The sequence below is a fragment of the Lissotriton vulgaris genome, chromosome 7 (assembly GCF_964263255.1).
Source record: "Lissotriton vulgaris chromosome 7, aLisVul1.2, whole genome shotgun sequence".
Lineage (NCBI taxonomy): Eukaryota > Metazoa > Chordata > Amphibia > Caudata > Salamandridae > Lissotriton > Lissotriton vulgaris.
In genome coordinates this window covers 48,739,401-48,811,489 of record NC_141695.1, presented here as the reverse complement: position 1 = coordinate 48,811,489, position 72,089 = coordinate 48,739,401, and the positions used below count along the sequence as shown (strand labels likewise).

General features: G+C 44.9%; 1 protein-coding gene across 1 annotated transcript; it reads right to left on the bottom strand.

Annotated features, from left to right (window-relative positions):
• Positions 1-50,240: 50,240 nt before the first annotated feature.
• On the bottom strand, positions 50,241-60,547 carry LOC147700694 (uncharacterized). Its single transcript, XM_086929182.1, has 3 exons — positions 60,397-60,547; positions 52,182-52,316; positions 50,241-50,689 (listed from the first exon to the last, which is right to left on the bottom strand). The coding sequence occupies exons 1-3, from the start codon at positions 60,545-60,547 to the stop codon at positions 50,241-50,243; spliced, it is 735 nt and encodes a 244-aa protein (XP_086785308.1).
• Between the last annotated feature and the right edge of the window lie 11,542 nt (positions 60,548-72,089).

The following is a 72,089-nucleotide window of genomic DNA, read 5'->3' as shown; positions in this document are numbered from 1 at the left end:
TTGATGTCTGCACTCCAATCATGTCGTTCACAGGTTGCTGCAGCCTTCCCTGACAACACTGATGTAAAGCCACACGACGTCCGTCCTGGGGACATTGTACTAGTGCGCAATTTTGATAGAAAGAGTCCGTTGGAGCCCCGCTGGAAGTCCCCGAAGACCGTTCTTCTCACCACGAGGACGGCCATGAAAATCGAAGGAAGAAAGGGGTGGGTTCACACGAGTCATGTGAAAAAAATTTTTGGACTGAAACCTGATCGAGACTCGTCCACCCCCACCAAAGACTGTGTCGAGCCAAAAGACTTTACAGAATCTGAACGAGAAAAAACTCCTCAAGAAGAGTATCGCATGAAACTCCGATCTAGCAAGTCAGACAGTTTAATTGTTTAAGTCCTCCCCTAGGTGAATCGGTTAAATAGTTTCTGACATGTATCCCCTAGATCGAGATAGAGAGAGAGAGAGAGAAGCCAAGAAACGTACATACTGTAAATCACTTCGTAGTCACTGTATAGTGACACTATTAATCATGTTTATTCTGAGTATTTTAATTATTGTTGTTAGCATCGTTTTACCTATCTACTACCCTATTTTCAAGCGTGAACAATCTGTCTATAATGTATCTGCTGAACACACTTTTAGTGAGTTACCTCCACACGAGCTTTCCTACAGACTTGCGCTGCGCAACAACACATTCATTAGTATGCTACACCATTCTCATCAAACTAACAATGCTACAAATTGCTGGATATGTGGCCGACTCCCTCCCTACCAGAACTACAAGGGAGCTCTGCCCCTCTTTCCGTACCCATTCACTCACAATGGCTCTTGCGGAGCATGGTTTAAAATAATTAATTCCTTAGATCCTGATATTGCTGTTTTCGATGGGGGCTGGGTTTGGGGAAACCTGAACTTAGTCCTGCTCGACGTCTGTTTCCCTGATAAGGAGGGACTCCCCACTAGAACAGGAACTGATCTAGAAAATGAAGTATATGGATTAGGTAATTACACAATTAGCCTTATGATTCTTACTGTTGAATCCGAAGACACGCCAATTCTACCCATTATGTCAGAATTGCCAGTTACTGGTGAATTGTGTATCAAGAAGAAAGGTTCAGTACACTTAGGTCATAGTAAATGCCCTACTGTGGTCGAATTCAGTGATCATGGAAAATCGTCCTTTAAAGCTATTAGTCATTCTTACTTTGTTTGTGGTCATACCGCATACATACGCTTACCTCCAGATTGGGATGGTACCTGTTACATTGCATTCCTCCTGCCACCTGTTTTCCTAGCTCCCCCTGATTACCATAGAAATACCAATCTAGTGAAGAATAGACCCAGAAGAGATATCCCACTTGTCGACTACACAGAAACGGCATGGGAACAGTACACCGATTTTAATAAAGGATTCTTTTTCTTTTTAGGACCTGTTCAGAATAGTAAATTAATACGTAGATTAACTAGAACACTTGAAGCAGTAGTAAATGAAACTGCCTCCGCCTTAGGTAACTTAACAGAAGAGCAGTCCGCCATGCGGGTTGTTGTCCTTCAGAACCGTCTTGTTATTGACGTCATCTTGGCAGATAGAGGTGGAGCCTGTAAGGTCATCGGGTCAAGTTGTTGTGTTTTCATACCACAAAACGCACCATCTGTATATCAAGCTATCACCCGTCTCCATAAAATTGCAAATCAGATACATCAGAATCCAGGCACCTGGACTTGGTCCGGTTGGTTCTGGACAACGTTAACAGCTTGGGGATGGAAGATCCTATCCTTCCTAGGCATTGGCCTAGTCCTAGTATTCAGTTGCTGCCTGTGCCTACAGTGTGGGCCAGCGATTTGTGGACTATGTGCCACCTCTTGTATTGAACATTCCAGTTTTCTCTCAAAACGTAAACGAAAGAAAGAAGAACAAATGATGTTACAAGAACAAACTGATCGATTTATGAGGATCGATATATCATGAAGGGTCCGTAGGGAACAAGGAGGGAATGAGGAAATATAAATTTTTTGGTCATGTTATGTTCCCTAGCGCGTACCCCACCAACTCCATGTACCAGCTTAAAGTGCATGTAACTTCCCTCCTGTACCAGCTATGAAGACGCAAATACATTTGCGTCCAACGTTAACTTGTCCTCTTTCAGATCCACCCTGAATGGATTATATAGTCCGTTCCTAAGTATGCTATGCCACCGTCTTTTTGTAGTGTACTTTACATGTTTTTCCTGCTCTGACAGAGTAGGCCCTGAATTCCTGCCATCGAGCCTCTTTTCTGGCTTTCGACTCTGACAGCCTCTGCCCAGGCTACCTCTGTACCCGTGAACCCTGACTTACTTTCAGCGCGGCCCCTCGCGCTCAGCTCAGCCTGCTTTCTGCCAAGACTGACTATAACCTTCGAGTTATCTGTTCCGCTCCACGAGAATGCATTCCTGCCTACTAGCTTCAGTAAACATCCTCCCCAGCTGCAGAGCCAAAGGGCCGACCTGTCCCAGTGCAAGTAATTCATAGCCTCTGTTACCATGCTCCCATAGAAGGCCCCGTGCCCCCACGCTTCTCATGTAGACACTTAGGCGCTTATACACGCATCCACAGTTAGCATAGAATAGCTTCTGCCCTAGAGACCTTTCCGTCCAGATAATATGGTTCCTAAACATCAGATATCAGATATGATAGAAGTACAAGTTGATCTGACATGCCAGACTTCTGTCTCTTTCCGTCAGTGTAAATGTCAAGTCCCCTGCACCCCGTCAATCACACGTCATGCAGCTGCGCGCGCATCCAAGCTTCCGATTTCTGCTGACATTGCCACATTTCTGCTTAGTACCACCCCCTCGCGTCACCCATCTGTGACGTTTCTAGCACACACCTCCAGTTCACGCCTAGTTCACGCCTCTTGATTACGTACTAGTACCACGTGTATACTGTTATCTTGTCTTCTCTCAACTGTTACGCCTCCTGCACTATTACTTATGATGTGAATTAAGTATATAAGCTATGTATTGTTAATAAACTGTAGCGCGCTCATCTATCCCTTCTGACACCCCTGTGGTGTTCAGAATCCGATATCCTGGTCACGACCATTCCTTTATGAGGAATAAAACCCCTAGAAACTCTAACACCACGGACTCTGTCTTTTTTCATCCGATCTGAGTTATTATTGATTAAGTACTTACCTGCATAGAAATTAAGAGAGTAAATTAATTATTTACGTCACACCCCAACACTGCTCCAATAAAGAAAAATGTTGAAGATACACTTCTTTAAAGAGCACTACATAACAATGTATTAACAAGCCCCAAATCTTCTTCCTCTTCTAACATTAGTTCACTTTTTACTGGACTGTGTCCATTTACAGCACTAAACTAACTTTTTGCTTTGTTTGCCCTATACAAATACTGAATACATGTACACCTATAGAAACAATTAACAAACCGAACCAATTTGCACAAATACACCCTGAAAAATACATACAGCCAAACTGACACAGGTAGTCAGAGTTATACATGCATAGAATAAGCCCTCTGTGTCACAAACACATATATAAAGACAGATGTACACACAAATGCCTATCTGCTTTATTATTTTAACTCAACAACGCGCCACAAATCTTACCCAGAGGTATATCTAAGTGCTCGGCCATTCATATAGCAAACATCCAGAACCTAAAGCAGCCAGGTTTTCAACATTTCCTTAGATTTTGTGAAATGTAATCAGCAGCAGAGCTGGAGTTGATTCCAGGCAGAGGGGACTGTGAAGGAAAAGGCTCTGCCACCCTATCTAGGGATATGAAGACAGTGGCCAGTCTTTAGCTCTTTAGCGTTAGGACGTCAAATTCGGGAATGCTGATAGGTATGCCATTTGTCCTATAGGTATGAAGGGGCTCTCCCCATCAAGGCAACATATCTTAAAAAAAATTGCTTTCTGATAGAAAACGAATGTGGAGCTCTGGGAGTTAGCACTGAGGGGGTGTCTGCTGGAAGATAGCAGACCAGTTGGATAGCTGCATTTTGCACCACCTGTAGTTTAGACAGTAAGATGCCATTACATGCCATAAAAATGCATTACTGTAATAAATGAGGCAAATGACCAAACCCTGGACCAATGTTTTCCTGGCAGACGATGATAGCCAAGGAAAGGCCCTCCTCAGTAGTCTCATTGTCGCAAAACACAAACATCAGCTTTCAAAAATGTGATTCTTCATGGACAGTTCATGGGCTAGTTTATCAGACAGGCTTTTTATGGCATAAAATGGAGAGGGAGCTGCCCCTGATTATGAGGCCACCAATCAGAGGTCTAGAGGAGCTAAGATTTTCAGACCAGCAAGATTTCAATTTTTTCACCATTCAGTTGGAGAAAGGTAGTTTTCATCCAGGTCGCAATTCTCCTAAAATGATCCAGAAAATGAAATAATCTTTTACACCATCAATGTCCTGTCCCAGCGAAATGACAGGTTGGGTTTCATCGACTTTAAGATTACATTGAAACCACAGGATTTAAGAATCTGGGCCCGGGGCGCTAAGCAGATGTTGAACAAGGTCGGTCTCAACGATGAGCCCTGAGGCATCCCCTTGTCGATGGAGATTGTGCAAGATTTAAATGAACCCATCATTATTTGAGTGTGAATGACCCCCAACACTGATCACATGCAGTCTGCTGATCAATACTGCATGGGACACGGTGTGTAAAGCCGCTGAAAGATCTAACAACACAAGTATGGAAGGGGAGCCAAGCATCCAAAGTATGGTGTCCGTGACTGCCACCAGCACGGTCTCAGAGCTGTGGACGGCTCTAAATCTCAATTGAGATAAGTCCTCAATCTTATGGTCCTCCAAGAAAGCCGTAACCTGTTGCCATAAATGCATAAAATACCACCATACGCATATATTCACACATTCACAAAAACATACATATACAAAAAAAGAAATCAAAAGACAGACATAAAATGCAAAACATAAACTTTCAATACTCTAAGCAGGTTTTAGGTTGCAACTGGAAAAGAAGTCTCTGACATCACACACTAAGGGGTCGATTGCAACGCCATACGGAAAGGCCAGGAATGGGATTTGGATCTGCCAAATAGGATTCGGCAGCCTTGTTTCTGATCAATTCCGAAACCTTTACGAATGACCGATTACGATGTTCGGACTTTCTGAATTGGTTCAGAATCCAAATTGAATGACACTCGGAAAGTTCAAGTCTTTCAGAGCTGAATTGTGTGTGTCTACGGGCCCCATTTCTTAGTGACTCTGAAGCTTTCCAACCCAACGATAACGATGTCAGATTGTGACAGTCTTACCGAATCGGTTGTTCCGACTCTGATCGGCTGTCGGAATCTGGCTTTGGGGGACCGTAGCAGGCCCCCTTTCACCCCGGGCCTTCCGAATGGGTCCTGTGGGTGTACCCAAGGACTCCCCTTTCCAGCCATGCACAGTGTTGCAGGCACCATGGGGTACCCATCACAGGGTGCACAATTTTCCCCAGCCACCCCTTTCTTCAATGGCAGTCTGTGTATTTGGTCAAACACAAGCTCCCATTGAAGTAAATGGGAGACTGACCTAATCGTATCAGGTAGCATCCGGATGCAACTTAAATGGTCGGTCAGACACCACGGATCCAATTTGGTCAGAATCCATTCTGAAACTCATTCGGTCGGAATACTTTCTGACCTACATCATATTCGACCCCTAAGAGTTTGCCCATATCTGGAACTCAGTGGCCTGATTATCTAAACATTCTCCCTCACTGCAGACTGTCCTAAGATTGTTCAAGCTGTGAAATTGGTGTAAATATTACTGAAGCCTTTGAATAGTCCATGCTTCACCTTGCCTGATGCAAGGACAATGCAAAGAATTCATAAATATGCGCCTTGATACCTAAATTGTGATGGAATCTAGTACAAAAAACACAAGGAGTCTGTATAATAAACAAGAGTTTCAAACAAGATTAATCAAGATCTTTCTCCCGGCTTAGAAAACACTATGGGGGAGGGAATCAGACTGCTTTGTATAACAGCTCAAGTTCACCCATGTGCATTATTGTATATGCTGTATATGAATAGAGCCATTTAAATGTACTCACACAATTGAACAATGTTTACCTTGATGGACACACACGAGAAGGATGGTTTACAGAGCACTTGACAGAAAGGAAAGCAAGATGGCTACCAGGTAAGCTCTCTGTGGTGAGCTCCGGCATCCAGCTCCCTCTACCCCTCCTGCCTGCTTACTGTGCTGCACCATCGGAGCACCAGAGGCCCTCTAGCTTGCATTTTCTGCCCAGACGGGCCTGGCACCTGTTTCGACACCTGGTGTGGCATGATGATTGAGCCGGGTGCCCCCTCCATCACGCATACCTCGAGGGGGTATGTCGGTGTGCTGACAGAGCTGGTCGAACGGCTGATCTGGTCGGGCTGTAGCGCTCTGAGTAGGTGGGCGGGCCTCACAAGAGGAGTCTGCGGGTCAGCCTTAGACGCTTCCTCTTCCTCTGGATCCTATTCGTCCTTGCTGCGTGTCCTACACAGCATGAGTGCAAAACATCTGGAAGAGAAGGGAGATATGTTCTCTTCTTCTGCACGGACTGCTGCACTGGCATGAGGGTCAAGACAGGAGTGTCCCCGAGACCAAGCTGGGAATAGTGCAGGTAAGCTGATTGACTCTCGCACTGCAAACAATCAGTGTGAGTGTATGGGTACAGGGATTAGGAGGAATCTTCCATATGCACTCAGGTTTTTGGTAAAAAAAACCTGTGGTGCTCCTGGCTCCTGAGGAGGGGGTTCTGGCCGCAGCAAAGATACCCTTTTTCCACCTCAGCAAGCTATCACTGAATTCTTTAGGATTAAGGACGCAGTGGGGGATCGATCCCCCCCCCCTAAGAGATTGCTAAGGAGATGGAAACTGATGAGATGGGCCTAAGTGCTGATCTGGTAGCTGATGACCTCTCTGGGGGGCCTTTGGTGCTACTGGAGTGGACTGAAGTGGCAGATGATGGGGATCTTCTTCATCGGCATCTGAGTGACCATCGCAAAGGGTGATAGGTGAACAGGGAGAGGTGGCTAGCTACTCAGGGGACCACAAGCAAAGAGTGCAGGGCTATGTATGCTCCTCAATCTGTTACTCCTGGATGAGCCAGACGCGGTCCCGATAACAATACACAATATACTGGTTTGGGAGTGGTGGACCTTACATCTGATTGGGCTGATAAATGTTTCTTACTCACAGATGGTTCTGGCTCAGAAGACTCCAATTCGTGTCTCAGTGTGGCCAGGGGCAGTTCTTCAGGAGCGGGCTCCAGCACACTTAAAGAACCTGAGACAACCCATAAAAAGCCAAAAGCACAGGAAGAGCTCCAAGGGCCACACAAACTTCCTAAAGAGCAGAGAGCAGCACACTATTGGTAGTGGTCTGAAATGGGACTTTTTCCATACAAAAATGCTGGGGATGTCAGAGACAGCGCCTGCTCTGATCAAGACGGCTCTTTATGCATCGCAGGTTGTGGGGGTAGCGGCCTTAAATCACACTCTGGGCATGATCTTGGAGTCGATTAAAGAGCACCACGCTGAGACGTGGGCCTATGGTAAAAAAGCCATGCAAGAGACAAAAAAGCTGGAAGGTGCAGTCAAGATGGTCGGGATGGCTTGTTCTGAAATTGGCAAGTGACTTAACTGCATAGAGGAAAGGACCACTGCTGCTGATAAGACCGAGTTGCCAACTGTGAAAGAGCAGGCTAAGTCACACGATGCCCAACTTACTGATGTCCTTTGGAAGCTAGAGGACTTGGAAAATTGCCAGAGAAGAAATAATCTTTACTTTCTCCTCTGGTTTCCGATAGCCCGTTACAAGTCTACCCAGCCCAGAAGAGATCAAAGGCAGCCTAGCGCTAGTCTAGTATTTCTGGGCAATGTCCTACTCTGCCTAGCCATTTTTGAGAAGGCCACCCTAAGGCAAGATGGAAATACAGAGTATCCTCTCTTTTTCATACGCCTTGACTTCTGCCATGTAACGGTAGAGCGCAGCTGGCGCCTGCAGCAGGTTATCAAGCCTCATCAAGTCAAGTCAAGTCAAGTCAAGAGATTTATATAGCGCGCTACATACCCATAGGGTCTCAAGGCGCTTGAAGAAGGGTGGGGAATTACTTGTCGAATATCCAAGTTTTAAGTTGCTTTCTGAACGCTAGGTGGTTTTGAGTTAGGCGAAGGTGAGTGGGAAGTGAGTTCCAGGTTTTAGCTGCCAGGTAGGAGAAGGATCTACCTCCCATGGTGGTTTTGTTGATGCGAGGTACAGTGGCAAGGGCTTGGTTGGAGGATCGTAGAAGGACAGTCGTGTGTTGAGGCATTCGGGTCCAAGTTCGTAAAGTGCTTTGTGTGCGTGGGTTAGGAGGCGGAAAGTAATCCTCTTATTTACGGGGAGCCAGTTGAGGTTTTTCAGGTGACCAGAGATGTGTTCTTTACGCGGGATGTCTAGTATGAGCCTGGCTGAAGCGTTCTGGATGCGTTGGAGTTTTTTCTGGAGTTTTGCGGTGGTACCGGCGTATAGGGTGTTTCCGTAGTCCAGGCGACTCGTGACCAGTGCGTGGGTGACCGTTTTTCTAGTTTCGGTGGAGATCCAGCAAAATGTTTTTTTGAGCATGCGAAGAATGTTGAAGCAAGATGATGAAACGGCGTTGACTTGTCTGGTCATCGAGAGTGAGGAGTCCAGGATGACGCCCAGGTTCCGTGCGTGGTCCGTCGGGATGGGTGCTTTTCCAAGGGCCTCTGGCCACCAAGAGTCATCCCAGGCGGAGGGGGAGGTGCCTAAGATGAGGACTTCTGTTTTGTCGGAGTTCAGTTTCAGACACTGGTTTGAAGCCTTTTTACTAGCACTGGCTACATTGAAAACAATTGTTAGTTGGACTGTAAAATTCTTCACCTCAGAAATATAAGCCAGAGACTCACTCGGTCAGGCATTGGCAGATAGAAGTAATGTGTAGCTTTTTGAGGTTCTTCCTATGAAGCACTGAGTTACACAGGTTTCTCTCTATTGTAGTGCTTTGTATTGTGTGTTACGGTGCACTTGTAATTGAGTTCTGGAGTAGGGGGTGCCTTGTTGAGAAGGGGTGTCAGCGGCTCTCCTGTTTCTCCCGTTTTTGAATGGCTTTTCTTTGACGTAATCTCACTGAGTGTGGGGGTTGGGGAGGAGGGGCAGGGTTGAACTTGCAGTGTCCGACACCAGTCTTCATCACACAGACTCACGTAGTCTGGTTGCTTTCGGTGGTGGGGTGTAGGGGGCAGGGGGACACAAGATGGGAGAGGGGCTTTCCTCAGGGGTGGTTGGGGGAAGGGTGTTGGTAGATGTGGCACTTAAATTACAGCAAGGATTTCTAAGATTGACCTTGGTGGACAGTGCTGTTGGTTAGAGAAATATTTGTGGTGGATGGCTAAGCTCTGTATTGCTACTATCAACATTTGCAGCCTTAACAATGGATCTAAAAGAAGACTGGTTCAAGAAGATCTCACATTTTTAAGAGCAAATGTGTATTGTCTACAGGAGACACACATTGCCCAGGCCAATAGTACTATTTTGAAATCTTTAGGGCTGAAGGTAGCATATCATACAACTTAGGATATTAGGACTTAGGGGAGTTGTCATTCTAGTCAAAGGAAATACTGTCACACCTGGTCAAAAGGTGGCAGACAAGCACAGCAGATGGACTATGATGGAGTGTAAAGCCGGCAACAAATCCTTTACACTATGCTCAATTCTTGCCCCAGTCTTAGATGACCCTGGCCTACTTAATTTTTTAGCAAATGAACTACCTTCTTGTCCTGCTCCATATATAGTGTATGGGGACCTAAATCTAAATGGGTCTACATGGGGTCCTGGAGATAGCAAAACTTGCTGTGCTGGGTGTAAACCACAAACATCTAGATCTTTTAAGAACTTTTTGAGGGATATTGGCTTCATCAATGTCTGGCCTAGTCTGAAAGCTCCCAAGCCTGGATATACCTATTATTCACTCAGGACTCAGAGGCACATGTGGACTCAGGGGACCGGGGTACAATTACATAGGAGGAGAGATCCTATTATGGGGCAGATATTTCATCAAAAGAGTTTCAGGCAGCACTTCAGGCTCTCTCATCTGGAAAGTCTGCAGGAACAGACTCTTTCGCCATGGGGTTCTACAAGGTTTTTTATGAAGAAATTCATCAGGAGATGTAGGGTCTATTTAAGGAAGTTAGAGATAGGGCTAATCTGGGGAACTGCTAGATAGTGTTTGTTATTTATTTTAAATGACAAGGACCCTACAGCTCTGGGCTCTTATAGGCCAATTACAATACTAAATAGTGATTTTAAGCTTTATTAAAACATATTTGCAAATTGGCTAGGCGGTGTAATACAATGACTAGTGTCGACCCAGCAGCATGGGTTTATCCTGGGGAGAGGGACTGCAGATCAGGTGTGGTGACTAGTTTCATTGCTTGACACCACTGAGCTCCTTTGCAAAACCCATGGTGGTTGCCCTGCTTGACGCTGAGAAGGCTTTTGACATGGTGTTGTGGAATTTCTTTTTGGTTGGTTAAGGAGGCTAATGGCCTGGGAAGACCCTTTACTAACACAATCCCAGCTATGTATGTAAATCCTATTCCTCATCTACAAATAATGGGTGGCGAGTCAGAGACTTTTAAGATTGAAGGGGGACAAGTCAGGATTACCCCTCCTCCCCTCTGCTATTTGCATTATACATTGATCCCCTTCTCAGGAAGCCTCTTTAAACATCTTTCCTGTCAGTCTACAGGGCTAGGATACTCAAATTCTGGCCTTTGACAATGACATGTCAATAATCACCAGTGAGCCAGACAGGGCTCTCTTCTCTGTGGAAAGGGATAGTGGATGAATTTGGGAATCAGTCAGGGTTTTTGTTAAATAGAGCCAAAACCCAGATATTGATAAATAAGCACAAGTCTGCCTCCGATAGCAGGATTGTTGATGAAGCTACATATCTGGAAATCAGTATCACAGCAAGATTGAAATTTATATTTGACTTCATTTAATCCCTATTATGGAAAGAACTAAGAAGAATTTCAGTTGTTGGGTTAATATGAAACTTTCAATAATAGGGTGATGCAATCTTGTAAAAATGTTGTTTCTGCCACAGTTATTGTATGTATTTCACACTGTTCCTTTGGAGGTTCATAATGACTGGTTTAAATTGATTGAAAGATTGGTGGCTAGAATAATTTGGGCCTACAGGAAGCCTTGAAATATCACGGCCCTTTATTAAATATTGAGGCATCCGAAGGAGATTTGGATTGTTGATAGGGAGCAGCTGCTAAGAGCTGTCTGTTGATGTTTTTTTGTAGATGAGACACTTTAAAATAACTCGATTTAAGACTCTGATAATTGAATTTGCTAAACAAATCTGGTGTCTGGAAAAAATTGGGAGTGGGCAGATGTAGCAGGTATACTCCCCTGCTTAGGAACCATCAACTCCCCAGATTATTTCAAGACATCTTCCTGGCTCGATGGGAACAATAGGGCTTTGGCAGGATTGAGGGTCTACTCACGGGGATCATAATATGTCATTTGAGGTGGTCAGTGGCAGATTTTATTTGGGCTTAGGGATTGTTTTTAATATTTCTCATTGATGGATTTTCTCTTGAGAAAGGCTGAATTTGCCCAGATTCCCTAGATAGAAATGTTAACAAAAGGTGTTGGCCCCTCAAACTTGCAATTATATGGTTATCTGTTGGTGGTGGTTCCAGATGATCTGGATAAGCACAATGAGAAGTGGCAGGCGAGGCTCGATTTGTTGGACTCGGTCTTCCTGAACTCACTCGAGCTGGGTGAGTCAATTCTGTGTTCATCAAATCTGCAATCACAACATTATGAAACATTTTTTGATTTGTACATAACACCAGAAAAAATGTTGCTGTTCTAAATGTCATACATCTAATGCAGATCTGGTTCTCATGTTTTCCACATGTTTGAGCTGTAAAACACTTGGCTTGGAAATTGTAGGCTTTTTAGGCAAAGTCCTTAAAGTAAATCTGTCCCCAGCTTATGTTGTTGCGGGTAGATGAACTACATAGAGGGGTCAGGGAAGATTCAAGATTACATTTGTATAGCTATGAAGGTTTTTAGGCTTAGGTAGTATTTGGTCAGTGCCTGGGGTGACATTTTAAATTCTGCACGATCTCCTGTTGATTCTCTTTATAGTCAATTTAATGAATTGGTCATTTTGTAATGTATTTATGGAAAACTTGTTGCTGCGATTTCATCTCATCAATCATTTTTTTTTTTTAAATGAACAATGTTTACGACTTTTGGTACAGCCAGTGTATCTATGTCTGGACATGTTTGTTTCTGGATTTCTGTTCCCTAATAGAAGACAGTAAGCAGTGGATTTTGGGGAAGAGTGTAATGCTGCTTACTGTCTCCCAGGTGAAGTACCACTATAGAGAGCAAGGGAATCAACACAGCTGAGAAACTAGAAGGAGGAGCTCAAAGTAAAAACCTTTGTAAATCAGGCCTGACAGCCTTTAACTACTTGTCACCCTAAAATAGTTTTAACCCAGGAATAACCCTTCAAGGTAAGGTCCTGAATGTCTTTATCAAGCGACATAATTGCAAGATGACATAGAGTACATAAGTAAAAATAAAACACATCTTCCACCAAAACTTAAAAGCTGATTGCATCTTTGATGATAGAAAGATCTAATCAAAAGGCCCTAAAAGAGCCACCTGAAAACATGTATCCTTTTAATTTCATGTATATTTTTCATGTATATATTTCCTGAGATGAGTACAGAGAAAAAAGTTTAAAATTAAAAATATACAAAATAAAGTCTCCAAACCTAATTGCCAACTGCTCCCTCAAATAGTCCAACACCATCATTCTAGGGGATCTCAATCTGCACTGGAACAACGAGAACAATACCACAATAAAATCCCTAAACGAACTTCTCCAAGCAAACAACCTATACCAACACTGCTCAAAAGAGAGCCACAACAAAGGGGGAACTCTAGACGCCATCATCGCCAGGAACGATGCAATCTCCATTGAACACATCCTCCCGGTAGACTGGTCCGACCACCATCTAATCCTATTCCACCTCACGCAACAGATCCAGCCCCATACCACAAAAGCAGCTCCCTGCTCATGGTCCAGGAATCTATCACAAATTAACTCAATGGAACTAGAAGAAAGAATAGCCTCCTCCCTGTCAATCCCCACAGAAGGTCTCTCAACTACAGAACTCATCTCACACTACAACACCACCACATCCGCCATACTAGACCAACTGGCTCCCCTAAAACGAAAAAAACCGAGGAACATCCCATCGAGAACCTGGTTCAACAAGGACATCAACGAGGAAAGGAGACTCCTCAGAGCCACAGAACGACATTGGAGAAAGAACCCCTCCTCTAACAGTCGGGAGGAACTCAGAGCAATGAGAAAAAGGTACAAGAACCACATCAACAACGAAAAAACAAAACTTCTTCTGCAATGCGCTAGAAAAGGCAAAGAACAGGCCAAGAGAACTCTTTGATATCATCAAAAAACAAACCTCCAAGACATCCACGGTCCTTGCGCAACCCTCCAAAACCCTATGTGACAACTTCGTCTCCTTCTTCAACGAAAAAATAACCAAGATCGAACTATCCCTAGACATCAACCCGACTCTGATCATCAACATCAATTTAACCACAACACTCACCACCTTTGAAGCTTCAACCTCCATCACCTGGCCCGCTTTCAACCACGTCCACGAAGCCGAGATCCTTAATCTAATAGCATCCTCCAAACCCTCCTCCCACAACCTTGATCCCATCCCCGCCCAAATGGCCAAAGACCTCAAACTCACCCTTGCTCCAATCTGGTGTAAAATCATCAACAGCTCCCTAAAAACAGGCACCATCCCGGACTGCCTCAAAGTGGGCCAGGTCACCCCCCTCCTGAAGAAACCAGGTCTCAACTCCAATGACCTACACAACTTCAGACCAGTCTCAAGTCTACCCTTCCTAGCCAAAATCTGAGAAAAATGCGTACTTCGCCAACTCAACAACCAGCTCGACAATATCAACCTTCTTGACCAAAACCAATCAGGCTTCAGAAAAGGCTACAGCACCGAAACCGCAATCCTGAACATAGTTGACGACATACGCAATTCCCTTGACTCGGATCAGTGCTGCCTACTCATCCTCCTAGACCTGTCAGCGGCATTCGACACGGTTGACCACAAGCTCCTCATCAAGGCCCTCAAAGAACGAGTAGGGGCGGCTTACATGGTCCTGAAATGGTTTGACTCCTTTTTCCAGAACCGCTCCCAAAGAGTAAAAATAAAATCGTTCTCATCTGATCCTCTCCTTGTGTCCAGAGGGGTCCCACAAGGATCCGTTCTCTCCCCTCAACTTTTCAACATAATCATGGTCCCCCTCACCACCATACTGAAGAAAGCCAACATCCCTTTCCACCTCTACGCAGACGACACACAGATCTACATAGAAATAATGTCTCACAATGACGTCCGAAGACTCAACAACACTGTAAAAGAAATCCAAGACTGGCTAGGGATGAATCACCTCAAACTTAATCGAGGAAAAACAGAGATCCTACTCATCTCTAACAAAGACAACAACCCACAAATAACGGAATGGCTGAAATCTCACCTTGACCAGCTCAGTAAAATCCCTGGGAATCACCCTGGATCACAAACTAACCATGTCAAATCACATCAAGAACTCCGCGAAAAGCGCCTTCCTCAACCTGAAGCTCCTCAATAAAATCAAACCTCACATCCCACAAAAAGACCTCCAACAAGCCACCCAAGCTTTGGTCCTGTCCAGACTGGACTATGGAATCGCAACCCTAAACGGCACAGCCATATCCCACCTAACACCACTAAAAACAACCCTCAATGCAGCAGCCAGAATGGTCTCAGGTGTAAGGAAATTCGACCACATATCCCCCGCACTCAACGACCTGAAATGGCTCCCAGTGGAAATGCGCGCAAACTTCAGAACAGCCTGTCCCACACACAAAGCCCTACACACAGGGAAACCGGAATATCTAGCCTCCAAACTCAAGAAAGCTGGTCAATCCAGAAATCTCAGAAGTTCAAACTCCCTACTACTCATCCCCCTGAAAACCCGGAAACAAAGAACTGCCAACCGCTCTTTTGCCGGCAACGCCCCGAAAATTTGGAACTGCATCCCAGTGGACATCAGAAATTCAAGAACCGCCTAAAAATCCTCTACCTCAACCGTGCATTCCCGAACTCTACCTCAATAGCGCAACCGAGAACCTTAACTACCTCATAAACACTACCTCAACAACGCGACAGGAACCTTGAATACCTCAAAAACACTACCTCAATCCCGCCCCTCAGGCGGCTGTTAATTTGCTGAACTTGTATGATGTCTGTCTATTTTTAACTGTACTATCTCGCACTCTTTCTCCCAATCACATTGTGAAGCGCACCGATACCCTTGGGTCTGGCCAGTGCTAAAGAAAACTCCAAAAATAAATAAATAAATAAATAAATGAACACGTTGACTTGTTTTTAATCTTGAAATCTTTGATGAACACATTCACAAAAGAGAAAATGTGCACAAATCCTGTGTGCAGTGTAGGAACTTTTCCCAATTTCATTGAAGATGCAGAGACCTATATTATACACAAGTATCTTTTATGTTATTTAACTCAGCAGCATTCACAGACACATATCCTTGCAAGACCAGTTCACTTCCTTTTAGGCCTCGCCTACAGCCAGCTTGTTGACGAAGACCTATCTTGGACTATATCAATATTTATTATGGCCTTTGACTCAGCCAATTGTTTACCAATGGTTTGGCATTCTTGGCAATCTTATTTGCTTGCTTCTTATTCCACAGATCGCATTTCTTTTATTGTGCATGACTCTGTAGTGGTGATTAGCCTATTTTCAATTCTTATATTAAAAGACTTCTATCAATCCACTGCTTACATTCAGGGAACTACTTCTTATTTTTTTTCCTTTAGTCCATGTGAGTGCATGCATAATCTTGCTCTCTCCATTGTGTGTTGCTTACCTATTCAAATGTGTGTCCCATCCAAGCACTGTGTGTCTTCTCTCATTCACATTTGCTTGTCTTTTGATATTCCCGCCCCTCCTGGTGCTCGTCCCATCCAGTTTCTCCTTGTCAATCTCCCATATTCTTCCGCTGCTCATTGGAGCTTACTTCACCAATGTGCACCACTGTTGCTCCTCCCTACCGATCTAATTTTTTTTGCTCTGTTATATTTTTTCAATTGAAATAAAATTTGCTTCGGGACACTTTTTATTTTTAATTAATTTACTACTCCAAGATGGGTGTCATGATCTTGGACTTCTAAATTAAAACAAAAATGAAATAGCGCAAAATCATGACGCATGCTAGCAGCATTGTGATACTAGAACTACCAAAGCTCATGTGATGATGCATGTGTGCATCATCGCCCTTTTTGTGCCGATGCTGTGCAACAGCAGCACTGGTGTGGCCAATAGGACTGCACGCACTGCAGCCATCTTGGAGTGCCTTTTGGTTTTAAAATCAAAACCCATTCTAGGGTGACCACAAGGCCAACACACACATTCTCTAGCCAACTTGCTAAGTGTTTTGAGTTGTTTTTGGGAAATTTAAAGATGATTGAAATTCTTGGGTGCACACTTCTTCAAACTTGAAATGCATTTTGTGAAGAGAAAAGCACCCATTAGCACAGCGAATAGGTTTGCACCGGGTGCCTCAGGGGAGAATTATTAACGTTGGCAATGCTTTTGAAGTTTGAAAGGCAATCAAGAAAAAACCCCATTCTGAATGGCCTGATCATATCTTAAATCGCTAGAAAGAATTGGCCACAGTGTGGCAAAATTATGCAATGAAAACAGCTAAAACAAGGAAAAATATTATTCAGGAGCCTAAGCTGATGAGATAATAATATTTGCTTCCAAACCTATAAAAAAATCATTATTTCCTATTGAGGAATTGAGAAATCTACAGTCAGACTGTAGATATATATATGGCAAGGCATTGAGGCTAATGTTACGCAATGTAGAAGTCTGGTTACAACCTCAGGCAGGCTATGGAGTATCTCAGCCACCGTTTGCAGAAAGTCAAAGGGTATTATAAATTGACACAAAAGATCTAAAAGTCATCCTGATGTGTTTTAGGCGCTTGCATATCCCCACTGCATAGCTTACGAATGACGTTCATGACCAAACAAACCATTTGTACAGTGACCAACATATTGGACTTAAGGGAGTGACAATAGGAAGGTACCTTTTATTGTGAACAGTACCTACTGTTTTGGATATGGGCTGATTTTGCCAGCAGCCTCGCCATCAAACTGAAATCCATCCTCTTTGAAAGAATCATTCATCATAAGTAATTCCCCCAGATTTGAGGGTACTCGGTCTACAATGTTCTTCACACTGGGCCTCAATTAGGTACCACGAGACAAGAATCCCTTGGCTGGACAGAGGTCAGACACAGCCAGCTTTAGTTGAGTTTGATGCTCACCCACACTTCCTCCTAGATAACATTTGTCTGTGCCTCAAATTATAATCCTAAAGTATAAAAGAAGTTCCCCAGGAGCAAGGGGGGATTGATGAGAACAAAAAAACACAAGAGAAACAGCTGGGCTCTAGCTAGGACTAGATACTCAGGCCGGGCAATGACAAGGAGGGTTCACTAAGCTCTCAATCAAGTCAAGCTCAGCTGAGAAATAATTGTGATATTTCATTACCAGAAGAATCAGTAACCAATACTATGATGAGCATCCAAAACTCTTGACAATGCATTTACTGATTAACCGTAACAAAGGAGTGCAACCTTGAGAAATATGATGAATCCAGCAGGAGTGGTGACGTGGGTGGCAGCTTAGATTAAAATAGTGAATAATTAGGTAATATATATGTGGAATTTTTATATCTATTTGTAAAGCTCACTCGCAAAATGAGTATTAAATATTTTTTTACATTTCATTGTACTTTACCACTGGGATACTCCACAGTCGTGGGAAGACCTCTGTTTGTTAAAGTTTAGGGAAAAGAAGAAAAGGCTATTCCACTGGAAAAGATTTTGTAAGAATAATTTGATGGTAAAGATCAATGTGCATTCATTTTAAGTTTAAATATTTATTTTAAATGTAGGACAAAAACAGAATGTTACAGCACTATTAACTTAATTTTTCATGATATCTTTAATTAACTTAATTATAATAATTTAAATGTAAATTATTTTTCTGGAATGTAATGAAAAATAAATTCCTACCTAAAGTTAAAAACATTTTTTGATGCATTAATAATTAATAAAAGTGATGTATAAATGTAATTGTAAGTCATTTTTAATGTTACAATAATTATTTTATATTAAAAAAGGTGGTAAAGTATTTTGTACTGGTATTTTGTAACTAAATAAAAAATATATTACCCAGACGTGTCAAACTGACTCCAAATCACCTCTAAAATGCATACTGCTCAACTGTAGATCTGTGGTGAAACATGGTACTGACACCGCTGACCTCATCTTAAATCGGGAACTTGACGTCTTAATCCTCACAGAAACCTGGCTAAATGACTCATCTGGACTAGGCGTGGGCGGAAAATCCGTTCCGCTCGCGGATTTTGCGGATTTTCGGGAAATCCGCAATCCGCGAGATTTGCGAATTTCCCGCAAAATCCGCAAATCCGCGAGCAGCGGATTTTGCTCGCACTGCTCGCACTGTTCGCGTGAGTTCGCGCCCCGCGAATAAGTGCAAAATTGCAGAAATACGATCTTAGCAAAACTGAAAGTAACTACTTACCAGGTTCAAAAGTTCAGGCTCATCATTAGTAGCCATTTCCTGGAGTGCTTCCTGAGGGGCCCCTCCAGAGTTCAGTTGCCAGTTGAAACTATTATGTGACCCTGCTCTGAACCTCAGAATAGTTACACATATGCCACAAAGGTCCTGAATTACAGCTAAGGGAGACAAGCAGGAGCCAGGCTGGAAGTTAAAATCCATTAATCAGCCCCTAATTCATTATTGTCAGTTGGGGCAGGGCAGGTGTTGTAACTAATTTTGCAACAATGAAAGCACTTAGCAAGTGCAAAAGATCACTAATCAGGGCGCACTAAGGAAGCAGGTGCCAGCTAAAAAAATATTCTGTGACACATGAATCAGCCCCAAATTAATTCAGGTCACTTGAGGCAGGGAAGGTGTGCTTTGCTTTGCCGAAAATAATGTACACTGGACAACCAGAGGGTGTGGTGATGAAACAGAGGGTGGCATGGGTGGGCCAGAGGGTGGCATGAGTAGTCAGAGAGTGGCAGTGGTGACAGAGAGTGGCAGTGATGAAGAAGAGTGTCCCAAACAGGCTGGACACGTAGAAACAACAAGTTCGCGAAACTTGCGACCCGACAGGTAAGTTCGCAATTTGCGAAAGTGTACAAAACCCTCGCGAACTGGCAGAAACACGGGCGAACACAAAAAAAAAAAATCCGCAAATTCGCGGGAATTCGCGGATTTTGCGGATTGCGAATCCGCAAATCCGCAAAATTCGCGAACGCGAGATCCGCAAAATTCGCTCATGCTTAATCTGGACCTGTTCTTGACATCGTAGTCCCCCAGAGCCACAACATCATCAGACTTGATAGAGCTAAGATAACGGTGGAGGCATTGCCTGTATAATCCATAACAGAGTCTCTGCTTCGCAATCTCGCTCTGCAGCTCTCTCTTCATGCGAATATCTCTCTATAGACATTATAAGTAACCACACAACCTTATGAAATCTGCACATCTGTTACCATCCCCCGGGAGACAACCTCCCTTTTGTCAAACAAATTATGGAAACCATGTCATCCAACTTGGGGCGACGATGTCCCCAAATATTCCTGGGAGACTTTAATCTTCATTGGAATGATACGAATGATCAGGCGGAGAATAGTATCAAAAACATCCTGGTGGACCTCAATTCCATGAATCGCAGTAAGGCTAGATACAATCACGGACAGATTTGCCCCTCTGGTCTTTCATTGTCTTGTAACAATGGACATGTGTTTTGGCTGTCTATATACAAGGAATGTTACGACCCGAATGTGCTGAAGATTAGTGTGCATGAATCTCAGTAAGGCTAGATAAAATCACGGACAGATATGCCCCTCTGGTCTTTTATTGTCTGTTAACAACGGACATGTGTGTTTTACAGATTGATGTGACAATCGACAAAGAATTCCTGTCCTCTTCCAGCTGGTACGAGAGGATTTGGCTGGATAAGGGTAATCAGATGTTGTATTGGTGACATATATATTTGAGGCTTTGAGAGTTCTTCCATTATATGGTTTTTAATTTTGGCCTGTTTTCAGCTCAACAGTTTCCACTATGAGAGTGTCCAATATTGGTGCAACGACCAAGTGGTGAGCCCTGATGAATCTGCCAATAAGTGTGTAGGGCAGTGAAACATGTTGGCTGTGGGTATTTGTATGCGAGGTTAAGCTACCACCCTTTTTAATTCACCTGCACACACCATAACTAATAATACAATTGTGACTTTGGTGTGTCGGTTGATTTTAGACACTTTTCTTGTTTTCATACCGAGGAGTGAATCCTTGGATGTTGTTTGTCTTGCACCTGTTTATATGCACATGACACATATGGGTTTGCGTTGGGACACATTTTCTTTGAGGAGGTACGGCAACCGATGATGAGAAAGGAGCAAGAATTGGGTACTTACCTGCCTAAAGGCCCCAAGGGTGTTATCCCGTGAGGTGCCTTCCTCCTCACTACACATTTTTTCTATGTTTATTTCACTAGAAGTGTGGATGGTGCACTGTTTCAGTTGAACAGTTGCTTGTGGGTTTTGTTGAGTTGAAAAACACGTCTGGATGATCTCCCTTAGTTTTTACGTTCAAAGAAACAATGATTTGTTTTTGGACAAACTGGCATGTTTGAGGTCACACGCCTAGACTGACGTTCTCAGAGGGCGTTTGCTGAGGAATTAAAGTATATAAATTCCAGCATAATGGCATGCCTGATGGCATCCCAGTCCAGGGTACAGGGTACAGGGATTTTTTGGTATTGATGGACCTCAATTTGACTCAATTCTGGGACAGCCCAATGCACAACTTAGGCTCGACCCTGGACCTAATAATTTTGAACCTTAACTCCATTCAGTTGTAATCGATTACCCCTTGTGACTGGTCAGACCACTTTCTATATCACCGTGCTCATTTTAGAATGTTGGAACATCAAGAAAGGCCAACCCAAGAAACAAGACACTGGAACAGAATGATGCAAAACACAAAAGTAAACGAGCTCAGTTCTCAATGTAATCCGGCCCTGCCTCCTCCTACAATTATGTCAGATGTTCTTGAACTCACTGAACTCTACAACAACTCCATACTTAATGTAATTGATGCAATTGCTCTCCTAATACTGAAAAGAAAGTTCAACAATGATCCAATCCATGGTTCATTGAAAGTTTAAACTCAGACAGATGCAACCTGAAATCAGAAGAACGCGCATGAAGATCCTCTTCATTGCTGGAACTCCTTAAGCTCCTGAGACTGAAAAGGAGTATGAACAGCAAACACTTCAGAATGGCAAAAGCATCCTTCTTCAGATGCCAAATGGACAATGCCAAAAATCGCCCCAAAATGCTGTTTGATCTGATCAAATGTTAATCCAACAACACTACCATCCAGTCATCACTCAACACTTAATCCTGGGTGTCTGCTGTCAGCCCCTCACTCCGTAAGGGTCTGCATGGTTCCACAGGCTCTGGTCACTGCCCCGGTAAGGTGGCCTCACTTCTCCAATTAGCTGCCCCGGTTCCACCTCGGGCCACAAGGTCTACTGAGCCAGTTTTCATGGGTCCAATTCTTCATTTGATGGCATCTGCCGCTCGTCCACAGGTGTGACACTGTTCGCCCATGGCTGAGCCCTGACAGGACCCACTCCAACAGAGGACCCAGCGGACACAAAGAGCCCACTTGAGCCAGAATTAGGAAATCTACTCTCTGAGGCTTGAGCTTGCCCCATCACTTGCATCTCTCACAGGCCATTAAGCCTTCGTCCCAGTACTAACGCCCTAATTACGAGTGACTTCGTAAAAAGGATTAACACTATTACACCCAGCATTACACTGTGGAAATAAAATTAACGGATGACGGTAATACCAAATGTTTGCAGGTTCAATCCTTAAAGACCACTCTTCAATGTGAAATAACAAGATCAACTAGGGAATTTGTTACTACTGTACAGATCTCCACATGTAAACTCAGAATCTCATTTCTTTTACCAGGTACAAAGTAACCTTGAGCTTTTGTCCCTGGTATTAAATATAGTACTACAGGGAATATCAGATAAAGCGCCACTTTCGGATGTGCACCCCAAAAGGCAGACTTTCCCTTTGCGTATAACTCGCAATCTTCCAAAGCAGCCAGCCTCATGATGCTCTGCCTCATGGTACCCACATCCGACTAGGTATCAGAGTGTGCAAAGGAAGTCCTAGTTCTTGGTTTGTTTGAATACTTGTGCTGCAAGTCTCACAAGACTTCCACTTCTTGCATGACTGGCATCAATTTGGGTATCACTTACAATATGAGCCACACCCTCCTTTGTGACATGCCTAACTTTCAAGTTTTGTTCTGGAACCACCTCACAGCAACCTTATAGCATAGTGTGTTTCTCCAGATCCACTTCACATTTTTGGCTCCTCTCAGTGCTTAACTTGTAAAATAACTAAGTGCCAGAGAGCTTAGTGTTTTATGCCTATTACTACTGGCAAAAAATCCAATATACAGGGCAGTGAAGCCCTTGGCTTCACTCTCCAGCTCTCATCTTCCCACGCTTGTACAGGTATTCTTGTATACAGACCACCAGGCTCGGTGGGGCCATTTCTAGAAGAACTGCAGGCAGCCCTATCGACTCCATGCCTTAGGTCCAATCATTGCCTTCTATTGGGTGATCTAAATATTCATATGGATAATAGTTCAGATACGGACACTCAAAAACTGCTGGATATTACTTCCGTGCTCTGCCTTTTTCCTTATGTGGTAGGACCGTCTCATAATAAAGGCCACACGTTGGATCAGATCTTTTCTACTCTTCCTATCTGTGTTGACCCTCCCATGCCAGTTTTATGGTCAGATCATTTTCTCATTACTTTCTCCTTCCCTGTCGTGGCTTCATCACGGTCCAAACCTGCTGGGTCGTTAAAGCATCTCTCTAAATCTTTCCATCTTCTTACTAGAGAGATGCTATCAAATGCTTTAACATATTTCCCTTGTCCTACCTCTGACAATGTAGAGGATTACATTGCTCTCTTTCATAATTGGCTCGCAGATCGTCTGGAGAGCTTGGTTCCGGCCAAGAAACAAAATTCTGCCGATAAGAGGACATCTGCCCCATGGTTTACCCCTCATTTAAAAAAAGCACGACAAGATCGTAAGAAAGCTGAAAGAGCATGGAGGCGATCTTACGATCATACTGAGAGGCTGAACTTTAAGGCGCTGACTCGAGCCTACCATAAATTAATCTGGGCAGGTAAAAAATCCTATTTGGAATTTAGAATAAATGAGGCGGAGCATTCTTGCAAGGAAATTTTCAGGGTGGTAAAAGATTTCACCTCTCCTTCTGCTTATACTCCGACCCATGCTCATTCAGAAGCTTGGCTGAAGGAATTGGCTGTCTATTTTGTACAGAAAATTACCACTATTCAAGAATCTCTCCAGTCCACTTTTCAGCAGCATACGATGAGTCTGGGGTGTCCCTTGCCAGACCATGGTCCCTTCTTGTGTGATTTTCCCCCAGTAGATCATGAGAGTTCTCTTGACATCTTGGCAAGTCTTAAATCCGGATCTCCACAGGATCCTTGCCCTGCCAAGTGTCTAGCAAATATGGCACCTGTTCTAAATGACCTGGTTAATCCCATCCTGAATCTGTCGCTCTCTTCCGGGGTAGTTCCTAAGGCTTGGAAGAGCGCCATGATCCTGCCACTCATTAAAAAACCAGCGCTCGACCCTTCAGTCCATGCCAATTACAGACCCATTTCCCTACTCCCTGCTCTGGCGAAAGTGACTGAGAGGTTTGTTCACAGATCTATTTCTAATTTCATCGAGGAAAAGGGTCTGTTGCATAGTACTCAATCTGGCTTCCGTGCAAATTTCAGCACGGAGACTGCGCTCCTTGAAGTCACAGATGCCATCAGGGAGGAGTTGGATGTTGGAAGAAAAGTTGTACTGATTATGCTAGACCTGTCGGCGGCTTTCGACACCGTTCCCCACGCACTTCTTCTTTCCAGACTCTGGGACTTTGGTCTGAGGGGAACGGTGTGGAATTGTCTTAAATCCTTCTTAGCCGACCGCCGACAGACAATCTGGGCGCCGCCCTACTCCGCCGAGATGTCACCGCTAGAAGTGGGGGTTCCCCAAGGTTCCATCCTGAGCCCCCTCTTCTTTAACATCTTTATGGCCCCCCTGGCGGTGACGGCGGAGTCTTTCGGCGCCCGGATTGTCACCTATGCTGACGACACCCAGCTCCTCTTTGTAAGCAACAAGGATGGCCTGTTTGACGATGCCCAGGTTAGGGGCTGTTTGAGCGCTGTTTTTGAGTGGTTTGGACGTCATGGACTGAAGTGCAACTCCGACAAGTCGGAGTTGCTCTTCTTTGGTTGTACCTCTGAGCCTGATTGGAAACCCTGGTGGCCGCAGGATATGTTTCCTCCCACTAGTTCATCTTTGAAGGCCAAAAATTTGGGAGTTATGATTGACAATGAGTTATCTTTCGGACCGCATATTTCATCTCTTACTGGGAAATGTTTCGGCATCCTTCGGATGCTTCGTAAATTTCTCCCTTTAGTCTCCATCCAGCACAGGAAAATCATTGTCCAGGCACTGGTCGGCTCTAGGCTGGATTATGCGAATGTTTTGTTTCTGGGACTTCCCAAATACCTGGTTAGGCGTCTACAAATCGTCCAGAATTCTGCAGCCCGAGCCATCTTTAGTCTTCCAAGAAAAGCCAGAGCCACTGATCTTCTCTCAACCCTACACTGGCTACCTATTGCTAAAAGGATTCTGTTTAAAACTTTGACCACGACTTTTAAGGCCCTACATGGTATAGGCCCCAAATATATTTCCAAACGATTGTCCTGGTATCACCCCTCCAGATCTCTCAGATCTTCGTCCCTATCAAAAATGAGTGTTCCCATTATCAAGCGTGCTAGAGCAGGAGGGCGGTCTTTTCGCTACTTAGCTCCTCATGCTTGGAATGACCTCCCAATTTCTTTGAGACAGACCTCTAGCCTTCTGTCCTTCCGAAAGGCCCTTAAGACATGGCTTTTCCCTTAATTTGATGTTGCTTCCTGTGTCTGCACGTCCTTTCAGTGTTATGTTCTCCCTTCTTCGGTTGGGTTTCCTTCGATAAAGCGCCGGGATACTCCGTGGAGTGGCCGTGCGCTATAGAAGTATAAAAATAACATAACATAACATAACATAACATTTACACCACTGTTCTGCACCACTGTTCTGCACCCTAACCACTGTTTTTGATTCTTGCATCAATTCACCTCCAAGCAGTAATAGTGGTGACCTTTTAAAGATGTCGGTAGTACATTCCTGCCTTTATTAAGTCCATGTGAAGCAACAAAGCAAAGAATCTTGATTTTCTGAGACCTTCTCCATGAGAAACATAGTGGAAAAAAAATCTGCCAGATGTTGAATTGCTAGAGCATAAATGGACTAAAGCTTTCAAATAAAATGGTGAAAACTTGAACGAAATGGATATGCAATTTCAGAATAGATACTTTATCAGGGTGTTTTTTGTATCCGTGTTGCAGCTCGTTGACCTGACCTAGTGAGACATTATCTGACAGGGGCAGTAATCAGTGAACAAGTCACCTGAGAATATGACATTCACCTGGCCCTCCCTTAAGTGACAATTTTTAAGTCTGGCTTGACATTCCTGCTATTGGTAAACCTTATGTTATTCACCTAAAAATGTGCTTTCAGAAGTACTATAAAAAGGTGCTTTGGCTCCTCCTACAATTCGTTGGACAGTACACATTTTGGTTGGGCAGACATTGTGTGCTTCCACAGAAAAAGTTCTGGCTCTCCAAGGGCTGTACTCATGTAGGTCCTGAGCAAGAGCTGTTTTCCAAGTCCAGCTATTGTGTTACAACAGAGCTTGATCTTTAGGTCAGACACATGGCAACACATTTCTACAATGCTCCCAGATAATTAGATAATTATGGTGATTGTTATTCTCTGGCAGCAGCACAGATGGAACAAGCATTTGCAATGCAATAGGTCTCACATTAGGAAAGTTTGAGGTATTGGTATTGTAAATGACACATTTTTATTTATGTGTTGGTTTTGAAAATAGTGAAATTAATAGCTTTGTCATTTACAAAGACAATACTTTTAACTTTCGCAAATGTGACACCTATAGCATTTGTAATGCAATATGTGTTGTATTACGTGACTTATATGTATTGAAATTACAAAGAGCAATTAATTTAAAAAAAATTAAATAATTAATACTTAAATAAAAGTTATTGTAATTTATAATGGCAATAGCTTAAACTTTTGTAAATAATGTTTGTGAAGATTATGTTCAGTGTATTTTATTGTGACGAAAATCCAAGAACAGAGGTGAAATAATAACATGTTTTTGTGACATTTGTAATAAAGCTCGAAACATTGAGAGAACATATTTGAACTAGTTGCTGTTGAATGGTTGCACAGATTGATGCTGTGGTGGCACTGAGTGATGTTGTGGTGGCAACGAGTGATGCTGTGGCGTTCAGTGATGCTGGGGTAGCGTATAGTGATGTTGTGGTGTCCCTGAGTAATGTTGTGGTGGTGCTGAGTCATGCTGTGGTAATGCCATAGAGAGAGTGTAATTATGTGGCGTGTAACTATGTGGCACTGAGTGGTATTTGGAGTGTATGTTGCATTGAGTGCAGTGTAATTATGTGGCATGTAATTATGTAGCACTGAGTGGTATTTGGAGTGTATGTTGCGTTGAGTGCACTGTAATTATTTAGCATATAATTATGAGGCACTGAGTAGTATTGTGTGGAGTGTATGTTGTATTCAGTAGAGAAATTATGTGGCGTGTAATTATGTGGCACTCAGTGGTATTGTTTGGAGTGCATGTTGCATTGAGGGCATTGTAATTATGTAGCATATAATTATGTGGCACTGAGTGGCATAGTGTGGAGTGTGTGTTGCATTCAGTAGTGTAATTATGTGGCGTGTAATTAAGTGGCACTGAGTGGTATTTGGAATGTTGCATGGAGTGCAGTTTTAGTTATGTGGTGTGTAATTATGTGGCACTGAGTGGTATTTGGAGTGTATATAATGTATATAACAAGAACTCACTGAAAATTTTTAAAAACAATTCCTAGGTCAGGGACAAATACATATGAGAAATAACAACCTAGGCAATTATATAATCTTGTCCATGCAATGATTTATATGGGAGTGAAAACAATAACAAATGAGATTCTGCTTTATATTTGTCACAATTGTACTTATAAAAAAGACATATTATCAGATTTACACATCATTAAAAAAGACCTGTATCTATATACAATATAGAACAAATCAAATACAATTAATTAGACCTAAAATCACAGAAATAACAAAAAATATATAAAGAAAGGAAATGTGGCACAGTAAATTCAGGAAGCCACTTATCACATAAAAAACAAAGTGGTGGTACAGAATGAAAGTATTAGATTCTCTTTCCTATTGATATGGAGATGAATCGGTACAAGATTTTCAGTATAGTTGTTTTGGAGTTCTAGTATTCAGTTCTGGTTGGCTGTTTGCATTCGGGATGTCGAAAAGGGCAAACCACGGGCAGGATAATTATTCTCGTAGTCTTTTTTTTCTGTTTCCTTATATTGAGACTGCGTCGTATAAATGGTAAAAACGATATGTCACGAAATCGCAACTTCTAATAAAGCGTTGGAGCCAGAAGGTATAGTGATAAAGTCTAATGGATAGTAACGACAGCCCTTGCTTTCTGGTATGTTAGCATCAATTATGCTTGAAGCTAATAGATAATGACGGCAGACCTTGCCTTTTGGTATGTTAGCATTGATGGGGCTTGAAGCAAGGATGAAGCTTCGCCAGAAATAACAGAAGGAAAGCGGAAATCACAGCGTCCTGCGTCGTGGAGAACCGAACGGAAGTTGAAATAAATTACTTTTATTTAACAATATCTTCTTTGTGTTCTTAATTAAATCCCTGTCTCCATAATTTTCTACGGGGAGTGTTGCATTATTGGTGTTTGGCAATGTGTAGTACTGCTCCTTTTTGGTTTTAGTAACTTTATAGTCGTAAATTAGGTCCCACCCCTGTTGCAAGGTGTGGAATATATAATTGTACACTTTTGAGAAACTTTATGCTTGCAAATGGTGAATAGCCTAAAGTATTAGTAAAGTTACGCAAAAGTGTTAGACTAAACATGCACATGTAGATTTACTCACTTGTAAGTTTACCCTTGTGAAGAATCTCCTTTCTCTGCAGCATCACAAATGTGACCCTTGCCCTGACACAAAAGCAGAAGTCACCAGCTACAACTACTGGCTCAGATTATGAACTGAACCTCCCTTCAGTTATCAATTCTTATCTTCAAATCACAACTGGTGAAAATAAGTTTTGATCCAATATGGAATAGTCAAGATTCAGAATTCCACTCCACAGATCTGAACTCATGGAACGGCATAGCATGAGTGTAAAAAAGTCCCCGGTACTGTTCCATTAAATCAGACAGTGGTTCTTTTGAAAAAACACCAAAAAATAAGACAGTTGTAATGAATACACTGTGGAAAGATCAATTCTCAAATGTGAATAGATTATGCACAACAAATAGGAATACAACCTTTGATTTAATATGAGGTCTGTCATCTGAGGCCTACAACAACTCCTGCAAACTCATCATGATCTTTCTCTATATATGGCTTAATATAAATGTGAAAATCACACATTGTCCTCAATCTAAATGTGAAATTATACATGAATATATTTAAGAAAGGATGTCTGTTATTTTTTACTGTATCATTAAATAATGTCACAGCATGACTGGGATCACATCAAATGCCAGAGCAGGCAGGGCAAAAGGTGCTCTGGTGAAGTCCGACCAACAGTTTGTGACACTGTAAGAGTATGTAAAGGAGACAACCTTATACACGATTCACTCACTTAATTTCCAAGCTGCAGCTCTCCTTTAGCAACAGAGCAGCAGTGAATGATCAGTGGACATTTGTCACAGTTATCCTATGAGGCTGCCTCCACTTTCACTTTGTGTATAAGGAAACCAGATCCAAGAAAGCATTGGTCACAATCCATCAATGCCATCATTACAATTTTCTGAACCGGAATTATCTCAAAGAATAGAAAAGTAATCTATAATCCTAAATCAGGGATCTCTGTTGATTTATTTACCATTATTCATGTGTAGTGACCGTTGAAAAAGTTGACCAAATGGCAAAAACTGAGGAATATGTGAAAACTATAGTTACAAACTCCTGGCCCTGCCCACTTTTATCTGTTGACATGGAGGAAGCTACTTACACTGATGACTGCATAGAAATTGTGATAAAAGTTAGAGAAGAAAATGGCTGGTGCCAGATTCTTCAGAGAATTTACAGCTGCTGTCAAATGGATGTTGCGAGCATTGTCTACAAGAAGGACTGCCTTTGAGAGGTTGTTGAATCCTAGCTTCTAGAATAGAGGGGTGTATTTACAGCAGAATGGAGAAGCGTGGCGTTAAGCAAACATTGCTAACCCACGCTTCTCCATTCTGAAAAGGGAGGGATGTCCTGTATTCAGAAGAATTTGGAAACCCCTGCATTTCCCCTACTGCTGGCACTGGGTTCAGCTGCCTAGCACTAACGCAGGCCTCCTTGCACCATAGTATAAGGGTGTCTGCATTGGGAGAACATTGTTTATGTGCAGGAAGGTCCACCTTCCTGCACATAAACAATATTTAAATGCCATTTTGTAACTTCTATGTGTACTACTTAGTACAGCACAAATAGAAGTTGCTAAACTGCATTTTTTTATTATTGCTTAAGTGCAGGAAGGGGGACCTTCCTGCACACAAACAATCAAAGGCAATTTTCAGTTTCTTTGTGTACTACACAAGGCAGCACACATGGAAACAGCAAAAAAGAGGAGGAAATAGAGCAATTTCTTCTCGTTTCGCCTCTTTAAGTCCAGGTTTCTACTGGTCTTAGATTTGGCTCTGCCTCGGATTTACACTTCCCTTGTTGCTAGGGGGCAGCGTCAAAATCAATGGCTGTTGCGATGAACGCCCACCACAACAACCATAGCCCTCCCCTTTCACGCTTAATAGAGCATGAAAGGGTGCCTTAATTATAGTGGCTTAACACTATCGTGTAAATAAGGCGAGGCACCTATTGCCATCACGTCACTGAAAAGTCATCGAATTGCAAATTTATACACAATTACAGTTGGCATAGCCAAATACTATCTCTCCCATCCTAACAGGGCTTAACAAAGATCCTCAAAGTGAAAATCTTCTATATGCATGGTTTGAAGGGGGAACCAATGCCAAAATCCTTACTCACTTATGTAGTTCATGAGATTTCATATAACAAAATATTTATCGTCAGGCTGTAATACAGTGTAATAACAATCCACACCTAAAAACCTACCAATGTTAACCTATGCTTTTCACAATAAATACATCAGTCCTTAGTGACTTTATCATAAAATTACATAATAAACAGGCTAGGCCTATAGCTATGAGCCCTGGCTTACCACCATAAGCAAATCAGTGTAGCTGCATCAAGTATAAACTATGCAACAAGCCAAAAAGAGCCATACATTCAGTCTTTTTCGTGTAAGTACACAAATGTGGCCCTATCAAATCCTGTACTCAGGGGACACCAGCAGGGAGCCTAAGTCCCTCTCTCAGCAGGACTCTGATAGTTATGTTTTGTTGATCACATACGTTTGAATGCCGGTGTACTGTCAAGCCAGGTCTGAAATCCATGAAGGTTAATAACTGCTGTCCTACTCTCTGTGCTGCTGCCAGAGAAAAACACCATACGTTATCTAGTTATCTAAGACACTTTGATAGCATAACAACGTCATGTGTAACCTGAAAGTTCTCTCTGGAGTTGGATAAATAAACTAAATGATCACAGTTGGTGGAAGGCAATCATGCAATTTCTGACCAATCATAGCATGTACTCCTGGCTCCCAACATGTGGGCAGAGCCAATGCTCTTCTCTTGGTGAGTCACAAATGATTGTCTGCAGACACCTGCACTGTCAGTGTCCATCTTGTAGATGCTATGATTCAAACAGAGCTAAAAGTAAACAGAGAAAATGTGATACAAGAGAGGGAATATCCACTTTTCACAACAGTAATGCACTGCTATGCCGTTCATTTCTGTTCCCTAAGATCTGAGCAATTGCCTAATTTGAAATCAGGAATTTAAAGCAAGCACTTTCACAACAGGCCTGTACAGGCATGGCCAATTTTAGCTTTGTAATTAATTGTTTAACCTGTTCCTTAGATGTGACATAATAAGCAGCATAAAAAGCCAGCAGCTATTACTGAAGTACCAAACAACTGTGAACCTATATTTTATGGGTCTTTGATACGTTTAAATAAATTAGTTTAGATTTAGTATTTACCACATGTTCCCTTATTTTTAGCAAACACAAAGAGATGATAAACGGAGTGCTGATACTTTTCAGTCACTCACCCCCAGTCTCAAATTTGAGATGAATCCATATACGTTACTTAGCTCACTTTGCCACCCCAGTTCGGACCCAGTTATATGCAAACTAGACTTCAGCCTGTGCCTCATGACAACAGTCCAGCCCAAACTGCATGCTCAATCAATCAATCAATCCATTTATAGAGTGCGCTACTCACCCGTGAGAGTCTCAAGGCACTGAGGGGGGGGTTCCGGGGGGGGTGCCGCTACTGCTCGAATAGCCATGTCTTGAGGTGTTTCCTGAAGGTGAGGTGGTCCTGGGTCAGTTGTTGGTGTGCAGGGATGGAGTTCCATGTTTTGGCTGCCAGGTAGGAGAACGATCTTACTCCGGTGGTGGTTCTGCGAATCCATGGGACGGTGGTGAGGGCGAGGCTGGTGGAGCGGAGCTGGCGGGTGGGAGTGTAGAACGAGAGGCGGTTGTTGAGGTATTCGGGGCCCATGTGTGCGTGGGTGAGGAGCCTGACCATGATCCTCTTGCTGACGGGGACCCAGTGCAGGTTTCTCAGGTGGGAGGATATGTGGCTGTGGCGAGGGATGCCGAGGATGAGTCCTGCGGAGGCGTTCTGTATGCTTTGTAGTCGTTTCTGGAGTTTGGCGGTGGTTCCTGCGTATAGGGCGTTTCCGTAGTCCAGTCGGCTGGTGACGAGGCCCTTGGTGACGGTCTTTCTGGTTTCGGTGGGGATCCACTTGAAGATTTTTCGGAGCATGCGCAGGGTCTTAAAGCAAGAGGACGAGACGGCGTTGACTTGCTTGGTCATTGAGAGGGAGGAGTCCAGGATGAATCCCAGGTTGCGAGCGTGGTCCGAGGGTGTCGGCGCGGAGCCCAGCGCCGTGGGCAACCAGGCGTCTCAGGCGGATGGGGATTGTCCGAGGATGAGGACTTCCGTCTTGTCTTAGTTCAGCTTCAGGCAGCTGAGCTTCATCCATTCTGCGACGTCTTTCATTCCTTCCTGGAGGTTGTTTTTGGCGGTGGATGGGTTTTTGGTGAGAGAGAGAGTATCAGATGGGTGTTGTCGGTGTAGGAGATGATATTGATGTTGTGTTTGCGTGCGATGACAGCGAGGGGGGTCATGTAGATATTGAAGAGGGTTGGGCTGAGTGAGGAGCCTTGGGGGACGCCGCAGATGATCTCGGTGGCCGCTGAGCAGAAGGGAGGGAGGCGGACTCTCTGGGTTCTGCCGGAGAGGAACGAGGTGATCCAGTCCAGGGCCTTTCCTTGGATCCCAGTGTTGAAGAGGCGGGTTATTAGGGTGCACTGGCATATGGTATCAACGGCTGCCGAGAGGTCCAGGAGGATGAGAGGGGTTGTTTCTCCATTGTCCATCATGGTCCTGATGTCGTCGGTGGCTGCGATGAGGGCGGTCTCGGTGCTGTGGTTGGCTCGAAATCCAGACTGGGAAGGGTTGAGCGAGTTGTTTGCCTCAAGGAATGCAGTCACCCGTTTATTGACAGTCTTCTCAATGACTTTGGCCGGGAAGGGAAGAAGAGAAATGGGGAGGAGGTTTTTGAGGTCTTTGGGGTCTGCCGTGGGTTTCTTTAGAAGGGGGTTGATTTCAGCGTGCTTCCAGCTCTCAGGGAAGGTGGCTGCTGTGAAGGAGTTGTTAATTACTTTCCGGAGGTGGGGTGCGATGATGATGTCGGCTTTGTTGAAGATATTATGGGGGCATGAGTCCGAGGGGGAGCCGGAGTGGATGGTGTTCATGACGTGGTTGGTGTCTTCAGTGCTTTTTGGGGTCCAGGTGCTGAGGGTGGTGGTGGGGGTCGTTGGTTCGGTGACTGGAGGCGGAGTCTGGGGTCCAAAGCTGTCGTGTATATCTGTAATCTTGCGGTGGAAGAATGTGGCGAGGGTGTTGCAGAGGTCTTGTGATGGTGTTATGTTGCTGTTGCTGGTGCTGGGGTTGGAGAGCTCTATGACGATGCTGAAGAGTTCCTTGCTGGGACCTATTTCAGGGTAACACCCCTCATCATCCAGGCTAGTTTTAATCCAGTGGCAAAGTAGGCAAGGGACCCACTTCTGGGCATACCCTGCTAACTTAGGGCGACAAAACAAACACAAAAAGATGACAAAACGAGTGCTGAAACTTTTCAGACATTCACTGCCAGTCTCAGATATGTGTTGGATCCATCATTGTTCATTAGCTCACTTCGTCCCCCCAGTTTGGATTCAGCCATATGCAAATCAATCTTTACCCTGTGCCTCATGGGAACAGTCCAGCCAAACTGTCAGGCCAGGTCCTCCCGGGACTATAAACAACCATCCTGGGACCGGTTTTGGGGTAACACCCCTCATCAGCCAGGTTACTTTTATCTAGTGACAAAATGAGCAAAGGACCCACGTCTGGACATGACCCAGAACTGGGTGGGGAAACATGGTGGCAGCTGGCTTAGCTGCCGTAGCGCTCCGGATCTGGGCTCTCGGGTCGCTTGCTTTCTTCGATGCCAGAGGATGCCTGAAGATTAAATCAAGAGTCCGTGTTATGCATTTATCGTTTGGGTGAATTAATAGCATGAGCTTTTCTGAGAATGAAGTGGAAAAAAAAGTAAGAAGCAGTGAATCCATACCTTGGCGCCTCGGCGTGGCCGTGAGTCGATGTCCTAATATCGGCGTGTTTGCGATTCTCTGCCCCGCCCTACAGGTCTGTCTCTTTACCTCCCATGTGTTTCGCAGCAGCTGTGTTTCTCACACCGGGGTTGCTGCGCTACGAGTCAGCCGCCCTGGAGCTCCGTAGAGGGCATAGGCTCTGGAGCTTTCTCCGGATCACTCAGGGCAGCAGTACCGGTGCTTCCGGGCTCTCCGGCAGGACGGATGCTGGAGCGGCAGATGCCCGACTGTCAGCGGAGCAGTGTCAGGAGAGCGGTGAGACACTGACAGACGCGATAGACCCCACAGCGGGTTCCTCATTGGGGGGGGGTTGGCAGTTGTTTTGGGGTCAAGTGCAGTGCGGAAGAGGGGTAGGCGGGGTGCTAAGGCACAAAATAGCGGGGGGAGGTCAGAGGAGGAGGAGGAAAGGGCTCTTGCTGGACACAACCAGAAGTACAACCAGAAGCACAAGCACTCAGTCTCAAGGTCTGAGTCATTGTTCTAGTAGCACCAGCAAGAAAGCTAACATCTCTACATTTTTGTGTCCAGAAGTGAAAGCGAAACGCGCAAAGGGGGGTAAATCAGCAAAATCAGTCAAATCAGCTGGCTCCAAAGTAACTCCCTCATTGAGATCTTACTTCAAAGTTGTACCGCAAGTTTTAGATTTGGTGAAAGAATGTGCTGCATGTAAAGCACCTTTTGGCCAAATCTCCCTCCCTTCTCCCCTTTCTCCCCCATCTACCTGCATTATGGATCTGGCAGGATCCTCACCAGAAGAGGTTTCAAGCTGTGGGATCCTGGGCAGACTAGGTGCAGAAGTCCTAGAGGCTGCGACAAATGAGGTGGAAGATAGAGGAATATCGGAAGGGCCCTCTTTGGATCTGATAACAGAGGTATTGGAGCAGGGAGTTGCTCTGCAGGAAGGTACGGTTGAAAGAATAAATACCTCTCAGGTTGAGCCTGGCGGAGGGTCGGCAGGTTCAACAGCTGCTTCCTTGGAAACCATGTTCTCAACTCTCTCAATGGACATAAAAAGGGGATTCCAAATTTTGACTGCTAATCCGACAGAAATCAGAAACTTTTGCGAATCTCTGGAGAATAAATTTCATGGGCTTACCGCAAGGACGGCGGCGTTAGAAGACACCGTGGTGGGCTTCTCTCTTCACCTTGACAAGGCCAAGGTTGATTTCATTAATTTAAAAAAAGAAGATCTTGCCATGTCTGGAAGAATGGAAGTCTTAGAAAACAATGTGCGTCGTAATAACCTCTGAATTCTTAATATTCCGGAGGGGAGCGAGGGCACTGATATTAAGCAATATGTGGTCATGCTTTTAAAGGGCTCTCTGGGGCTTGAACAGTCAGTAGATGATCTAGCCACTGACATTCAAAGAATTCACAGGGACCCCTTCAGGAAAAACCCACAAAAAACAAAACCCAGGAAAATTTTAGTCAACTTCCTCACCTATTCTACTAAAGAGTTTATACTCAATCTCACCCTAAAACAGAAATCCTTGAGTGGCAAGGGGTTCACTTTTCAGATAAGGTCGGATTTATCTAGGGTAACCCTGGATAAACAATGGGAGCTGGCGAGGAGATTACACACCTTTAGGAAGCTAGGGGCGGTTGTACATCTTAAGTTACTAGCTGCACTACAAATAATGTATAACAATAAGATGTACAACATTAGATCTGTAGTGGCTGCAGATGAATTGTTGTTAGACTGGGGTAAAAAGGGAGGTCCTTTAGGTTAGCTTGAGCCAATTGTGGTTCCCTAGTAGGGCTTCCTTTCCTTGGTGGCTCATTGAGCACTAAACCTAATTAAGTCTGGTATCTAAGTTAGTAGACCCTGTAGCAGATGGGTCATTGTAACAGTGAACATTATAGGTGTATCGGTTACAATTGTGGGATATTATGGTCCAAATTTGGATGATCCCTCTGCCCTTAAATCCATCTTCTCTCTTTATTATTGTATTCGGGACCTATTATTTTGGCCGGTGATTTTAACATCGTAAAATAGTCGGGCCTCAGTTCCGAGTAAAACTAGGACCTTCTTATTGGAAAATAAGAAACAGTATGGCTTTTTAGATATATGGAGATTTAGGTCGGGACAACAACTGGGTGTTTCATTTCGTAATCGTAAATATCATCATCAATCCAGGATTGATTTTATTCTGATTAGCCAGACTCTTAAGAGTGCAGTAAAAAGTATTTCCTACTTTCCTTCACATTTATCTGACCATTCTGCTGTATGTTTGGTAATGGAAGGTTTAGTCAAAACTTCCCCTACAATTTGGTCGTTTGACCGCTCTCTTCTCCTAGAACATGAGGAGATCTCTTTTTTGGTCAAAGAATATGAATGCTTTATGGATGTGAACATTGGTTCAGCCCAATCAGGCTGGGTTTGGGATTCCTACAAATCCTTTATAAGGGGACGCATAACTAGTAGGGTTACCTATAAGAGGAAACTACTTAAAGAAGAGGTAGCTTCCAAAGAGGCTGAAATTACTAAGTTACAATGGTAGATAAATTCACATTCACATTCAGACGCCTCGGTTACTACTTTACAGGAATTACAGGGTAAGCTAACGCAAATAAAAGAGCACCTAGATTCAGTGCTGAATGCACATATTTTACGCAGGTGGGAAGCAAGTAAAATTGCCCACTTTCAATATGGAGGGGGAGCAGGTAGACTCTTGTCTTGGAAGTCTAATACTGATCAGGTTCGAAATAACATTAGTTCAATTACCCATGACAACTTGGTCTATGCATTGGACGATGATGTTCAGAGGACTTTTAGGCTGTTCTTTCAAAACATCTATAAGGAGGATAAACTCATTGAGGCAGGAAGTATCAAAGACTGGTTGAAGGATACACGACTCCCTTCGCTGACCTTGGACCAAAGTGCCTCTTTAGATCAGGTTATCACGCAGGATGAGGTTAAAGCGGCTATTATGTGTAGCGAAAAGGGAAAGGCGGCAGGCCCAGATGGCCTTCCCGCTGAGATTTATAGAGCATTGGAACCTGTAATTACTCCTTTCTTAACTTCCTTATCTAATCAGATTCTCCAGGATGGGATGTCACCTCCTGCCTCATGGGACAATGCTTCTATAACCTTGCTTTTAAAGTCTGGTAAACCGGCATCAAATTGCGGGTCTTACAGGCCGATTTCCATTCTTAACTTGGATTACAAAATCTATCCCTCCATTATGGCCAAAAAAATGGGGTCTGTTGCAGGTGACATCCTGCACCAAGACCAAAGGGTTTTTTTTTAGGGGTTGACAACTTTTTGAATTGACCTATGACCTGATAGGAGCTATTGATGTCGCATCCACCAATTCTCTACCATTGGCTGTACTTACGCTCTACGCTACCAAGGCCTTCGACAGGGTAAATTGATCATACCGGTCGGGGGTCTTAGGCAAATTTAACATCGGAGACCGATTTCGCCGAGCTGTGAATTTGCTATATTGTAATCCTTCAGCTTGCCTCCTGGTGAATGGTGCATTGTCTGACCCGTTTAGCATCACAAGGGGAACGCGTCAGGGCTGCCCTTTCTCCCCACTCCTTTTCGATATATATCGAACCCTTTGCCCAGAAGTTGAGGGACAACGTTAACATCAAGTCCTTCAGGTATGGGGAATGGGAGAAGAAGGTGGACCTGTACGCGGATGACATCTTGATATTTTCTTCAGAATTGTCGACAGCCCTTCCATCAGTGATTAAATTAGCTAAGGATTTTGGGGAAAGCTCTGGTTGAGATTAACGCTTCAAAAACAGAGATTATGGTTTGGAACAATGAGGAGTTGGTGGAGGGGGTGCAGTCCAGCCTAAAAATGAGGTACTTTGGTATCATTATTATCCCAGATGTCAATAAAATCGTTGAAACTAACTTTTCAACAGTAGCAAAAGAGTGTTGGAAACTGATGAGATCATGGTCTTCACTACCCTTATCCATATTGAGAAGAGTTAACCTTATAAAAATGTCCATTCTACCTAAAGTCACTTTTTTGTTTAATACTATTCCTTTATATTTTGAGCCCTCACTTTTAATAAAGCTGCGGAGCGATATTAATTCATTTATCTGGGCACAACACACACCCAGGATCGCCTGGAAAAAACATAGGCGCCAAAGGGAAAAGGGTGGCTTAGCAGCCCCTGATCTTCAATTATATGCATGGGCATTTCAATTCACCCATTTTCGTATGCTATTGTAGATGCCCACTAACACCGGGTTGGGCTGCATGTTTAACGCTATGCTTAGTGGGGCAAGTTTATCACAGGAGGGATTTCTGTTTAAATATGGGGACCCCAAATAAAAAAAAAAAAAATTAAAAGTGTTACAAGGTATGGCTAAAACATGGTTTAACTTGCGTAGCTCCGTCTTGCTGGGGTATTTCTCCTGTAATGCCCAATTGTGGGATTCACCGGGAGGCCCGAGTTGGCTCAAGGATAGTCTTGCCCCGCCTATGTGACAGGCAGGGTTGGAAGTGTATGGTGAGTTGTTTGCAGAAGGGGTTCTTTTACCCTGGGAATCTCTTAGAGATAGATTTGGCTCAGACCTTTCAAGGATAGCCAGCTGGGCTCAGTCGCAGTCCATAACTAGAAGTAGATTCCCAGTTGGGGGAAGCAACCTTCTTGAACTCCAACTTCTAAATAAAATCCCTGCTAAAAAGGAAATCTCTTTTTGGTACCATATAATGCTAGAGGAGATGGACGGTGCATTTCAACTGGCCGATAAGCTTTGGGGGAGCTCCTTTTTGGACCAGGATGTGGCTCGCCTTTGGCTTAACTCTTTTAAGATACTGTGGGATATTGCCAAACCGGCATGGCTCCGACGGAATCATCTTTTTACATTACATAGGGCCTATAATTCTCTGCAGAGGCTCTCAAAATTTTCAAAAGACTCACCAGTATCCTGCATGAGGTGTGGAGCAATTGCTGCCTCGGACCTACACATGTTTTTTGATTGCCCAATCTTATCTTCCTTTTGGGACTCCATAAAAAGCTCATTGTCAACTTCCCTTAACCGGCAAATTACAATAAATCCAGTATGGGGACAAAACCGAGCTCATGGTCCTAGGCCATCCGGACCTCAGCTTCCCCGTCTCCCTGTGGCCGCCCAATCTGGACCCTCCACCAACCCCCAAAAACAGCATTAAAAGCCTTGGAATTTGGATCGACAGATCCCTGTCCTTCAATGTACAAGCCACAAAACTTTCAGCTACTTGCTTCGGCATCATGAGGATGCTCAAGAAAATTTTCTCTCTCCTCCCCATGGAAGCCAAACAAACAGCTGTACAAGGTCTGATTTAATCCCGCCTTGATTTTAATAATGTACTTTACCTCGGTGCTCCGGAATCTACTCTGAGAAGGCTCCAAATAGTTCAGAACTGCGCAGCACGCACGTTACTCGACCTTCCTCGCAGACAGTCAGTAAGGACCGGACTAGCAACCCTTCACTGGCTACCGGTGCGCCAGAGAGTTATGTTCAAAGCCATGTGCATATCTCACCAGTCATTCTGGAACACTGGTCCCAGGATTACGCGGGATCTAATCACCCACTACATGCCCAACAGAAATCTACGCTCTAATCAGACCTTTCTCGCAGTGACCCCCAAAATTAAAAGATCTAGATCTGGAGGTAGGACGTTTTCCTACAATGCTGCCAGGGCCTGGAACGCCCTTCCACTGCATCTAAGAGCTAACTCCAACCTCACGGTCTTCCGTAAACAGCTGAAAACCTTCCTATTTCACCCAGTCTAACTAACTCCCATTCTCTCCCGTCTGGGTCCTCAGGGTCGGATTCACGGTATTCCTAGCGCTTGGATGCCTCCGGGCAGCAATTCGCCCTCTACAAATTCACATCCTATCCTACCCTATCCTATGTGTAATATTCGGTCTGGTAGACGGAGTCACAGGTCCAGCCCAAAATCTTCTTTTCTATACCATTCTTTTGGCTATAAGAGAAATTTGCAAAAAGTGGAAGGACCCTACACCACGTTCTTTACATGAGTGGCAGTCATCAGTATTGCAGGTCTCTAGGCTGGACCTAACTAGATCGGACAATTAAAATAAGAGAGCTTTTTGGCATCTTTTGAAACGGGGTCAACAGAGAGATTTTGGACCATTTTTTTTTTCCCTGTCCAATGATTTTGCTGCCTTTGCCTCCTTTTTGGCATATTGAGATACATCAGGCTGTGCCCTGATCGTTGGTTTATTTGCTCTGTAATGCAGCTTTCCTTTGGTCTCTGTTTTGAGGTCTTGGTGGGTTCGACATCACTATTGGCGTAGCCTTGTGGTTCCATGGCTTTGTCAACCAGTTTACCGAGGTAGTGTGTCACTTTCCTTAGACTTTAACGGTACGACCAGGGTAGTAAATGAGGACAAAAAAAATAAAAATAATTTTATTTTTTTTATTTTTTTTAAATGACCCACTTCAGGACATACCCTGCCAACTTAGGGTGCAACAAGCAAATACAAAGAAATGATGAACAGAGTACTGACATTTTTCAGACACTCACCCCCAGTCTCAGATCTGGGTTGAATTTATCATCGTTCCTTAGCTCACTTCACCACCCCAGTTTGAAACCATCCATATGCAAATCAGTCTCCATCATTCTTTTGCTCACCATGCCACCCCAGTTTAGACCTGGCCTTATGCAGATCAGTCTTGACCCTTTGCCTCATGGGAACAGTCCAGCCTGAACTGCCAAGCCAGGTCCTCCCTGGACCGGAAACAAGTCCAGGGATATATGAGGGACCAGCTCCTGTGTTGTTCGACCTGTGCCTGCACGCCCAGTCCGACCCTTCAGCCAATCACGGGTGCGGAAGGCGGGGCAGAGCCAGGAACATCCGGGGAGGCGAGCGGTTAGCGCTCTAGCTCTCCCAGACTCGAGGGCTATAAAGATAGCGAGGAGGCAAGCGTTTGTGCGGTAAGGGGGACGGTGGCAGCTTCTCCTCACCCCGCTTGGTGCCATTTTCAGAGCATTCTGCTCTTAACTGTTTTATTTTCGTTGAACTTGCTAAAAAGCTCATTTTAAATACTACTTGCTATTCAGGTATAGCGTTTTAATAAGGGGTCAGAATTGTTGCTGTGCTGTGACTGATGTTGCTAGTTGCACTCTGTAAAAAACAATCCGCATACCCACACGCACTGAGGGACCAGCTCCTGTGTTGTTCGACCTGTGCCTGCACGCCCAGTCCGACCCTTCAGCCAATCACGGGTGCGGAAGGCGGGGCAGAGCCAGGAACATCCGGGGAGGCGAGCGGTTAGCGCTCTAGCTCTCCCAGACTCGAGGGCTATAAAGCAACTCGTCGGCGTCAACGCGCAGTGTTGACGTGCAGTGTGGCGCCTAATCCTGCACCTAAGACGAGCCAAAGACCAGCCCGTCTGCGCCCAGCCCATCTGCGCCCGTCCGCGACTGGACGGGGCCAGGGGCAGGGGACTATGGCGGATTCTATACTCGCCCTCGAGCCGCTTCATCGTCATGGGCTCACGTACACCAGTCAATCCCTACTCGCCTTAAACAGGTATGCCACCACACTGTGTTCTCATAAGGTACTGGGGAGTCTGGAAGGACCGTTTTCCTGCAGGATTTGTTGTACTCAATTTACTAGTAGTGCTGTAATCACTCCTTGCCAGCTAAAGTCTACTAACCTTCAGTCAAATTTGTTTGATAGTCCTCCTAATGACTCAACTCTTTCTTGCAAAAACTTATTGTGTAATGTCCCTGGCAACCGCCTCATTACCCGACGACTGGAAACACGCTGAGTTCAACCCCCTCCTGAAGAAACATTCGGCAGACCCAACCGACCTAAAAAACTACAGACCCAACTCCCTGCTCCTGTTCCCAGCGAAAGTCATTGAGAAAGCCATCAACAGCCAACTCGCCACATTCATGAAAGAGCACAACATCCTCGACTCCTCCCAATCCGGCTTCAGAAAAAAACACAGTACAGAAACTGCCCTCCATGCCGCAACAGACGACATCCGCACCTTACTGGACAAAGGAGAAACAGCAGCCCTAATCCTCCTCGACCTCTCAGCGGCATTCAACACAGTCTCTCACCGCACCCTAATACGGAGACTTCACGATGCAGGTATCCAAGATAAAGCCCTCAACTGGATCCGCCCCTTCCTCTCTGGCAGAATGCAGCGGGTCAGACTCCCCCCTTTCGTCCCGGGCCCTACACCTACCACCTGCGGAGTCACAGAAGGGCTCCTCCCTCAGCCCTATCTCTTCAACGTCTACATGGCTCCGCTTGCCCCCATCGTCAGAACCTACGGACTCAACCCAACTCATCCTCTCCCTATCCAACGAACCCAACACCGTCAGACAACTTTTGAGAAGGCATGGAAGCTGTCACCAAATGGATGAAAAACAGCTACCTACAACTAAACACCAACAAAACGTAAGTACTTGTCATGGGCTCAGACGCTGACGCCTGGAATGACACCTAGTGGCCCCCCACCCTCGGAAGCCCGCCCACCCCCACGGACCATGCACGCAACCTGAAAATCATCCTGGATTCAGAGCTCAAAATGGACCGCCACATCAACTCTGTCTCATCCTCCTGCTTCCACACCCTCCGCCTCCTACGTAAGACCTTCACATGGTCCCCTCAAACATAGAAAGACCATCACTCACGCCCTGGTCACCAGCAGGCTCGACTATGGCAACGCACTCTATGCCGGAATAAACAAAAACCTCACCCGCAAGCTACAGAATATCCAAAACGCCACCGCAAGACTGGTCCTCAACCTGCCAAGACACTGCGACATCTCCCACCACCTGTGCACACTCCACTGGCTCCCCATCAAAGCTAGTGTCACTTTCAAGATGCTAACCCACGCTCACAAGGCCCTCCACAACACCGCACTAGCATACCTGAACAGCCAACTCAAATTCCACGCACCGCAAAGGGTGCTACAAATATGTTGACCACTAAAAAGATCTCCTAACTGCTCCTAATGTTTTAGACATTCCAGGATAAACAGCAGTTTGTGAATTATGAAGCCAAATCATACCCTTTTGCGTTCAATGAATTGAGAGCAAATATCTAGGCATGGGCGGAAAATCCGTTACGCTCGCGGATTTTGCGAATTTTCGGTAAATTCGCAATCTGCGAGATTCGCGAATTTCCCGCAAAATCCGCAAATCCGCGTGCTGCGGATTTTTTGCTTGTGTTCACACTGCTTGCGGCCCGCGGCACGGGCAGCAACAATCTCGCACTCGCGAAATTACAAAAATTACAATTGGGGAGGGGTGAAGGAAGTGGCCCAGTCTCCAACTTCCTGTTCCTGTCCAGAAAGCTCCTCCCATTGCTTAGTCCATTTCCTGGCCACTTTGAATTCGATCTTGACTGGGAAGGATTACTTTTTGTGGATGCTGCTGGATATTTGGATTTGAGGCCTTTTGGATTACTTTTGGATTCTAAATTTGATTTCACAAGTAAGTTGATGTTGTTTGTTTGTGGTGATTTTTGTGTGTGTTTTTCGACTTTTTGGGGGGAAAATCTGCAAGTTCGCGAGCTGCGGATTTTTTTGCTTGTGTTCGAACTGCTCGCGTCCCGCGCAGCAACAATCTTGCACTCGCGAAATTGCAAAAATTACAATTCTGCACATGAATTGAAAACCACCAGCAGGCACCATAATTAATTGCAAGGAGTCCATTTTGTGGGGGTGGGTGCCCACCCTCACAAAATGGGGTGCCATAGGCCTGCACCCAGTGTGCTCTGATTTCATTCATTATGCCCAGGGGGCCCAGAATCGGTCTGTTCGCGGATTTTGCGGGTTTTTCGCCACGTTCGCGTCGTGAAGCAACAATCTCGCACTCGCGAATTTGCAAAAATTGCAATTCTGCACCAGAAAACCACCAGCAGGCAGCATAAACCTTCTGAAACTTGATGGATGGCATTGGATATTGGATTGTGGTGATTTGTGTTGTGTTTTTTGACTTTTTGGAGTAGGGGTTGGGGGCTGGCTATGTTGGTGGGGGCCATTTTGAGGCATGGTCCTGGCCATGTGGATGGGGGTCAAGCGGCCATTTTGAAGGCAGGCAGTGAGCTTTGAGACATAGGCCTGCACCCATTTTGCCTTGCTTTCACCAATTGTGCCCAGGCGGAGTCAGTGGTACATGAAACTACAACCCTCTCTGTGGGCTCTCTTGGATCAATGTTAAATTCCTGTTTGCCAAAAATTTAGCAATTCTTATTTTTGATATTTCCATATTGTGGTGTGCATGTGTGTATTCATAAATGCCTACTTGCAAACTATTAATTGAAGCGCTACATATGCAACATATATTTAACTGATGTTCCTCTGTCTTCGTTTGCTTTTAGGTGCACAAAGTCAAGAACTCCGCATCATCGTTGAGCATCAGTGCCAGGAAGAAGTCCTGCTGCGGCCTGCTGTTCCGACATCTGAAGAAGATGGGTCCAAAAAGAGGTGGCCGTAGCTCCTCTTGCAAGAAAGATGTCTCTACTAAGGAGAAGAAGAAGCAAGTGGCACCACTTACCAAGGAGACTGGTGCCTCGACCACTAAATTTTTGTGGAAAAAAGAAAAGTCCACCATGAGTGCTGCACAGGTAGCCTGTTTAGTGGTTGAATCACCAACGACCAGTGATGTTGGCTCATCGCAAGAAAGTAGCAGCACACAATCAACACAGGTTGTAACTCATCTCACAAGTACTATTCAACTGCATGGGCTACTAGTAGAAGCACAAGTACATGCGCAAGGAGCTGTCCGAGAAGGAGCTGGCCGAGAAAGAGCTGGCCGAGAAGGAGCTGGCCGAGAGGGAGAAGGCCGAGAAGGAGCTGGCCGAGAAGGAGAAGGACGAGAAGGAGCTGGCCGAGAAGCAGAAGGCCGAGAAGGAGCTGTCCGAGAAGGAGCTGTCCAAGAAGGAGCTGTCCGAGAAGGAGAAGGCCGAGAAGGAGAAGGCCGAGAAGGAGAGGTCCATGGAGAGTTGCAAGTAGAGGTCAGTGAAGAGGCCCATGTAGCGGCGCATGGAGCGGTGCAAGTGGCCACAATGGTTGTTCTTCCAGAAGTAGGGGCACAGGAGGAAATTGACTTTGGAGCCGGGGTATCATGTCAGGAAGACGAAGCCACTCCTCCTGATGATTCATTTTCTCCCAGCTCCCTAGCAAGGAAAAGATCAAGGAGGGTGTGTAGAAGTTCCTCTTCAAGCGCCGCTCCATCAGATGATCTGGATCTAGAATGGCAACCATCTCCGACGTCTGAGAGGGAGGCACACCATGAGCTGAGAAAGGTATCAAATCTTAAAAGGAAGGGCCCCGGAAAGCTCATACTTATGGATCCGAATGACCTAGTCATCACACACGTCATTCCAGCCACACCGGCCATGCAGCAGACAGACATTTATACCCTATCCCGACGTCATGCTGAGCGTGACCCTGGCGACGTGGCACTGGTAGCACCACCAACGCAGTCAAGTAGTACAACAAGTTCAACAAAACCTACAGCTCCCATATTTTCTCCCCAGAGGGGAACTCCATCCAGCTCGACTCCATCAAGTAGGGTTGCTGCAATAATTGCACAACCCAGTAGATGTCTGCAAGGCTCATCCACCACTGCTTCATCTGGCATTGGCAGTATCATCTCGTGCGGCAAAACCAGAAGTTTCCAGTCCCCAGTTTGGAACTTTTTTAGTGTCCATGCAAAGCATGATTATATAGCCGTTTGTTCCATTTGTAAGACTAGAGTTAGCCGTGGTAAGACTGGTACCAACTATGGAACCGGAGGCCAGATAGGTCATCTTAAAAGAAGGCACGCTGTTGAATGGTTTGCGCACCTAGCAAACATCAAGGGAAAGCAATCCCAAAGGGCAAGTGGCCAAAATATACCTGTACTAGGTGTTTCATCTGAAGATGACGGGGAGGTAGAAGAAGCGTCAGCCATTTGTCCGGTTGCACCCAGTACCCCTGGCAGCACCATACCCTCCGGAACACATAGGAGGCACACTGAGAGTCTGGGAGACACACCAATGCGGAAAATGTCAACACTGAGCAGAAGTGGGTCGAAGAAGGCATCAGCATCATCCAGTAAATTTTTCCAGCGCACCATTACAGACATGTTCTCCTCAGATGCGCCATTTCAACACAACCACCCAATTGTGCGCCTGTATAACACTAAGCTGGCTAAAATGCTAGCTGTGGACCTTCTCCCTTTTTCGTTTGTCGAAGGTGTGGGTTTTCTTGAACTCGTGGCAACACTGGCCCCTAAATGGAAGGTTCCTAGCCGGTTCTATTTTGCCAGGGTTGCTGTTCCAGCACTACATAAAGAGGTGCTTGAGTTGGTTGGGGCATCTTTGCAGAAGAGTGCTGTTCACACTATACACCTGACAACAGACATGTGGACCAGTTGCCAAGCCCTTGATTACATGTGCATCACTTCACACTGGGTCTCTTTTTCAGGGGTTGCAAAACAGATAAATGCAGGTGGTGACTTGGTCGAGATTTTTAAGGGTGCTCGTAAACATGCAACATTAGCCATGTTTGGCATGGAGAAAACTCATACTGCAGACAACATTTTGGATGACTTTAACAAAAAGGTCTCGCAATGGCTGCCCCCAAGAAATTGCAAGGTTGGTTATGTTTCTACTGATAATGGCAGCAATGTAGTTAAGGCCATGGAGGACGGTGACTATTTCAGAGTGCCGTGTTTGGCGCACTGTATGAACCTGGTCGTGCAAAAGTTCTTGAAAAAAGAACTTGCAGTTGAGAAAATACTGACCATCTGCAGAATAGTATGCACACATTTCAACCATTCTTTTAAGGCCCGGAAGGAGCTGAGGCGCAAGCAAAATGTAAGTAGAATGCCAGTGAAAGCACTTATCCAGGAGGTGGCAACACAATGGAACTCAACCCTCTACATGCTTGAGCGTCTGCATGAGCTGTTTCCAGTAGTCAATGAGTATTTCTACAACCTGGGTGGTGATACGACAGAAATGATGCTAGCGGTGGAGCAATGGCAGCTAGTTAAAAGCCTGACAGACATGCTTCGTCCTTTTGAGGTCTTCACGCGTGAAGTCAGCAGGGAGGACTGTTCTTTGAGCAAAGCTATCCCATTGTTGCTGAAGCTCGAGCACCAAGTCAAGGTGGTGTCTTCAAAATTAAAGGATGCTGGAAAGAATGAAGCATATGAGTTGGCGCAGAGATTATTACAATGCCTAGTTAGCAATGAACGGCTTGTAAATATCAAGAAACAACAGCACTACATTTGTGCTACTATTCTGGATCCACGTTACAAAAAGCCATTGTTTGGCAAAGTATTAATTCCTTTTGAAACATCAGATGTTACAGAGTACAAAGGTTGGCTAGCTCAGTCAGCCATTCATTTTGAAAGAGAGCGGAAGGAAACTGTAGGAGAAGACAGTACTAGTGAATCAGCAGGCCATCAGGCGTCCCAAAAAAGCACTTCTGCATCTGTGCCTGTGGCAGAAGTGAGTGTCTTTTCCTCGGAGCCGTTAACCACACCAGCAACCGTATCATCTGCACCAGGCCCAGGCGATATGTCTGAAGAGGATTGGCTAAGTCAGCTAGGGTTTCCTTGTCCCAGAAAGGACACAGAAGTGCAAAGTACAGGAATCCGGGAGAACATTGTTTCAATGGTGCAGGCCTACCTGGATGACTCAACAGCGGTCAATATTACTGAGGACCCATTGGCGTATTGGCATGGGAAAAGAAACATATGGCGAGAGCTCACCAACGTGGCTATCAATTACTTGTCTTGCCCACTCGCAAGCGTGTCTTCAGAACGTGTTTTTAGTTCTGCTGGTGGCATTGTGACTTCCAAAAGGTCCCGCCTCTTGCCCGCAAATGTGGAGCGGCTCACCATGATAAAGATGAACCAGCACTTCATACCACCAGATAACAAAGTACGAGAATGCACGCAGGAAGAAGAGGACACCGACCTACCTGACGAAAGTTCTCCTCAGTTACCAGAGGTACTACCGACTGAATTTGCAGAGTATGAGGACGAGTTCTGCTTCCCTGACAGTGAGTTCTGAAAATGAGTCAATGAATCATTATCTTTATTTTTCATCCTTATTCACTTTTATTCCTGTGTGTCTGTCTTTCTTTGTTTAGCAAGTGCTTGATCACATTCACAACAAAACTGTAATCACCCAATCAAACAACAAGCCCATCAGCAGAACTGTCTTGATTTTGATGCCGCAGCATTACTCAGTTTCACAAGTTAGTTGCCAAGAACTCAGTCCTGGTCGTCTATCCTCCTCCTCCAGACTCACCCTATCCATTTCCCGTAATGCTGATGCCTGGATTCCGCAAAATGAAGAAACTTACGTTGATGAGTCCCCTAAAGAGGGACTGGAAGTAGTGAGTCCTCATTTAAATTTAAATACATTTTGCTAAGTGTGGCTTTTTTCCCGGATTTGCTTTTTGGCTGTTTGGGGGGTGTCAAACTTGTTTGCGCTTGGGTTTACGGGTCTTGGCTGGGCCATTTGCTGGCAAGGTCTATTAAGGGATGAAATTGGTTAGGAGGAAATGGGAGGTGAAAACGTTTAGGCGTTATTGCTCGCTTGCCTGTCATAGGGTTGCTGTCTGTGGGGCTTCTAGGGTTTTGGGGTCTGTGAGCACCGCTGCCACATTTCTAATGTTGATTGCTTTTGTTTTGCAGAAAATCCACGCCGGGAAACTCCAGTTGGGGCCCTGCTGCAGAACGCTTTAGGACACTGTGAATTCCAGGTGGAGCCAGCCCTCAAACACAAATTACAGGTAAGATAAGCGTTTGGATGGGAGGTAGTATAATGGAGTATTAGGAGAGGCGAGAGAGTGACAGTGGTACTAGTAAAGTCCTAGGACTCTTGAATTAACTTACTCTGTGACAGGCATTTACTTTGGAAAACATTTGGCCAATTACACGTGAACGTTTAGGCGTTATTATTGCTCGCTTGCCTGTCTTAGGGGTGCTGTCGGTGGGGCTTCTAGGTTTTTGGGTGTGGGTTTTGGGGTCTGTGAGCACCGCTGCCACATTTCTAATGTTGATTGCTTTTGTTTTGCAGAAAATCCAAGCTGGGAAACTCCAGTTGGGGCCCTGCTGCAGAACGCTTTAGGACACTGTGAATTCCAGATGGAGCCAGCCCTCAAACACAAATTACAGGTAAGATAAGCGTTTGGATGGGAGGTAGTATAATGGAGTATTAGGAGAGGCGAGAGAGTGACAGTGGTACTAGTAAAGTCCTAGGACTCTTGAATTAACAAACTCTGTGACAGGCATTTACTTTGATAAACATTTGGCCAATTACACGTGAACGTTTAGGCGTTATTATTGCTCGCTTGCCTGTCTTAGGGGTGCTGTCTGTGGGGCTTCTAGGTTTTTGGGTGTGGGTTTTGGGGTCTGTGAGCACCGCTGCCACATTTCTAATGTTGATTGCTTTTGTTTTGCAGAAAATCCACGCCGGGAAACTCCAGTTGGGGCCCTGCTGCAGAACGCTTTAGGACACTGTGAATTCCAGGTGGAGCCAGCCCTCAAACACAAATTACAGGTAAGATAAGCGTTTGGATGGGAGGTAGTATAATGGAGTATTAGGAGAGGTGAGAGAGTGACAGTGGTACTAGTAAAGTCCTAGGACTCTTGAATTAACAAACTCTGTGACAGGCATTTACTTTGGAAAACATTTGGCCAATTACACGTGAACCAACACGATGACAGTGTTCAGTAAAACGAACTTACTGCAAAACCACCACCCACCAGGCTCAAAAGTAGTAAAAAACAGGTATGCTCAGATAAAGTTTGAAAAAGTATATTTTTATATCCCTAACAAAATAATCTCCCGCAAGACCCTCCCTAACCCCAACAAATAAATAGTCCTTCAAAATTCCCCAAAAACCCCAACTCCCAATTCCCACCCCCTAAAAGTCTCTAAAAAAGGGGCAAGGGACACTCTAGGGATGCTTGCTGTGGACTTTGGCCTCCAGGGCATCATGCCTTAGGGCCAGGGCATCGTACTGCTCCCGGAGGATGGCGTGGTCTAAGCGGAGGCCCTCCAACAAATTTTGATATTCTTTCAACTTGCGGACCTCCACCTCCAGGTCGGACACTCTGTGGATTGCACGGCGCAAGCGTGCCTTTAGAGTACTGTGAGGGGCAGCCTTTGCTGCTCGGCGGTGGCGTCTACCAGCCCAGCTCCGTACCGCCGGAGCACTGCCCTGACCGGCAGAACGTGGGGTCACGGAGGAGGATGCAGGTGTCCCATTAGATGTACTGGACTGCGTGTCCTCCCCCTCCAGTTCCACCAGCCGCCGATATTGGGCAACAGTAGCATCCAGCCTCCGTTGCCGGGCCAGTACAGCCTGCATACTCCTTGGTGGTTTGGATGTTTTAGTACGACCAACTATATGAAGAAAGAAAGACATAATCTGTAAACAATGCTCTTTAAGAATATGATTAACACAAAATGATTCAGCAGAAAGTTGTGTCACAGTACAACTAGCAACTAGCCATCGCAGTACAAAACTATTGAGGCCAGTATCATGGGCGTCCGCAGGGAAGGGTAAGGGGGGCGCTTGCCCCCCCCCCCCCTGGATCGCAGGTCCATCCAGTGCTGGCCCAGTGACAAAATGGTAATTACAGCAGGCTGGGACCGACAGACAGATAGAGGCAGAGACAGGGACAGAGAGATAGAGAGGGAGATGGCGAGGGAGAGAGAGAGGGATTGAGACTGAGGGTGACGGAGGGAGACAGACAGAGAGGGAGACAGAGAGACGGAGACAGAGGGAGACAGAGAGACGGAGACAGAGGGAGACAGAGAGAGAGGGAGACGGACAGAGTGAGTGAGACAGAGGGAGAGAGAGAGGGGGGGAGAGAGAGCAAGAGAGGGAGACAGGCAGAGAGGGAGGGAGACAGAGAGAGAGAGGGAGGGAGGGAGACAGAGACAGACAGAGAGACACAGACAGAGACAGATGGAGGCAGAGACAGGGAAAGGGGCAGACAGGCAGAGACAGACAGAGAGACAGAGAGGGAGACAGAGGGAGGGAAACAGGGACAGATAGCGACAGGGACAGACTGACAGATAGGGGCAGAGACAGGGACAGACAGAGAGGAAGACAGAAGGAGAGAGAGAGAGGGAGGGAGCCAGAGGGTGACAGAGGGAGGGTGAGGGAGGGAGACAGAGAGAGAGAGACAGCGAGGTAGAGGGAGACACAGGGAGACAGAAAGAGGGAGACAGAGAGAGAGAGAGGGACACAGAGAGAGTGAGGGAGACAGAGAGAGGGAGGGAGACAGAGAGAGAGGGAGGGAGAGAGACAGAGAGAGAGACAGAGAGAGAGAGAAAGAATGATGTGTGTAATGTGTTTGCCAGGTCTGGTGGCTCAGTGGACGAAGGCATCCGCTGCAGGGGCATGAGTTCAACCTCATGGTCATAGTTTTTTTTGCTCTAGATCCACCCCCTCCCCTACTGACCCTGCCCCCATCGGTGCGGCCCTTGACCACAAACCACACTGTCAATTTGGCCCCGAGAGAAAGTTTGTGAGGACCCATGCTCTATAACCACATCCTCCTGATTTAGATTGAATTGTTTTTTTCTGCCATTTTTTGTTTTTCCCTCTGTTTTAATGTAGTTGCCAGGTCATCTGCTGTGGTGCCGCACACGATTTTTCTCTTCCCCCTATGGGGTTCTTTGTTTATTTAATCTCTATGTCGTGTTAGATTTAAAAAAATGTATTTAATACTTGTGCTCAATCATGTCAGGAGATGGTGATGATGTTGCCCCCCCCCTGGAAACATTTCATAGTATTTTCGTAGTTCATCCAGTGGCTGTCTACTCTCTGTAGATACACATCATGTGCTATCTAAGAGTCAGATAGTACCATGATGATCCAGCTTACCTCTACCCGCCACCACCACTGTCTGTTTCCTCACAGTCTCTTCTTTGGCCACTTGCGCCGCCTCCTCCCCAGAGTTGTCCTCGGAGTCGACCACCACCACCACATCCGAGCTGGCCCCGCCACCAGATGTTCCACCTACAAAGTAGATTTAAGAATGTTAGATTACACCACTCACTAGTATTTGGTCTAGGAATGAAGAAATGTGAAAACAACAGAAAAAGTAATTGACTGTCTACTCTAGTCTAAAATAAAAATGTCCCTCCTTCCAGGGAAGGCTGTTGTCTTGCTGCACTTTTTTGTCACAATTGATGAATGCTTGCTTAATTTTAACACACACCATTTTTCTCCGAACAGACAGAAGCTGGACTTCTAAGGACAAGAGCAACATCAACTTCAAACCAGGTGAAAGCTCGGCTCGACCACAAGAAATGTGTTCCATTACTCATCAACTCAGCACCAAGCACTTTTCCATTTCCAGCTAACTTAATTTTAATATATATGTTTACTTTTACTTTTAATAAAGCTTTTAAACTTGAATAGACTCTGTGGTTTTTGGTCCTCCAGACTAGAGTGACTGAGCGAAAGGTTTTGCAAATTTTGGCAAGGAGGAGTCCGTGCCGCTGACACTACCAGGTTTATACAGTGTGCCAAACACGCCACTCTGAAATAATATTACTCTGGTGTTTAGTGTCCATAGTTCGGTTTGTGGAGAATTGTCCCTGCAACAGTAGTATTATGGATTGTGCTCCTATCTAAACACTATTTCGAAAAAATTAAATTAGGAACGCTTGAACAACAATAGGTCCTCTATATTTAAATGAAAACTGGGGCCAGCAAAGGAGAACTCGCCGCCCTGGCCTGCATCCTCCTCCTCTGGAGCCACAGCATCCTCCTGTTCCGTCCGCTTGCCCCTGGGGGGACCTGACGTACAACATGAAAGAAAGAACAGAAAACATTGATGATTGCTGCTTGTCGATGTCCTTGTCAACCAAATCAAACATTTAGAAAGAACAAGAACCAACTATTTCAGCCAAAAAGAGGGCTACAAAGGAAGGACTGCACCTGAGCCTCTACTCTAGGGGCAGATTTACAAGCCCCTTGCAGCTCTTCTGCTCCATTCTTGCGTCACTTTTGTGACGCATCACCACAACAAGAGAGGCGCCATGGTGTGGCATATATTAACAACGTGACGCATATGGGAGATGCATCCCATTCTAAAGCCCTGCACCATAAGGGAGCGTTCCAGCGCAAGGGAGGGTGTTCCTGCGCAGGAACGCATGCTAAAAGTGGCTATCGGGAATATATAAAATTTCAATCAGTCATTTAGGACAATGATGCGTCACTCAAACCCTGCGCCTGCATGAAGCAGACGTACGGCTTGATGCAGCATTGCTGGAGCTGCGCCATCGTTGTGACGCAACTCCATCAATGAGCCTGGCGCAAGGGTAGGCAGATGCGTGACGCATCTCGTGACGAAAGAGGGGCGCATCACTAGAGTCGCGTCGCAGGCGCGATGCAACTCTAGCAATGCTCAGGGCTGCCCAATACTCAACATACCGCATCAGTCCTTACGCCTGCTTCAAGCAAGCAGGCATAAAGAATTGACGTAGCAGCGTCGTGGAAGTGCCTGCGTTAAATCTTGTAGATTTCACGCAGGCACTTTTGCGAGGCGCCAAGCTGCCTGACCGCCCCTACCGCCCCCCCCCCCCCCCCTGCGTGGGAACGTACCCATTGTGGCGCAGGCCCAGGCCTTAACGTGGCGCACCTCCCTAGATGCATCACGTTGTACATGACTCGCAGGGATGCGCCACGTTTACATCGCTGTTGCGTCAGGTAAGGCAGCGTAAACGTGGCGCAAGGGGCTTGTAAATCTGCCCCTTTGTGTCTAGCATTACGCAGTTCTGTAAAGTACACTCATACATTACTCAGCCCAATTAAATGAACACAAAATAGAAAACAAATAAGCAGTGGCACCGCCACAGAGAAGGAGAGCAGTGCACCTGAAATGCACAGAAGATTTTGAAATATTAATTTACGTCTACTATCAATGTAATCGGCAGCATTATTGCTCTTTGTAAAAAAGTTAAAATAAACATTTGCAATATAACACACAGAGCAGGGGAAAAAACAGAGTAGTGAGTGATGAAAAAATTGCTACTACTACTCACCAAGCCCGGGGCCCTCCACTCCCAGCAGGTCGAGCAGGTCACGCTCCCGGTCCAGGATATCCGTCCAGCGGTGGGTCACCTGGTAGTAGGTGCGCTGGACCCCCGAGATGTCAAACAGGGCCCGGCACACCTGCTCCCACCGCTTCCGTCGCTCCTGGCGGTTGGTGTAGCCAGCAGCGATCCTGCCGCCTGCCGCGATGGTCCTGGGGAGGCGGCGCTGGACATAGAAAACCAGTGCGCCCACCTCCTCAGGGCAGAAGATATCCCTGGGCACCACCATTTCCGCCCTTAAATGGCCACACGGGAGCCGGGCACGGGCTGCGGGGCCCGTCTTGGGCAGCTTCACTGCTGGCTTCACCATGGTCTGGGCAGGTGGTAGCAACAAGGAGAAAAAATGAAAAAGAATAAGACTATGGAAGAAGATAATAAAAGTTTAAAAAAGTAGTTGAAAAGTAAACAAAAGTAGCCTAAAACACAAAAATATAAAGCTAGAAAACTAGAGGGATAGATAATAATTTAAATAGATTCAAAAAATATTATAACAAGCAAAGGATGGCAGAGATATAGAGAGGATTAGAAACACCATGCCCAGACACATAGGAATGAATGAAAAACAAGATGGCGGCCCAATCACGTGCGCGTAAGTAAGTTCGCACGCGATTTCTCTCGCGAACTCGTGCGAACTTGTATTCGCAAGGCGCTCATTCCGAGAGATTACACTTCGCGGGCGGAAACAGAAATACGTCACGCAAACAAAATGGCGGCACCCATACTCGACCTTGGGGTAATTCGCACGAGTTTGCGGCTTCCACGGTCGATTTCGCACGACGCCGCGCCTCGCGAATAGCGTGAAATTACAGAAAAACGATTTTTGCAAAAGCAAAAGCAATGAGCAGGTGCAAAAGTTCAACCTCATCATTTGTAACCATTCCCTGTAGTGCTTCCTGAAGGGGCCCTCCAGAATTCAGTTCGGTTCCTGTTAAAAAAAATTTACATTGCAACAAACAGGAAAAGGAAAGGAAAGGGAGCAGACAAGCAGGTGCCAGCCTTCATTAATGTCAATTGGGGCAGGGCAGGTGTTGTTGTAATTTAATTTTGCAAAACTTAAAGCACTTAGCAACCAGAGGGTGCTGTGATGACACCGAGGGTGGCATGGGTGTGCCAGCCAGAGGGTGGCATGGGTGAACCAGAGTGCCAGTGTTGACAGAGGATGGCAGTGCTTTGCTTTGCCCCAATAATGTACACTGGTGAACCAGAGGGTGCTGTGATGACACAGAGGGTGACGTGGGTGAGCCAGAGGGTGGCACGGGTGAACAAAGAGAGTGCCAGTGGTGACAGAGGGTGGCAGTGATGAAGAAAGGCTTGCAAACAGGCTGGGCACGTAGAAACAACAAGTTCGCAAAACTGGCGACCTGACAAGTAAGTTTGCAATTTGCGAAATTGTACAAAACCCTTGCGAACTTGCAGAAACCCGTGCGAACACAAAAAAAAAATCTGCGAGAATTCGCGGATTTTGCGGATTTTCGCAATCCGCAAATTCGCAAATCCGAAAATTCGCGGATTGCTAATCCGCAAAATCCGCCCACCCCTACAAATATCAAGCATTCCTTGATACAGTAACTTATTTGATGCCGTAGCTTATTCCTCTCACTTTAGGCTTCATGTTCTCTGCCCCAAGGTTTGTTATCTGTGTACTGTACTGTTAAAAGTTATTTTTCATTCATTAAGAATTTAGGGTGAGTTTTCAACGTCTTGAGTGGACAAATTGATTCTACTGGGATAAGGTGCCAGCTTTATCATTGTTTGAACTAAGTATGGGTCAAAAATCTGTTCCACTCGTGACATTTGTGGATTTTTGGCAATTTCATGATCTGCGAATCTTGCGAAATTGCCGCAAAAATAGCTATTTCGCTCGCGGACAGACTTTTTTATTTTTTTTGATGGCCAGCTCACACAAGGGACCAAAGTTACAGGCACACACGGTCACAGGAGGCAAATCTTCTGTCCCTTTACGCAGCTGCAGTGTTAGAAAAGCACCATACATTTACCCAATGAGGTAGCACTTACTGATTAGCCAGTAGAAAGTACTGCAGTTGAGTAGAGGTATTGCACAAAATGGTGGCATCTTCGTGGATAACTATGCAGGGCAGGATTCATTCTGGCACGAGGCTCCTGTCACAAAAATTAAACCTCAACAGGAAGCACTTACAGATAAAGCAGGTGCCCGAGTTGAAGCACAAATTCAGTAACGTTTTAATCAGCCCAAAACATTAGTGAGCACGGTCGAGGCTGGGCAAGTGTGCTTTAACCCCATATCTGCTGTCGAAAATTAGCTGTAATACTCGAGGGAGGTCTTTGAATCCCTGAGTTTCTCGAGTGCAATCCCCTGTGTAGTTCCCGTGACCAGGAGGCTGCTTTCTCCTCCCATGCTGCCCTGCTCGCTCTCTGACCCTTTATACACAAGAGGCATGTTGACACGCATAGAAGCCCCGCACCACACACTAGCGGTATCAAACATCTTCCCGACCTTTCCCAACTATGATGGACAGCTCACTCAAGGGACCTCGGCGCCTTTTGGCACGGTGGCAAAGTTACAGGTACACATGGTCAGTGGAGACAAATCTTCTGGCCCTTTACACAGCTGCAGTGTAGGAAAAGCACTTTACATTTACCCAACGAGGTAGCACTTACTGATTAGCCAGTAGAAAGTACTCCAGTTGAGTAGATGCAAATCGCAAAAAAATCTGCGAGTTTGCAGGAAAATCCACAAATCCGCAGATTTTTTTGCGAATTCGCGGATCGCAGATCCGCAAAATTTGCCCATACTTAGTTTGAACCTCTGTTTTGACCAATAACAAAATAACCATCAGAAAAGAACAAATGTGCCCTAGCTGTCTAGGGGTGAATTTTCTGGGTGAGTACAAAAGCTTTAGGTGCCTTTTGCATTTTAATGATGTAAAATGGGGCTATAGATAAACATTTGTATCAAAAACAAAAGGGCCTGATTGAAAATTTGAGGATGGGTATTCCATCACTAATGTGACAGATGTGCCATCCATCTTATTACAAGTGCATCCCAATGTGCTTATAATGAGGCAGACTGGATATCTGTTACATTTGTAACTGAATAACCATCTACCAAACACAAAATCAGGTCCAGAATGCCCAATCAGCCTTGGGGACCATGCCAAAGATGCTCCCTTACTGAGTAATCTGCTATTGGTTCTTACAATCTCAGAAAACCTTCAATACCTCCTAGAGAACCAGTTGTGAAGGTCATACTGCAGACTCCATGAGGTTGCTGGTGCATGGGATAATCAAGGGTACATGAAGCAATGAGAATGCAGCGAGGCATTTAAGGCCACTTGGTAGATAGATGTTAGGAAATGAAGCAAGCTGATATTGGTGTCTTACCCACTCTAAGATGATGGCTGTTCACTGACTTGGGAATAAGGGTCATAGCTATTCAAAGTAGTGACCAGGTTCCTCTTCCGGGTCATAATAGACATGACAGCATAAGAGGCTGTGCTTTCAGGTACATTTAATGAGGTCCCTTTGTGTGTTTATGGGCTCTCTGTTCTAGTTTGAACCCGGCTTCCATTCCATTTCACGTTTGTTTTTTTCAGCCATTGCTGAAATTGCTGTTCCAAGGGATGGTTTTTCAAAGTTCTGTTTGGGTTAAAAGACAAATTTCATTTTTGACAAGTTAATTTCCAAACCCCGTATGAGGAAAAACTCCTCAAAAATTAACAAAGCTTTCTGGAGACCGCTTAGGGTTTTTGAGATAATCATTGTGTCATCCGCAAACATTAAAATAGGTATTTTTGTGCGTGCTAGAACTGGGGCATCAGTGGAAGTAAACTCCAAGAACTTTGCAATCCTGTTAATTAACTGAGAAAATAGTGTGGGTGGCATGACACAGCTTTGGTGCAAGCCTTTCTCTATGGGAAAGGGATTGGTATGTTTCCCTAGGTGCCCCGTCGAAATTGTGCAAAATTGTCATCATAAAGTCTAGCAATAAGGGAAAGTAATTCAGGGGATATCCCCATATCTTGCAGTATGGCCCATAATTTGCTATAAGAAACAAGGTCAAGAACTGACCTAATGTTGACAAAGGCATCATACAAGCTGCCCTTTCCTAAAACCACAGTTTCCCAGTATAATAAAATAAATCACCTGATCAATAGTACTGATGTGTGCCCGAAAGCCAGCCTGCAGCGGGGATAAGATAACCTGCTCATCTTATCCAATCCTGTCCTTGTTTAACATTAACCGCCCGATTACTTTTTGCAAGGAGTCTATTAGGGTGATGGGCCTATAATTGCCTGCGTTGGATTTATCCCCTTTTTTAAAGACGGGGATGATCTTAGCCCCTTTCCAAGAGTCGGGGACTTTTGTATTTTGGGCGACTGCATTAGCAAACAGGAGAATATACTGAATCCATCTATTCTTATCATGGAGTAATATATATTGGCTGGGATACCATCGAGGTCTGGGGATCTTCTGCCCGTTACTGTTTCCAGGGCAGTGATGACATCAGCCCCGACAAAAGGCACATCTTGATAAAAGAAATATGAATACTTGACCAGATCTCCATCATCTATAAAATGGGCATATTGAGGTTTAAATTGGTCCTGGGCCACATGATTTTGTGGGGTAGTGGCCGGCCTTCCGTATCCCATTTTACTACATTCCAGAACTGTTTGGAGTTACTACTGGCAAATTCCAGTCTGAGGTCCTGCCATTGACTTTCACCTCATGCTTTCTTAGTCTTTTCCTAGACCCTCCTGTACGTTTGCCTAGATGACCGTACTTTATCGGGATACCATGATTTAACCGCATCCCATAAAGATCTGCGGGCCAGTCTGCATTCCCCATTGAACCAGTGTCTTGTTTTCATTTGGTGTACGCTCTTAGCCTTATGATTCAAGACAAGATGAGAGCATAGATGGGCAAAAAATGTATTAGGAGTGACAGTTGTAAGTTCAGGATACTCAGGTTTAGGAGAGAAGGCTTCTAGCTCATCTATATCACAATTAATGTCATTAGTAAAAGTATCTATGAGTTCAGGCTTCTCTACAATCTTCACCCATTTTAATCATCTCTTGTCATTTGTGGGGACCACAACAAGTGTAGACATCTTGTTACATAACCGAGTGGGTACCTTCTCTGGTAATAGATCTAAGGTCTTGCATAATGGGTTATGGTCAATCTCTACCCTTGTCGTGGTGAGCCTCAGCAAGGCCTACCAGTGCTAGGGGTTCGCCCTTCTCTGCAGGAAACCCTCAGACCAATAGGAAGAATTTGGCACGGAAACTGCAATACAAAACAATGCGCTTTATTAATCTCAAGAGAGTATGAAGTAGCACACTAAACAGTAGGAGTTTGGACCTCTTATACCCACACAGAAGCTCAAAAGAAGGCGGTACAAGTACAGATTATTTACATATAAGGTCATACAGAAAATGTGTAATCAACAAGTGGGAGGAGCTAACTGTTGATAATTCTAGTGAACACGTCCTGACAGTTACAGACTAAATGGCAGCTGCATGGATAGTTACGAGCTCAACTGAGCATGTGTGGGGTAGGAAAGACTAAATATAACCTGTCTATAGGCAGAGTACAAGAGCAGACAACAGAAAGGTAGGACATAGCACATGGTGAGCACATGGCAGAAAAAATGGCTGCCGGAAACAAGATGGCTTCAGCTAAATGCTAACCCCGATCGCTGCCAAATTACAACAGACGACCCTTTAAGCATTAGCTGAAGACATTCGTTCATTTGGGGTAATCTAAATATGCATCCTGTACATTAATTTGCATAAGTTCAGCAATCCCTTTATTCAGCATTTGTTGGGCTTTTATTTCTGTAACATTTCTTTTAGCAGGTGTGCAAGCAGTAATACACACAGAGCAAAGCATAGGACCACATTGTGTACATACACAGCATGTAAATAGTATCACCAGTAGTATACATAAGATAGTCAGTAAATTCCATCCCCAAGTGACAAAAAGTGTCCAGAACCAACTAGAAAAAGTCCAGGTACCTGTCTCTGGGTGAATCTCTGCAGCAATCTTATGCAGTTTCGAGATTGCATCAAATACTGAAGGTGAGTGATCTGGAATATAAACACCACAGCTGCTGCTGATGATGCGACATGCAGCACCTCGATCAGCTAGAATCACATCGAGAACCATACGATTTTGGAGTGCTACAATCCTTGCAACTTGCAGCTCTTCTGCAATGTTCCCAAGTGGCTTAGCTGTCTAATTAGTAACAGCTTCCACAACACGAGTCAATTGTCTTATCTTTCTGCTGCTTAACCCAGCACCCACAAAGAAAAACAAGCCCAAATTGAAATCGATATGTTGTTGCAAAGCGGTGTCAGTCTGATCAACCTCGTCTATATTTGTTGTCCTTTTATATCGGGTATGAGAAATATTGTTATATAGTTTAAGATGTAGATGATACAAAGCAGGTGCCAGAAACACAGGGGGCAAGAAAAAGGACACATAACATATTCCAGACCAGCCAACTGGGAGTTGGTAATATCCTTTGTTACCGCATACAAAATAAGAATTATGCGATGATATTCTTGGCACCTTCAACAGTCAAAGTCACAGTACACTCACGTCTTCCCACCGGAATTCTCCCAACACTTCCTATACATAAGTCTGCTTTAGCTCTGGTCACAGAAATTACAAATGGTCCAGTGTTCTTAATAGTTCTCATATTTGGGAAAACATATGGCATAGAAATGTTCGCAGGTCGATACTCTTGCCGTTCCCATTTAGTCCCTTCAGCTCTTGGATTACCATCCTCATCTGGATAGCACACTTTATTGATGTGATAATTAATCCTTCCAAATGCTATTTTCTTTGAAGCAATCAAAAGCGCAAATAAAGCTTGACAAGAACCATTGTGCGAGAAAGGAAGAGGAATCAAAAGTGTTCCCCCTTTCTTCTGGTGAGCAGGTATAATCCGACACTCCCAACAGTCGTAGTATTTGTAGCATTATGAGTATTATGCAGCATCTGAATAAACATATTGTTCAAGTAGGATTGTCGATGCTTCTGCTCATGATAGGGAAGCATAAAGTAATGATGCTCAACTGGTATTGGAGTAGTGGCAATTAGCAATTGTCGAGCAGGAGCCAATTTCTCAACAAACCAAGTGATCGCTGCTATAGTCATCATAGCAACAACAAACCCTACAGCACAAATTATCTTTTTATTATTTATTTTAGCAACAGCAACAGTTGATCTCTCTGCAGACATGATTAGTTCGTCATTGAAGGCAATCGTTTGAGCTCTAAAGCCCTGGGCAGCTGTTGATTTCTTCTCTGAGGGTCAAGACTGGTGTCCCTACGCGGGATTGATCCCCCCCTTGCAAAAATCATCACTCCATTTCACCAACCCAGAACGGCAGCTCAACCAGTCTTTTTCAACAAAGCGGATTCTTTCCTCGGTCTCAGTTGATATCAGGATACTCCAAGGATTGTGTGGTCCAGGAAGACTTCCTCAGACTCGTTAGGTGATATGGCCTAGTTTTTCTCTGTATCCAGAATCTCCCGATGGTCAGCCAACACAGAAGATTCCACCAAAGTAGGCGACACTCGCTTGCAGTAAGTGCTCTGGACCCAGTTCTTCCTGTTTGTCACTCAAACCACTGTCCTTGTAGCCAGGATCACTTGTTCTGGTCCTCGCCACCTCGGTTCCAAGCAGTTTGATCTCTCGAAGACTTTGACCATCACATGGTCACTGGGTCGGAGTTCATGGGCCTCACCTGTGAATCTGTCAGGAAGAGCTTCTCGAACCAGGTGATGAATTGAAATCAAACTGTCAGTTAACTGCGATAAGTAGTCACTTATCAGAACACATGGTATGTCATGTATTGGGAGTGGCTTAGGAACTCCCCAAATGTTCATCGGTCTCCCAAATACTACTTCATATGGTGTAAGCCCAGATCGTGATAAGGCACTGATCTTATGGTCAACAATGCCAAGGGCAAAGCATCAGGCAATTTCAAAGATTCACTAATTTCAACTTCAGAGTAGCATTATACCTTTCTAGTAGGCCTGCTGATTGCAGGTAGAAGACTGCATGGAACTTCTGTTTGATCCCTAATCCTTTCAGGACATACTCAACAACTTGCCCAATAAAATCATGTCCGTTGTCACTCCACAAAAGTTTGCAAATTCCAAATCTAGGGAAGAATTCCTTTAAAAGCATCTTTGCTGTCGGAAGAGCAGTATTATTCTTTGTAGGGTATGCCTATATCCATTTACTGAAGGCACATACCACCACAAGGACATACTTCAAGTTGCTGCAGTGTTCAAGTTGGATATAAACCATTTGCAAAACTTCAAAAGGTGCTGTTGGTGTAGCAAACTCTCCTGTAGGAGTCTGTGTCCCTTTACCAGGATTGTACTGCCAACAGATCAAACAGGACTGTACTGTCTTTTTAGCAGTGTCGGCAATTTCTGGATGCTCCCAAACTTGCGTAAGCAATTTTGTTATTGCTGAGGCTCCAACATGTGACACGTAAGATACTCCCTGGACTCCCCCCTATACTAACACACACCAATCCACCAGACAGAACTCTCAACCCAACACAACCAAAGATACCTACGCTCCCCCTATAACCACCGAACTCCCCTTAATCTCTGCAACAGTCTCCCCTTTGGAGAACACTCTCTCGACCCTCACTAACTCTAACGCCGCCGCAACCTTGCCAAACAACGTCACTCAAAGTAACCACCCCTCCCACACTAGACCACCACCCCTACTTCAGTTGTTAGACCATAATAAGATACCCCACTTAGAGGACATAGAGGACACATGGCCCTCTGTTACCACCGTGGCCCCAAGTATACTTCCTAAACCCACATCCCAGACCATTCCCACAGCCCACCCACCATCATCTACAACTTTACCCACACCCTCTTCCAAGCCAACCTTTCCCACAGCCCACCTAACACACACATTAACACGTGCAACACCACTACCTTCCCCACACACAGTGGCCCCAAGCCACACACCAGACCAGTCCTCAGCGCCTACATCCTCCTCCACAGCCCACCCAACACACACATTCACACCTGCAACACCACCACTTCCCCCCCACATAGTGGCCCCAAACCACACACCAGGCCTGTCCTTAGCGCCTAGATCTGCACCTATAACACAGATCCAATCCCCACTCATAGCCGAACCCCCAGCCCACTTAACACACACATTCACACCTGCAACATCACTTTCTTCCCCACACACACGGGCCCCAAACCACACACCAGGCCAGTCCTCAGCACCTACATAGTCCCCCACAGCCCTCCTAACACACTCATTCACACCTGCAACACTACTATCTTCCCCACACATAGGGTCCCCAAACCACACACCAGGCCAGTCCTCAAAACCTACATCTATACCTATAACACAGACCCACTCCCCACTCGTAGTCACCCACACAGCCCACCCAACACACAAACTACCACCGCAGCACTCCTCCCGTCCACACTCATACATACAACATACTGTTCACCAGGCCAGACCTCCCTGCATGCATCCAAATACACACCTACAACACAACCATATACTACACGCCCGCCTGCATAAAACTCCAGTCTTGACAAGATCATGATCTCTTTGAATCAAATCAAAGAAGAACTCCAAACACTCAATGAGCGTCTCTCGAAACAACCCTGGGGTATTAGAGCAACAAGACACCCCAAAATTAGATGGCCCATGAAACTCTATTGTCCCAACTGGCCCTCAGTCCCGTCCTACAACAACTCATCCAGACCAATTAGAAGCACTAATCCGCTCTCAGAGAGCAATTTACTCTCCCTGCTGAACTCATATGACCCCACTCCCATGAAGCCACCCACATCTCCATTATTGCTGATTCCTACTATCCCCCCCATTCCCCACAGGACCATCATACCGAACACTAGAGGCGTCACAAACAACAACCTTAGAAAAATCTCTATCACTCAGGAACCCTCCTCAACCATCAGCACGCCCAAACTCAAATGTATACTCCTAAATTGCAGATCGGCCGCTAGACATGCAGCGGACATAGCGGACCTCATCCTCATACGTGAACCAGACCTGATATTGCTAACTGAAACCTGGCTAAAAGAATCCTCCACACCAATCATTGATATTTTAGTTCCACCCAATTACAACATCATAAGACTAGACAGAAACAGAGCCGATAAGTCGGGGGTGGGATCGCCTGCATACATCGTAGTAATATCTCAGTAAACAGAGCAATCTCCCCAGCACTCCAGTCATGCAAATACATGTGCCTGGACATCACTAGCAAGGGCAAACCTGTCTGTTCTCTGCACGTCATCTATCACCCACCAGGCAAGAACCTCGCCTTCACCGAACATTTCATGGACATGGTATCCTCAATCACAGGGCGACAAAACCCCCATATTTTCCTTGGAGACTTCAATCTCCACTGGGATGATATTAACGATACAGCAGTGAACAGTTTCAAGAATTTCCTAGTTGCTCTAGACCTAACGCAATTCTGCAACAGCCCAACACACGACAAAGGTTCAATTCTGGACCTATTAATCTCTAAAACAGACTACATTCAGCTAGAGTCAATCCTACCCTGCGACTGTTCGGACAATCACATCATCACCTTTGCCATTAAGGAAACAGTGAAATTGAACTCAGCTCAATCCACAAGACCAAAAGTGTGGAAAAGAGACCTGAAAAAACTCAACCCCAACACCTTGCCTTCATCCTGTTACAACCTACTTTTGCCCCCTGCAGGATCCTCCAAAGTACAGGATCTCACCAACCACTACCTCTGGACTATGACATCAATAATAAACAAGGTAGCACCTCTGCAACTAAAAAGAGTCTCTCTGAAAAATTCAAAACCTTCGTACAACGGTATACTCAAAGAGGGCAGGCATTCGCTCAGAACTTCAGAACGTACCTGGAGATCTATGCCATCCGCCAACCACCTCAAAATTCTCAGGACAAAGAGAAACGCATATTTCTGAAAGATCAAGTGCACCAAAGCCGACTTTTTCAGCCTTCAACTTGACCTGGCAAGAAATCGTCCCAAAGAACTCTTTGAACTGATCAAAACCCAATCCAAGGAGGCACCTCACCGGCCACAAGTCACCGAATGCCCGCCGCCAAACTGTGAAGAATTATCCACCTTCTTCACCTTGAAGACCGACACCATCAAGAATGACCTCTTAAAGGATCTAACCTTATACGCAAGATCAAATACACAAACCCACCCAGCTCCCCTAACCGCGCCCGGTCAACTCACATCAAAGCCTAACCTAGAAAATGATGCAGACTGGTCGTCATTTACCTCCTGCTCCGAAGAGGCCATAGGCAAAGTACTCAGTGCATTGAACCCAGCCAACCACTTCTCTGACCCGCTTCCGGCAAACGCAGTCAAATACCTTACTCCACTGCTTCTACCTCTCTGGGCCTCTCTGGTCCAAGATCATAAACAGTTCACTTCAACAAGGATGCATCCCAGATACCCTCAAAGTAGGCCAGGTATCACCCATTCTAAAGAAGCCCACGGCAGACCCCACGGACCAAAACAACTATCGTCCTATCTCCAATATCCCTACCCTAGCCAAGCTGCTGGAAAAATGTGTGCATCTACAGCTTACGAAGCACATTGATCACTTTGACCTTCTTAACAAACACCAATCAGGTTTCTGTGCAGGCCATAGCACTGAATCAGCCATGACACACATTATTAACGATGCACTGCAAATACTAGATCAAAATGGGTCCTGTTTACTCAACCTACTTGACCTCTCCTCGGTCTTTGACACGGTCAAGAATGAGAACCTGTTAGACCTCCTGAAATACAGAATGGGTTTTTCTGGGGCAGAACTAAGCTGGTTCACATAATTTCTCCAAAATCGGACACAACAATTTGAAGTCAATAACACCCTGTCCAAGCCCGTCCCAGTATCTTTTGGAGTCCCGCAAGGATCCACACTATCCCCAACACTGTTTAATCTCTTCCTGGAACCTCTCACCGAAATGTTACAAACCTCTAATGTGCAATATCACATGTATGCAGACAACACACACAAGTATACCTCAAGATCCACACCCTAGAGGACCTCAAACTACTTAATATAGCGCTTAGGAATACCCAAACGTGGTTGGCAGAAAATCATCTTAAACTAAATGCCCTAAAGACTGCATTCCTACTAATAGCTCCTCCAGCCCAAATCCCCAAAATGCAAGATTGGATCAAACCTATTACGGTGTTTAACGTTCAACCTACCATCATGCACTCAGCGAAATCAATAGGAATAACGGTAGACAGTAACCTCAACATGCACAAACATATCAGTAGTGCTACCAAGGGAGCAAACTTCCAAACAAACACACTGAGAAAACTGAAACCCTTTTTACCTCACAATGACTTCAAGCAAGCAGTACAGGCGCTGGTGAGACCTGGAGTGGAATATGGATGTGTTTCGCTCTGTGGCCTACCCAAAGCGTTAACTGCTCCACTAAGAGCTTCAATCAACGCCGCAGCAAGTCTCATAACTGGGTCAAAACTTAGCTCCCCCATCTCCCCGGACCTTCAATCCCTGAACTGGATACCCCTAGAAGCGAGAATTCAGATGAAAATTGCATGCATGACGCACAGAGCCATGCATCAGAAGGCACCCAGCTACTTGGCCCAGAATCTGATGATTTCAGGGGGGTCTAGATCCACAAGAAATGCAGAAAAATTACTACTGAAACCACAAAAATTCCATGCGAAAAAAAATTATAACAGATCCTTCTCTGGGATGGTGCCTAGAATGTGGAATGCCTTACCCCCAGAAATCAGACTTAACACATCCATTACCTCTTTTAAAAAGGAAGTAAAATCCATCCTCATGGCCGAATTCACATGAGTATGGGCTACTGAAACCATGTAACGAGATGCACACGTGCTCCCAAACAGAAGACTTTGCTACTGAAACCATGTTACAAGATGCACACGCGATCACTAACAGAAGACTTCTTTTTGATGTTACATTTTTCTATGTTTTTTAAAATTTGCTTTGTACATATATTTGGACTTGCTCTTATTTACTGTAAAAGTAACATTTATTGTTTGAATAGCGCTTTGATATCCTCCAGGATTTTGTTCGTACTCTAGAAAACTCTCAAAATAAAATAAAATAAAATAAAATAAATGTGCCATCTGAACCATAGGTTGTAAATAGGCTATAGGCAGTTTCCACTTATCCATCTCTTTGTTTCGCCAACAGCCTTCATCATCCAACAGTCATTCTTTAAAGTATTGCGCAAGTTCTTCCACAGAAGCAGACCTCTGTATGTCTAGTACTTCTTGTCTAGCATCATGCCAACGTTCAGCTTGTGACTTCACTACATACATAGAAATCGTGTTTATCTGCATCGCAGTTTCACGAGCTAAGCGATCTGCAAAGGCATTGCCTTGCCCTGTCTTGCCAGTCACTTTCTTGTGTGCGCTACACTTAACAATAGCTATTTTCTTCGGCGATGTTAGCGCAGTCAAGAGATTATGCACTAGTTCTCCATGCATTATCTGCATCCCGTGGGATATAAGAAAGCCTCTTTCCTTCCAAAGTAGGCCAAAATCATGGGCCACTCCAAAAGCATAGCGGCTATCTGTATAGATGTTCACACACAAAGCAGTGCTAAGTTCACACGCTCGTGTCAGAGCTATTAGCTCAGCTGCTTGAGCTAACTTCTGTGGTATACGAGCTGTCTCCACTGCTGTCTGAAGTGTCGTAATTGGATATGCAGCTGAGGTTGTGCCATCTGGTAACTTCAAACAAGACCCCTCAACCCACAGTTCCCCATCTACATCTGAAAGATGCATGTCTTGTCTGTTCCTCAGTAAGGAATACACAATCATGAGGCTCCTGTGGCTGAGGCTGAGTGGCTGGATATGGCAACAAAGTAGCTGGGTTTAAAGTTGCACACCTCTTCAGATTAATATGAGGGGCCAACAGTGTCAATTCGTATCCTGTCAAGCAAGCACTAGTCAGGTGTTGCGTGTTAGTCTGGTTCAAAAGGGCATCCACTGCATGGGGTACTAGCACCAACAATTTATGTGACAAAACTATCCCTTCACTCTGACTTACGGACACAGCTGCTGCTGCAACTGAACGGAAACACCCAGGCAATGCACGAGCAACAGGATCAGAAACAGCTGAAAAATATGCACAAGGATGCTGCTTATCACTGTGTGTCTGTACTAAAAATGCACACCCTTCTTTCTCGTGAACATAAAGTATAAAACCCTTTGTGTAATCTGGAGTGCCTAACAATGGTGCAGAACAAAGAGCTTGACGTAACTGATGAAAAGCATTCTGACATTCAGTTGTCCATGGAAGGTTGCACTGGAGTGTCTTTGGTCAAAAGCGCTAACAAAGGTTTAACAATGTGTGAAAACCTTAATATCTATTGCCTACAAAAAGAAGTAAGACCAATGAATGCATGGACATCTTTCTGAGTAGAAGGCACTGGTGTATCTAATATTGCTTGAATGCGATCTGATGTAAGTGCACGCCCCTCCTTAGACAGAAGGTGACCTAGGTAGGTAGAAAGCAAGGACAAAGTAAATTTTTCACACTGTTCCTGGGTATCGGCCGCCAACAAGAAGTCATCGACATATTGTATGAGAGCCTCTCCTTCAGGCAAAGTAAAAGAATTGAGTTGTCTTTTCAATGCTTGGCTGTAAATACTAGTACTCCCAGTGTACCCTTTAGTAATTCTACAAAATCTGTACGATCGATTATTCAAAGTGAATCCAAACAAATATCGGCTATCAGGATGTATAGGAATCAAAAAGAAAGCGTTCTTCAGGTCAATTACAGTGAATGTAGTTGCTGTCAGAGGAACTAAAGTAAGAAGTGTTGTTATATCGGAAACGACAGGGTATTGTGGTACTACAATCTTGTTTGCTTCTCGTAAATCAATAATGAATCTGTAAATCCTAGTGTCAGTGTCTTTTTTTCAAAATGGAAAGAATAGGACTATTGCAAATGTTATAAGGAACTTCTTCCACAACCCCCACTTCAATGAAATCATGGACAATGCGTACAAGTGATTCTATGTCTTCCTGAGAAATTGTATATTGTGGCAAACGTGACAATGAAGCGCCCTCCTTGACACTAATATGTACTGGTGGAATGACCATTTGACAGTACAGTATCTGAAGTAGCCCACAAAGCACTAGGGATTGAAGCTAATGCAATTTCCTCTTTAACAAGACAAGATCTCTCAATCACGGGGTAGTTGTCATTCAAGATAACACGTACACCTTATGGACATCGTATCGTAGCCCTGAAATACTTGAGCATATCAAGACCCACGATATTGTCTGGTGTGTTCGGAGAAAGTAAAAATGGACCCAAAGCAGTAAATTTGTCAACATGAAATGCAAGTGGTTGCGACAGTGGGCTAAGGGAAGGTGTTCCATCAAAACCTATCGATGTAATGGTTAAGCCAAACAGGGGAGCCCTTAGAACCAATTGTTTAGATAAAGTGCTACGAGTAGCTCCTATATCAACCAGAAACTAATCAGTAGAACCCAAACATGTGCTGTAACATAGGGACCCTTCTGATCTACTGGAACTTCAACTGATTCCTTACCCCATCCTAGGCAGTCCTATGCATAAGCAGAATCTTTCGAATCAGACGGCAAATAATCGGACATTTGATACTGGTTCCTTCTATCAAAAGCGTTAAACCCATCCTGTCCACTCATATTAGCATCAAACCTAGCACGATCATTCGTGATACCTCTAGGCCTTGAATATCCTGAACGTCCTCTCATTTATCCTCGTCCACGTGAATACTGCTGATCACGCAATGCCGGACAATCAGAAGCCCAATGTCCAAATTTCCTACAATACGCACACTGGTCAACAGGCAAATTTGAACGAGTATAAGAAGGAAAAGACGAGCCATAAGACCCACGCCCTCCTCTATCACTACCTCTAGAAGGCCGACCATAAGCCTGAGCCAACATAATCTTCGTTCGTAATTCTTTACTCTTTTTATCCTCGCTACCCTTTGCTTCTAATTCCTGACGTTCATAATACTGAGCCATAGTCAAAAGAGAAACCAGAGAAGCGCAAGTCCAAGAACTCTCACTGGCCTTTAGGCGACTAGCTATTCCTGGCAAACAAGTTGGCATCATATTTATCGACAAACAGATGTCTGCCGGTGCCATCTGTCAATGATTGGCCACTAAAATCATGGCATGCCTCCTCAAAACATGTAAAGAAGTCAGAAACTGATTCATCTTCCTTCTGCTTACAAGACGCTAATACAGTCCAATCTATCTTTTTAGGGGAAATAACCATTTTTAACTTGACTATTATAGCTGCAGGAATATCTAAAATCAACTGACATGGTTTCTGTGTGGGCACCCTTCCTATATCCAATTGTTCTAAATCTTTCCATTCTGCCCCAAAAGTCACACGATTACAAACTTTACGGACAGTCCTCCACATGTCAGGGAGTAATAATAATCCAAAGAACTAGTTAATATCGGGCAGAGTCATAGTACAAGAGCTAATGGCTCCCTCACTTCCTCATAAAAAGCGGCTGGATTTTTCCGCGGATCGGGCAATGCAGTTTTAAGAGCCATAACATCTGCTCTATTCCAAGGAGTGTAAACCCAATTATAAACAAAATAACCCTTTGCATCGGCAGAATCCTTATTATCATCAGTACCCGTTCCTCTAGGCGGGACATACAAAGGTGCGGCTTTCCGCATAGGTTTCACATGAACTATCATAGTCTTATCTGTTCCAAAGATAGAAGCCTGTGCCACACCGGTCTGAGATGTTTGTGCAGCTGCTTCTGCTGCCTTTTTCTCCTCTCGCAAATGGACTGCTTCAGTACGCAGTTTAACCAAATGCCTGATTGAGTCAGCCACCTGAGAAAAGACAAAAAGACCATCACGCATTTGCTTATAATCATTTGCTATATCATCGGGCTCTAATTCCTCAGAATGTTTCCTAAATCACTCAAGGACCTCTGCGGCAAATACCTCTGTAAAATGTATTTGGTCCCTTTCCTGCCAACTTTTCATGTGATCTGTTAGTTCAGAAGCAGGCATAGTACTATGAACGGCTTTACGGGCAGCTGATCTAAGTTCAGGTGCACGTTAAGTGCACAACAGAGAACGAGTCTCCAGTGCTGTCTCCAGCTCAGTAGAAGAGTCCTCATCTGACTCATGAGGAGCAGAAGGAAGAGTATACAGAGGTGGAGAACGATATAACTACAAGAAATCATCTTGCGGCTTATTAAGGATAGGATAGAGGGGCTGCCGAACAGCGTATTGGCCAGAGACCTGTAAATGGAGCTCCCTATCCTCTCTCTCTATTAGTTCTTTCATTTCTTTATTTTTCAACTCTATTGCTTTCGCATGAATATTCTTTTGTTGTTCCTATTCCAACAAGGCTTGCTCAAGCTTCATTCGTTCACGCACTTCTTTCTCCCACATTTGTACACAGTCAAACATATCTTGCCTAGTCTTTCGCTTAAACATACATTGTTCCACATACTGAATCTTTCATACATCAAACGACCCATGCCTAGGCCAAGGCAACTCAGGATCCTTACGAGTATATTTATTCCATAACGTGCTGTACATTATAGAAGAAATACCATATTTAATATACACGTCCCTATTAGGCGTCCCTTCCGGGAGAGCCGGTTGTTC

Coding starts and splice junctions, on each gene's coding strand:
- LOC147700694 (XM_086929182.1), bottom strand. CDS start 60,547: ATGGTTCTCGATGTGATTCTAGCTGATCGAGGTGCTGCATGTCGCATC. Junction 52,317..60,396: donor AGAGATTCACCCAGAGACAG/GTACCTGGACTT, acceptor TCTACTTTGTAG/GTGGAACATCTGGTGGCGGG. Junction 50,690..52,181: donor AGTGGTGGTGGCGGGTAGAG/GTAAGCTGGATC, acceptor TTCTTCATATAG/TTGGTCGTACTAAAACATCC.